The sequence below is a fragment of the Acomys russatus genome, chromosome 5 (genome assembly GCF_903995435.1).
Source record: "Acomys russatus chromosome 5, mAcoRus1.1, whole genome shotgun sequence".
NCBI lineage: Eukaryota > Metazoa > Chordata > Mammalia > Rodentia > Muridae > Acomys > Acomys russatus.
The window spans coordinates 32,958,219-33,029,068 of record NC_067141.1 but is presented as its reverse complement, the minus strand read 5'-3'; the positions used below and the strand labels follow the sequence as shown (position 1 = coordinate 33,029,068).

At 44.0% G+C, this 70,850-nt stretch overlaps 1 protein-coding gene, 8 non-coding genes and 1 pseudogene across 10 annotated transcripts; 4 read left to right on the top strand and 6 right to left on the bottom strand.

Annotated features, from left to right (window-relative positions):
* The first annotated feature begins 9,642 nt into the window (after positions 1–9,642).
* On the top strand, positions 9,643–10,468 carry LOC127189822 (olfactory receptor 4D9-like; annotated as a pseudogene).
* Positions 10,469–18,249: 7,781 nt separating this feature from the next.
* On the bottom strand, positions 18,250–18,322 carry Trnav-uac (transfer RNA valine (anticodon UAC)). Its single transcript has one exon. It is a non-coding gene; the product is annotated as a tRNA-Val (tRNA).
* Positions 18,323–18,583: 261 nt separating this feature from the next.
* On the bottom strand, positions 18,584–18,656 carry Trnav-uac (transfer RNA valine (anticodon UAC)). Its single transcript has one exon. It is a non-coding gene; the product is annotated as a tRNA-Val (tRNA).
* A 250-nt stretch (positions 18,657–18,906) lies between these two features.
* On the top strand, positions 18,907–18,992 carry Trnar-ucu (transfer RNA arginine (anticodon UCU)). Its single transcript is given in 2 exon segments — positions 18,907–18,943; positions 18,957–18,992. It is a non-coding gene; the product is annotated as a tRNA-Arg (tRNA).
* A 396-nt stretch (positions 18,993–19,388) lies between these two features.
* Positions 19,389–19,471, top strand: Trnal-uaa (transfer RNA leucine (anticodon UAA)). Its single transcript has one exon. It is a non-coding gene; the product is annotated as a tRNA-Leu (tRNA).
* Positions 19,472–20,947: 1,476 nt separating this feature from the next.
* Trnak-uuu (transfer RNA lysine (anticodon UUU)) lies at positions 20,948–21,020 on the top strand. Its single transcript has one exon. It is a non-coding gene; the product is annotated as a tRNA-Lys (tRNA).
* Positions 21,021–22,214: 1,194 nt separating this feature from the next.
* Trnaf-gaa (transfer RNA phenylalanine (anticodon GAA)) lies at positions 22,215–22,287 on the bottom strand. Its single transcript has one exon. It is a non-coding gene; the product is annotated as a tRNA-Phe (tRNA).
* A 2,087-nt stretch (positions 22,288–24,374) lies between these two features.
* Positions 24,375–24,447, bottom strand: Trnak-uuu (transfer RNA lysine (anticodon UUU)). The gene has a single exon. It is a non-coding gene; the product is annotated as a tRNA-Lys (tRNA).
* Positions 24,448–28,744: 4,297 nt separating this feature from the next.
* On the bottom strand, positions 28,745–28,817 carry Trnaf-gaa (transfer RNA phenylalanine (anticodon GAA)). Its single transcript has one exon. It is a non-coding gene; the product is annotated as a tRNA-Phe (tRNA).
* Positions 28,818–34,423: 5,606 nt separating this feature from the next.
* On the bottom strand, positions 34,424–66,345 carry Osbp (oxysterol binding protein). Of its 2 annotated transcripts, XM_051146176.1 has the most exons (14): positions 65,948–66,345; positions 60,998–61,206; positions 57,409–57,659; positions 52,515–52,713; positions 52,168–52,270; positions 51,845–51,899; positions 51,530–51,661; positions 45,183–45,428; positions 44,819–44,939; positions 39,140–39,243; positions 37,773–37,868; positions 36,886–37,067; positions 35,643–35,863; positions 34,424–35,559 (listed from the first exon to the last, which is right to left on the bottom strand). In XM_051146176.1, exons 1-14 carry the CDS (start codon positions 66,307–66,309, stop codon positions 35,417–35,419), a joined length of 2,424 nt encoding a protein of 807 aa, XP_051002133.1. In that variant the 5' UTR covers positions 66,310–66,345; the 3' UTR covers positions 34,424–35,416. The 2 variants fall into 2 exon arrangements, with proteins under 2 accessions (XP_051002133.1, XP_051002132.1); XM_051146175.1 differs by having other exon boundaries at positions 34,424–35,863.
* Positions 66,346–70,850: the final 4,505 nt, after the last annotated feature.

The window sequence follows — 70,850 nt, the reverse complement described above, 5'->3', positions numbered from 1 at the left end:
GCCACACTGTATCCACATTGATCCTCAGGAATATTCCCTTTGCTGCTTCCTATAATGGACTTGTGGCTGAGGGACCAGCAGAACAGAGCATTTGCATTCCTTGATGTCGCTCACAAAACCATCCCATTCCCCAGCCCCCTGCACTCCTACACCCCACATCCGTGTTGCCTCCAACCCGCAGCCCCGACACCCACATCACCTCAATCTAAAAGAAGATAAGATCAGTAGCCTTGAGGCAGGCTTGCTTTGTGTTAAATGCAGAATTTCCAGCAAACATACTTCTAAGATTCAGTTAAAGCATTGTAAAATAGTAAAGAGTCAACTGCCAGCTTGGCAGTTAAGGCAACAATGAACTTCTGAAATTGTTATCTACTAATGTTGATAACAGAAATGCTACAAGTGTTTCCAATGCTTCAAACAAAGTGAGAATCTTACAGAAACAAAGAGAAGTGATAGTTTCTCCCTTGAAGAAGACAGAAATTTAATTTAAGTATGTTTATAGCAAGTGTCTACGTACTCTGACTTTTTTGGGGTATTTACCTTAGCTTGATCTCTGAAGGTAAAAAAAATATATGTATTCCTGAGAAAAGAAATGGGCATCACCATTATATCTGTTAGCTTCCCTGGTGGAGCGCTTGACTGGCATGCATGCTTTGAGTCTGATCCACAGCATCACAGAGACCATACATAATGGTGCACGCCCATAATCCCAACACCTGGGAGGTAGAAATAGGAGGAGAAGGAGTTCAAGGTCACCCTCATCATCTCAGGTACACAGCAAGTTTAACACCAGCCTGGGCAAGAAATCCTGCCTTCAAAACTTCAATAAAGTAAGCCAGGCCTGCTGGCTTACACCTGTAATCCCAGCACTCTGGGAGGCAGAGTCAGGTGGATCTCTGTGAGTTTGAGGTCAGCCTGGTCTATAAAAGTGAGTACAGAACAGCCAGGGCTACACAGAGAAACCCTGTCTCAAAAAACCAAAAGAAAGAAAGAAAGGAGAAAACTTTAATAAAGTAAGTTAATAAATGATATTTCTTTATTCTCTTCTGGCCTCCAAGGGCACTGCACACATTTGGTGCACATACACACATATATGTACAAGCAAAGCACTGTTACACAGAAACTAAAAGTAAATAAAATGTTCAATTTACAAATAATTTAATTAGTTAATAATATATTTTATAAAATAAAACTTATGTCCACACTCCAGATTGACCAATGGTTACTTAAGGAGTATTTCCTCCACTTCCTAGCCATGGTAAAGAATTCTGATTCTTCTGGGATTTCTGTGATTATTACATATAAAATTTATTCTTGAATCACGTTATGAATGCAAACATGAAAATGAGAAGGACAGGATGGATACAGTGGTACAAACCTTTAATCCCAGCACTGAGGAGGCAGAAGCTGGTGGATCCCTGAGTTCAAGGCCAGCCTGGTCTACAGAGTGCCAGGATAGCCAGGGCTACACAGAGAATCTCTGTCTCAGGAAAAAGAAAAGTTGGAAGGACTAAAACCATGAAGAGAAACATGAAGATGTTAGTTTTCCATGTGAGTGAATCAGTAAGAGGGTGCTTCTTGGAAAAGTGTAATCTTTTGATGGTTCCCCCCCCCACCAAGGACTAGAAGAACAAAGTGAAATTAAATCAGAGAAATTAAAGCTACATTCAGGAGGAAAATAATCTATGTGTGAATAGTAGGGTTAGCAAAATAACAAAAGAGACTGAGAAGACATGAAGTCCATCTGGAAGCTCAGTTTGCAAAGGTGACTCTGAATGCAGCTGGTGAAGACTATAGTTACACATCAGGAAAAATAGCTGTTATAAAAGCAGGTGGTCAGCTGGGCGTGGTGGCGCATGCCTTTAATCCCAGCACTGGGGAGGCAGAGGCAGGCGGATCACTGTAAGTCAAGACCAACCTGGTCTGCAAAGACAGCCAGGGTGACACAGAAGAACCCTTTTGCAAAACAAAAACAAACAAACAAACAAAGTGGATAGTCCATTACATAGTGTGCAGAAACTATGACTACATCTTACATACAACATAGAGGACAGAGGTTAACATCTGGGCTCTTCTTTGATTGATTGCCACTTTATTCTCTGAGGCAGGATCTCTCAGATCCCAGAGTGTTCTAATGAGACTGGTATAGCTAACATCTTGGCCCAGTGGTTCTCCATCTCTGTTTCCTGGTGGCTGAGATTACCAGAAGGCCACCATACGTTCCTAGCTCTTTCTAGGTTCTAGGACTCCAAGCTCTGAGCCTTACTCTCACATGACAATCACTGTATCCACTGAGTCATCTCTCCAGACCCACAAAAGTCATTCTTTAGAGAGTCCATTAGGTGTTACAGAGGAAATAGCTACATATTTACTAAGTTTTTTTGAGACAGGGTCTCACTATGTAGTCTTGGTTGATCTGGAACTCACAGAGATCCTCCTACCTCTGCCTCACAAGTGTTACATGTTTCTTAATTTTAACTTTTTCCTTACATATGGAATCCACTTACATATAAAAAAAATCACTGGCATGCACAGTTCAACAAATTTTAACACAAATTGAAAATGCTTTTGTAACAAGCACCAGGTTAAGACACAGCATTATCAACTCCTTAGGATCCTCCCTCAAGCTTCCTTCAATTGCATCGACATTAATAAAACAAAAAAATGTTTGTCTTTGGTACATAGGTTATTTAAGAAAATAGTATCTGAGAAACTCACTCTTACTGTTACAAATAATGTTTGCCAGTCCTGTTGCTCTTGTGTATTGTGTAAGTTTAACAAACAGTCTTGTTTGTTCTCAGTGGGAGGTAAATGTCCTTTGCTGGCTTCAGGAAATTGTGAAGGGCACTATGTGAACACTTTTGGATATATCTCTTGGCAGGCGTGTGTATATATTTTCTGGGAGTATAAATATATATCCTTAGAGTAAAGACACAGAAATAGATTCCTAGGGACTATGACATGTAAAGACACATATCATGTATTTGTATACATACAGGCAGACTTATATAATTAAGCAGTAAAGGGGCTATACCAATCTCACATGCCACCTGCACTGTGTAAGTGTTCCGGTAGTCTCAAGCCATGAGACTTGGTATAGTTCATCTGCCTTACTATTGTTACATTTTTAAGTAATTTCCTTTTATCTCTTTATTCTAGTCTTTCTTGTGTGTGTATGATCATTTGTTGTTGCAATATTCATCTATAACTTCACACTAATAAAGTTGAGCTGATATTTAGATGTCTTCTCTTATGCAGAGTTGGTCCCTATCTGCTACATTGCTTTGAGTTAGTGACAGAATCTACTTGCTTAATGAATGAGTCAAAATTCTTTCAAGTTAATAGCTGCATCCTAAGTTGCAATCCCAGAGCATGCTTTTTTTTTTTTGGACCAGACCAAGTGGTGCACAACTTTAATCCCAGCACTCAGGAGACTGAGGCCGGGGCGTCTCTGATTTCAAGGCAAACCTGTCAGGTCTACAAAGCAAGTTCCAGGACAGCTGGAGCTACACATAGAAACCCAGTACCGAGAGAGAGGAGAGAGAGACAGAGAGAGAGAAGTAGGGGAGAATTTTCCCTCCTTGAGTCCAAACCACATTCCACTGAAAAGAGGACACTAAGATTTAGGCCATGTTATATAGTCAATGTTCTGTCATTCTTCCAGAGATGCACTTGAAATGGGCTATGTGACCTGAAGGGTCAAGGAAATTAATTATACCATGGTGAAAGAATTTGTCTTCCTGGAGATTGCTCAGTCCCAAGAGCTGCACTGCATCTTATCTGTCTTGCTTCCCGTGTACGTGACAACTCTGACAGGAAACCTCAACACCATCATCATGAATCTTTCACACCCCCAAGAGCTTCCTGCCCCACAGTCTGTTTGTGACATCTGCTTTCCTTCCATCACACTCTGTGACCAACCTGTCAGGGAGAGAACCAGCTCCTGAAATGGCTGTCTCCCAGATGCTCTTCCATTTTCTTCCATCTTCTGCAAAAGAACACCTTAACTAGAGACATATTTTCATGAGATGGTCACCTAGCCCAGCTCTACTAAACTGTCCTCTTGTTTATTTTGGTTACATATATAGTCTCTAATCTCCTCTCCTGATACCAAAAAAAGCTCACAAGTTCCAGGAGAAAAATGTGACCAATTATTGCCAAATATGAAAGAAATCTGAAAGCAGTTTAATCAGAAAGGTTTGCAAAGAAAGAAGAACTGGAGGCAATGGAGAGAGACAGCAATTCATGAGGACGTGTTTAGTTCCTGCCCATAACAATCATATCCTCTCAGGAGTCTTAGGTTAGGCATGAGCAATATATCAGGTGAGAGAAGCTATCTCAAGGAAGACACTCAATTGCAACCTCTGGCCTCCACATCCACTAGCATGGGCACATGAACATACATATACATGCATACACACAGGAACACACACACACAGGAAAAATAAAAACAAAGAATAGTTAACATAGTAAACTTAACAAAGAAAGAAAAACTAACCAACATGTTTTTCAGTCTCTTTGATACCTCTGAATATATAGAAGGTCAAAAAAAATAGATATGATGAAATATCCCATATGAGGAATTGTGTTCACTTTTTCTAAGTTCCTAAATCTTAGAACACATACTTGTTTGCTCCCTCTGAGTCTATTAAGCAAAGATACCCAAGCTCTGGGTCCAAGCTCTACGAGGATTCGAGGATTCGTCCCCTCCCCTGCCTCCAGCAGGGGACTCTCAAAGCCAACTTGTTTGTTTGCACATATCTTCCGGTGTACCTCTTACAATAACTCCCAACAGGATTTTCTCCCAGAAGGAAGTCTGGCTACTGGATTTCAATAATCATGCCCAACATCATTCTCTTTGTGAGTCTTTAACGGGGGCTGAAGCTGAGTGAGGGCCACTCAGAGCAGGCTTGCCATGGAAAAGCATGGTAGAGTCATGCAGAAGAGACTGTAAGAGAGAAGATACTGAGCTACCAACTCTCAGATGTGTGTCTTCCTTAAGGAGAAGTGATCCTTGATAAATTATACATGTCTGTGGTCAGTTCACACAGCCAAATAGCCATCTCTGCTTCTTGGGTAGGAATTAGAGATTGGGATCTTTTTTTTTTTTAATGAGGTGTCCATACTAAACTAAGGCTTTTGGGAAGTAGTTGGTTTGTCTGTGTCTGAGCACATGTGCCCATGCCCATGCAAACTTTGAAATATTACTGTGGATTAACTAAAAAAGGCACCATATGTCAGTGATGCTTTCAGTAAGTATGGGGTACTACTTACTAATTCTAAAAGCCAGAGCAGTGCAAAGAGGAATAAGTTAATGTTCAAGACAAGGGTGGCAACGTGGAGGGCACAGGAAAGTTCGACATTGTTAGAGGATGTGGATAATGGAGTCGGATTTTTTTCTCTCTCTCTCATTAGGAACTATAACATTCAAAAGCCTATTTCATTAGCATATGTTTTCTCAGATATATTGGTAATTTTGAATTTTTCTTTCCAAAAATAAACAAAGGAAACTTCTCATATCTGGTTTCTTTATTCTGTTCCAGTGTGGTCATACAACCCCAGGACTTCTCATTAACCACCCTGGTTTCCATTTCTTGTATCTATCATTGAATATGGAAGGCTGCCAGTTTGGCACTTGTCAGTTGAATTGGTGATGTGATTACTCTCAAGACTGATTCCTTTACAGAACCTCAGGATGGTGGTCCTGTGCACTTTTAAGATGGAAAGCAAACGGGGTGCTTTTAAAGTCATCCCCTAGTTCTCTTTCATGTGCATCTTGCCATAAAAGTTTTATCTATTTCCCAATTCACTGATCTCCCATAGGTGGCGCCCAAGGTCCAGCAAAGGCTTCTCATTTGCAATTCTTCCTGGTCCAGTTCAAGCACCTGGGCTGCCCCCAAACACCCAGCAAAGAGGTTGTGGGAAAACATGCATTTGGAAGAACTCCTCATCAGATCTAATTGAAGTTCCGAATAATTCAAATGCACAGGAGGCATAACTTGGGGGTGGGGCGGGAGGCACAAAACACTCCTCTTCTCGTAACCTCCATTTCCTCATCTGCAAAACATTCTTGAGGCTATCTGTCTGTGCTTCCTCTTCTGCCTTTGGGTGGCCCTGCTTGTCCCCTGGGAGCTTACTCATTGCTTACTCATTCCTCAGCTCTGTAAGCTGCTCTCATTGTGACTTAATGTTAGTCATGGAATTGCCTTTCATAAGACCTTATTTCTCTGTATTACAATTATTTCTATATTGATTTCTTCAGTAGCGGTTTATAAACCTGACTAAGTCAAGATTAAGAGACATAATAGAAGTTATACAGGTAAGCTAGGTTTTTTTTTTGTTTGTTTTGTTTTAAGTATAACTCTATGGTGGCTTAGATACTGCATAATAAATACATATAGAGAGCTAGAGAGAGGCTGGGAGTTTAGCTCAATGGTATAGCATGGCCTGGCGTGATGAAGCCCTAAGGTCAATCTGTGATGCTGGAGTGAGAGCCTCTTGGCAAGTACACTCTTGTGTTTTATTTAGCTCTTAAGCAACAACCATCAGCCAAAAGAACAAAACCAATGGAGACTATTCTTTTCATTCTTTTCTGATAGTGTGTCTATATACGCACATATACCCAAACAAGACTGTGCAGTATGCAGTTGTTAGATAGTCAAATGGTGGAGATATATACACCACAGAAAAAGTCTTCAATACTAATTCATTTCTAGGAGATTCACTTGCCGATAACCTTGAGAATTTTTATACACAATTAACTCATCCTATAAATAAATCCTAACATGTATATTCTTTCACCTAATGTGTCATGATGAACACTTTCTTTACCCTCATATATAAGACAGCCTGGGTCTTTTCAATAGCCTTGTGCTATCTGCTTAAATAGAATTTTCAAATTATGTTTAAGCAGTACCCTGTAGTTGGACATTTTCTATTGCAGTTATCATATCATATACAGGAGTGAAACGGACACCCTTATAAACTTTATTTTTGAAATTTTTATTAGTTCTCATTGTTTTTCTCTGGGCACCAAGAAATAGAATGTGGAAGGCCAGAAGCAGGAATTTAGTTCTCATGACAAGGAATCCTTGGCCAGAAACCTCTGGGCCAGAGGAACGTTTCCAAGAGGGATTTCAGAATCTCAGAAATCCTCCTCAGTGAACATGGCTCCTCCTGAAACCCAGGCAAGGATGCTGAGAGACAAGACTCTCAGTTCACTGCTAACAGCCCCTGGCCTTACAAAGTACTAAAGTTAGAGTTAAACCCCTGGAGTAGACACATCGCTCATGATCGGGTCACCTAGCACAGCTCTATCCCTTGGTTTATTTAGTTATATATGCCTTGGTTGTCTCTCTTCATAACCATACTTTTGTGATGACTGCAATGTTTTATGATAACTGTTCTACGGTTTGTCTAGATGATATTGAAGAGATGATCTCAGCAGTGCTATATATTCATGTCTGAATTCAGCCTACAGTAATAATCAGATAGCATCTACTGAAAAACATTCAATACAATAAATTGTCACATTGAACAGCACTTGGTTTTTTACTTCCTCATTTTTCAGATAGAGAAGCGTAGAAACACTGAATGGCTGAGAAATGACTAAACATCTGGAAACAGCTGTCAGTCTCACAGGTTCCATTCAGGCCTGGACACATAGCCCCGTGAGTCTCTGCCATGACTGCACTGAACTTCATTGCAATCGTAGAAGGGCAGCTCACCTCAGGGATACCAGGAAGTAGCAAGAAAGATGCTTGGGCCAGAGTCCCAAAAGCCACTCAACTTCTCCTCCTGGAGGCTCCATTACCACAGAAGATAGCCACTTCACTTTATGAAGGCCTTTCTCCTACAACTACAAACTGTTTCTGAGCATTGTTGCTCTCAGTAGATTTTCTTATTAACATCTATCAACCTCGCTGGGCGTGGTGGCACACGCCTGTAATCCCAGCACTCGGGAGGCAGAGGCAGGCGGATCACTGTGAGTTCGAGGGCAGCCTGGTCTACAAAGTGAGTCCAGGACAGCCAAGACTACGCACAGAAACCTAGTCTCAAAAAACAAAAACAAAAACAAACAAACAAAAAACACCAATCAACCATCAACCTCAAGTTCACTGTCAAGAACGAAGCTTGGCCAGTTAAAGATTATGACTAATTAAGGGCTAAGTGCCAGTAAATTGGGGACAGAATACAGTCTTGCCTCCTCCCCAGGTAACAGAGGACAACCAACCCAAGTGAAAACAAATTTATTAGGAAAACCCCGAACACTAGAAAGGCTAGGACAAGTTTATCTAATGCCGCTTATGGCATGTGAAGACCTTACTTCCTGTGGTCACTAGAGCTTGAGTTTCAGTGACGAGAGACTAAGCCTCCAGTTCAAATGCCTCTAAACATTGTGTTATTGCTCCATCAATCCCTGAGGAAGGCATCAAAGCCCACGTCTCCCAAGTCAATTTCTTTTCTCTCTACCATACTCTTTTCTATCACACTTTGAAAGTTAAATTTTAAAAAAAGACCTCTTTATGCATTATCTAAATGGCTGCATGTGACGCAGCTTTTAATAAGTCTGTATTTACGCTGAAGAAAATACTTGACCATTTTATAGCCTACAAATGTTTGTAAGCAATAAAATTTTCTGAATTATTGATAGATTAATAAATAACCATGAATGAATCTAGAGAATTGGATTTGCCTCACAGGAGACTAAAGCAGGAAAATTAAAATAAAAAAATCAGAGCTGATGGGAAGAATCCCAGTAAAATCCAGAGTGTCCAGTGGTTAGAGTAGGGTCAGAGGTCAACCTCAAGAAGGACAGACTATGGAGTAGGAAGAGTATAAAGGCACATGAACAGTGAAAGCAGTCAAACATTAATTAGAGAGGAGAAATAGTCTATTCCACCCAGGGCCAGCAAGGTGACTCAGTGAGTAAAGACACTTACCACTAAACTTGATCATTGGAGTTAATCCATAGGGAGAAAATAAATAAATAAAGGAATTCATCCCTAGGACCCACACGATGGAAGGAGAGAACTGACTCCCATAGGTTGTCCTCTCACCTCCAGGAGCATGCTATAGGATCCAAGAACACATGTACACACACACTAAATAAATGTAATAAAATTTTTGAGAGCAAAATAATACCCAAAACACAGTCCACATTCACTTTGGTGTTTGGTTGGTTGGTTTTTGGTTTTGTTGTTGTTGTTGTTGTTGTTTTTGTTTGCTTGTTTTGGTTTGGTTTGGTTTTTTTTGTTTTTGTTTTTGTTTTTGTTTTCTGAGATAGGGTTTCTCTATGTAGCCGTGGCTGTCTGGGACTCGCTTTGCTGACCAGGCTGGCCTCGAACTCACAGAGATCCGTCTGTCTCTGTCTCCCTGAGTGCTGGGATTACAGGCATTTGCCACTACACCCAGCTCTCGTTTTATTTTTTGTTGGTTTGTTTAGTTGGGTTTTGTTGTTGTTGTTTGGTTGGTTTGGTTTGGTTCTGTTTTTTGAGACAAGGTTTCTCTGTGTTAGCCTTGGCTGTTCTGGACTCATTTTGTAGACCAAGCTGGACTCAAACTCACAGAGATCCACCTGTCTCTGCGTGCTGGGATTACAGGCATGAACCTCTGCACCCGGCTCTCATTTTGGTGTTGACGATGTACTTTTCCTTAACAAAAGTGTTTCCTCCCAATGAAAATACTTTCTGCTCCCAACAGAGCAGAAAAATTATGGCAGGTGAAAGAATTTGTTTTCGAACGGCTGACCCAGTCCTAAGAGTTAAGTATGGTCTTGTTTCTTTTTTTGTTCTTGGTGTGCACAGCGACTGTGCTGGGCAACCTCCTCATCATGGTCACTGTGACCTGGGAGTCCTCATCACAGTCACTGTGACCTGGGAGTCCCGCCTCCACACTCCCATGTACTTCCTGCTATGCAACCTCTCTGTCTTGGACATCTGCTTCTCCTCCATTACTGTTCCGAAAGTCCTAGTGGACCTTCTCTCAAGAAGAAAATGCATCTCTTTCAATGGATGCTTCACTCAGATCTTTTTCTTCCACCTGCTTGGTGGGGTAGACATTTTTTTCTCTCTCTGTGATGGCGTTTGATCGCTACATGGCCATCTCCGAGCCCTGCACTATGTGAGCATCATGGGGAAGGGGCGGTGCACAGCCCTCATCGTGGCCTCCTGGGTCGGGGCCTTCGTTCACTCACTGCATTGTGCAGATCGCTCTCATGCTGCCACTCCCCTTCTGTGGGTCCAGCACTGTTGATGGTTTCCACTGCGGTGTGGCACAGGTCCTCAAGCTCGCCTGCACCAACACCTTTGTTCTTGGGGTCTTAATGATTCCTAACCATGGCCTGATCGCTACCTTGTAGTTTCTCTGCCTGCTGGTGTCCTACACAGTCCTGCTCATCAACCTGCCTCTGAGCTTTTGGCTCAAGTATGATTTCTCTTTTGATAAGTTGTATATCAAAAAAATGTAAAAATAAATAATTCTCAAGGTTAGAGTTTCAAGCAACTCTTCATTTCTTTAGCGAAAGGAAATGGTGCCTTTGACTTCAGTGTTCTTGTTCAGGGAGGTACAATAAGAAGTGTCCTTTGATATATGTAGAATTCGGTGGATTCTGAAAGATAATGTAATCAAAACACAGAATGCTCCCATCACTTCAAAAACTTTCCCCAGGCCATCTTGGCAGGGAATCCTTCTCCGGCATCACCCTCTTCACACACAGACCAAATGCTGGAAAACTTAATTCATGACTGTAAGGACAAATGTGATAATTGCCACAGCAGATGAGCAGACGGAATGGACTCAACTCTGAACAAAGTAAACACAGGTAGGATATTGTAGCCAAAGAGCAGAACTGAAAAGGGATGCCAGTGGGTGCAGTCAGAGGCATTCTGACTGAGATGAGTGAGATTGTCAGTGTAACAGAGCCCAGCATCACCTATGACGCAAGGCTCTGGAATGACTGTGAAGAGGTTTCTAACTGAGCTGGAAAGGAACACACTGTACTGCAGGTGTCACTGTTCCATAGGTGGGGTCCCAGAACAAATAAAAGGAGAAAAAGAGCTGAGCACCAATATTCATTGTCCTCTTCTTTCTGACTCAGGGTGCAGTGGGACCAACAGCTTCACACTTCTGTCACCATGACATCCCCATCAGGTTAAACCCTCAAAGCATGAGCCAACTTTTCCTTCTCTGAAATCCTTTTGTTGGGTATATTGTCACAGCAATGAAACAAGTAACTGATATGGTGAGGTAACAGGATTCCTGCTGAAGGCAGGCCAAGATGTTCAGATATAAAATGGCTAGATTGGGGCGGGGCAGAGGCTCAGTGATTGAGAACACTTGCTGCTCTTTGAGGGGTCCCCAGCATCCACATTGAGTATCTCACAACAGCCTGTAATTTTACCTCCAGGAAATCTAACACCCTCTTCTGGCCTCCGTGGGTACTGCACACAGAGACACATGAGTAATTTTTAAGGTGTAGGAGTGTCGCACATGAACCAAACGTGCAGGGTTCTTGTTTGTACTGGGATGTTTGCTTACAGGCTGAGGACAGAGTGGAGAACATGTTTCTTAGTTACTCTTCTATTGCTGTGAAAAGACACCATGACCAAGGAAACTTATTAAAGAAAATGTTTGATTTGGGGGCTCATTGTTCCAGAGGGTTAGAGTCTATGACCGTCACGCCAGGAAGCGTGACAGGATGCAGGAATGGCGCTACTCATAGTGTAGCGGGAGCTGAGAGCTTACATGATGAGGCAATGGCCAGGAGAGGAGAGAGAGAGGTAACTGCAAATAGCATAGATCTTGAAACTCAAAATCCACCCCCAGGCACATACCTCCACCAATAAGGCCACGCCTTCTAACCCTTCCCAAACAGTGCCACGACTGAGGGCCAATCATTCAACTATATGAGCCTATGGGAGACATTCTATTCAAACCATCATTACTATGCTTGCTGTAAAGGGCCCAGGGGGGATGGGGGCCCTCTCAGTCTCCCCAGTCTCTGAAGGCCCTGTGTACCCCTTGGGTTGTTGGTAAATGTTTGTTTTTCTTCCTTCACTATGTCCTCAGAGGGGCAAGAGACTCTTCATTTTTCATGTACACAAAGTGGAAGCTCTCTTACTTAGTATATAGGTCATATCTTTGTGCGCTATTTAACTTTTTTTTTTTTTTTTTTTTTTTGCCTGACCCAATAACCACTAAAATCTTTCTCCTGTACCTTCTAGAAGTAGTACCTGATAGCTTCCAGTTTAACATCCTTCTCTATGGTAAGTTCTGCTTTTTTGAAGTTTAAATATAGAATTTCTCTGGTAAAGCATTCTCCCACAAGTAAATGTGTGCTTTGTTGGAAAACCTTCGAAGATGAGATCCCCCAAAGGGCCTTTCTTTGGTTGATGAATGAAACTGAATTACAAAGGAACTTGAATTAAACTTATTTCACTAGAATATCAAACTTTAAAAAATAACACTATTCAAAAGTATTTGCCACTGGGTGGTTGGTGCAGGCCTTTAATCCCAGCACTCTGGGAGTCAGAGGCAGATCACTGTGAGTTTGAGGCCAGCCTGATCTACAATGTGAGTCCAGGACAGCCATGGCTACACAGAAAATTCCTGTCTCAAAAATAAAATAAAATAAAATAAATAAATAAAATAAAACAAAAAAGCATTTGCCTCTTACAGACTAGGACCTTGGGAACTGTTAGAGTGTCTCTTTGTCTGAATTTTAGTCAGGCTTCTTAAAGCCATTTCTCCAATAGCCCTCAAGCCTTGACAACACAAAACTAAATGAGAGGTGGAAGCAAAGAGAACCAGCTTAGTGACCCAGGGATGAAAGCCAAGAAAACATTCAAGGGAAGTCAGAGCTACCATGTCCTGAGTGTGCACCTTTAATCCCAGCACTCAGGAGGCAGAGGCAGGCGGATCTCTGAGTTTGAGGCTAGCTTGGTCTACAGAGTGAGTTCCAGGACAGCCAAGGCCATACAGAGAAACCCTGTCTCAAAAAAACTTGATGATGATGATGATGATGATGATGATGACAACAGTGAAGACAGTAGGGAGGAAAGAGTCACTGGAGCGATGACTCGGTGGTTAGAAGTTCTTACAGAGAACCCAGATTCAGGTTCCAGCACCCACATGATGGCTCACAACCATCCATAACTCCAGTTTCAGAGGATCCAATGTCAAAACATTCATACACATAAAATAAATATAAATTAATAAATTATTTTTTAAATACTGACAGTGGTGTCTGTAGAGATGGCTGGGCAGCTTTTTGTTGTGTTTTGTTTGTTTTTTAGTTATTCACTTTACATCTCAATTGTAGCCTCCTCCCTCCTCTCCTTCTAGTCCTCTCCCTTCCTCCCTCTTTCCCTCCCTCCCTCCCTCCTTCCCTCTTTCTCTCCCTCCCTCTCTTCTTCCCTCCCTTTTCCCCCTATCCCCTCTCCTCTACCCCTCAGAAAAGAAGACACACACACACACACACACACACACACACACACACACACACTAACCCACACCAGCCATCCAGTCCCATCAGGACTGAGCACTTCCTCTTTCACAGTGTCCTGGCAAGGCAGCCCCACTAGGGGTAAGTGATTGACAAGCAGGCAACAGACATCTTGTCAGAGACAGGCCCTGCTCCCCTTTCTAGGGAACTCACATGAAGACCAAGCTGCTCATTGGGCACATCTGTAGAGGGAGCCTAGGTCCAGTCCATACATGGTCTTTTGTTGATGCTTCAGTCTTTGCAATCCACCCCTCCCACGCAGGCCCAGGTTAGTTGGCACTGTTGGTCTTCTTTTAGAGCTTCTGTGCCCTCTGGGCTCTTCTCTCCTTCTTCCCACTCTTTCACAAAGCTCCCTACATTTTGCCCAATGTTTGGCTGTGAGTCTCAGCTTCTGTGTTCCTGGGTGGAGCCTCTCAGAGGACAGCTATGCTAGGTCCTGTCTGCAAGCTTAGCAGAGTATCATTAATAGTGCCAAGGGTTGGCTCTCTCCCATGGAGTGAGTCTCAGGTTGGGCCTGGCATTGACTGGACTCCTTCAATCTCTGCTCTATCATTATCCCTGCCTTTTTTGTAGGCTGGGTAAATTTTGGGTCAAAGTTTTTGTGGGTGTTTTAGTGTCCCCCTCCTGCCAGTAGGAGTCCTGTTTGGTCAGAGGGTGGTCTCTTTAGTCTCCATGACCCCTACTACTAGGGGGTCTCAGCTAAAGTCACTTTCATAGCCTCCCAGAAGCCTACCCCATTGTAGGTCTCCATCTCATCTCAGAGATGCCTCTGCCCACAGTTTCTCTTCTCTGCAAGCCCTCTGTTTTAAAAAGACCGGAATTCAGATTTCTGCTCCTATAGTCCAACTCCAGGAGATCAGACGCCCTCTTCTGGCCTCTGTGGGCAGCTGCACACATGTGCGCATGCACAACACAGAATCAATACATAAAATGGAAATAAAATTTTTAATTGAAATTTTTAATTGCAATTTTTAATTGCAAAGGATATTTCTTAAAGGGAGAAGAAGAGGAAGAGGAGATGGGGGACTAACTCACTGAAGAGTGTAGTGCCAGGCACCTTCATTTGTGTATCCATTATTTTGTACCGTGACAAAATGCCTGACGAGGACAACATGAGGAAGAAACTGTTTGTTTTGGCTTACAGTTTAAGAGTATGATCCATCAGGCAGGGGCAGTCGGGTGGCAGGAGCTTGAGGCAAGCAGCCATGTTTCATCTTCAATCAGGAAGCAGAGAATGATCTGTGCTGGCACACAGCTGACTTCCTCCATTTTATTCCGTTCAGGACCCCAGATGTGTGATGACGCCTCCCACATTTAGGGTGTCTCTCCAGCCCCCCCCCCATTAACCTATTATTCATACCCTCAATTAATTCCATCATACAAGCATTTTCTATGATGATTCTAAATCTCTTCAAGCTGACAAGATCAATCATCAGCGTTCATCCTATGCTGTTGTGACACGATACCTCAGCCACGGATAATTTAGTGAACAAAAAATGTATTGGGCTCACGATTGTACAGGCTTGGATGTCCAAGGTCCAGACGTCCCATCTGGTGACACGGATGACAGTTTTACACAGCCAGACAGAACAGGATATTGAACTTGCTGTTTCAAACCCCTTTATAACCAACATTACTCTATTCATGAAGGCGGGTCACTCATGACCTAAACATCCCCCAGTAAACCCCATATTCCCAATGGTGTTGCATTGGGAACCAATTTCCAAACACATAGAGTATAGGGCCACATTAAAACTACAACTGGAAAAGAAAGAAAATGAAGCAAGAAATATGAAGGCCATAGGGACCAAGTCTCAGAGTGCTTTCACAGGTTGGGAGACAAAGGACTGTGCAGTGTCTACATTCTGAGAAGTTACTCTGGTTGTTTGTCAAGTACTGATTGGAGTAGGGTAAGACCAGAGATGGGGAACTGGTAGAATCCAAGAATGAGACAGCAGACATCTTCAAGGATGGAGAAGTGAGCGTGACAAATCTGCTGCTTACAAAAGTGTTTATAGCTGTGGCGATGGTCTGGGCGATGGGGACAAAGAGAAAAGATCAATGTTTTTGTATCCATGCTACAACAATCTTCAAGAAGATAAAAGCAGCGGTGGCCCATTTTGGGCAGTTTGTGCTATGATTTGCATTATGTCCACTTCAAAATCATATGTTGAAATCATAACTCCTGGACCTCAAATAGTGAGTTTACTGAAAAAGAGATTCTTTAGAAAGGTGTCCAAGTTAAAATGTGGTGACTAAGATGGACTCTGCCCCGTTACAACTGGTACACTTACCAAAAAGAAGGATAATTGGGACATAGAGACACACTTAAAGGAAATCTCATGTGTCTCTGGGGCTGGGCTCAGTTAATCGCTGCATTCGACCAGTTCTTGGTTTTCTCTAAGCATCTCCATTTTCTGCAAAGAGAAGCATCTCTGATGAAGGTGAAAGCTACACTTACCTGCAGTTATCTGGATAGGTATTTAGACTGTGGTTAGGAATGATGCTGGTCTAGTAACGTGGTACCCATAGGTTCCCCTCTAAGGTTCATGACTTCCTAGCCCTAGGGAGGGAAAATCTGATGAGGCTCTACCCCTAGGCAGAAAACTACAGGCAGCAAATGAAAGGGAGAAATAGTCTCCTCGTACTTGGGTATCCAGTACCAAGTGGTTCACTCTGAAATGCTGTAAATATAAGCAACAACAAGCACACTCAGCAGGTTCTATTTATACATTTATGTGCAAATGTGTGTGTGTGTGTGTGTGTGTGTATCTGTGCGTAACAGAAGCAATTGCAAAAAAGAGGTCATCAATTCCAGAGAGAGTGAAGAAACAGAGACGTGAGAGGGGTTAGAGAAAGAAAAGGGAAGGAAAGGAGTCATATTTAATTCAAATTTCACAAAAAGGGGAGGCAGTGGCACATGCCCTTAATCCTAGCAGAAGAGGCAGAGACAAAAGGATCTCTGAGTTTGAGGCCACCCTGGTCTACATACCCCTGGAACTATACAGGGAAACACTGGGGAAGGGGAGGGGTTCCCCAAAAAACAAACCAAAACCAACAAAAAAACCACAGTATAAGGATACAGAGGAAAGAGAAGGCAAAGAAGGCAGCCCACCACATCAAGATCTGACATGTTTGGTAGCTGGCAGTTTCCAAAACTGTCTAGAAGGAAAAAAGACCCAGTGTTGTTCTCAAACTGTGTGCCTGCCAAAATAATAGCAACAGTATTAAACCTATGTTGACTATGTGGAGATTGCCAGTTCACCAAATGTTCTTGCAAATCACACAAGAGGTTACCCCGCCCCCCTTTGCAGAGAGGGAAACAGGCACACAGCATGTAGGCAGCTATGCCCACAGTCACACCCACACGATCCTTATGAACTCTGCCCAGATCATACACCCACGAGACGCTGACCAGCCAAGTGCTGAGCTAAGTGACTGTGAGTCATCTTTATTGACCCCAAGGTTCAGGGACAGTCTCTGAGGAGGAAGCAGGAACAACAAATGACACTGTCCTTTGCACAGGACAAAGTCATTGCACTCAAGAATTCACAGCAGAGCCAGGCGTGGTGGTACAGGCCTGTAAACCCAGCAGGCAGATGACTGTGAGTTCGAGGCCAGCCTGGTCTACAAAGTGAGTTCAGGACAGCCAGGGCTACACAAAGAAATCCTGTCTCAAAAAACTAAAATAAATAAGTAAGTAAATTGTTTTTAAAAAAGAAAAGAAAAGAAAGAATTCACAGCAGTTTTACCAGAGGCTGGCTATTGCCTGCCTAAACTGCACCACAGACACCCTCCGACCCCAGCCCTCCCACTGAGACCCTCCCCACCTCATCCCCAGTCGCGGACCAGGACAGGCTTTGTAAACTCATTTCCCAGACTTGTCATTTGTCTTTGCAATATGCCTCTGATACACCGTGCCAATACAGAAATTCAAAGTTTTTACACCATTAAATTTGTCATCCTTTTAGCTATCACTTGCAGGCTTTTAAATTTTCCTGCCTGGAAAATCCTGCTCTTATTTTGAGATCATTGCTCTAAAAATTATGCTGTTTGCTCCTGGTTATCATGTAACGGAAGACTTCTAATGTTTAAATCTTTGGTCCTTGTGAAATGTCTGCTATCGTAAGAAGATGGCAGAAGCAGGTGGATTGCTGTGAGTTCAAGACCAGCCTGGTCTACAAAGTGAGTCTAGGACAGCCAAGGCTACACAGAGAAACCCTGTCTCGAAAAACCAAAAAAGAAAAAAAGAAGACTATGCACCGTGAGAAGATGTGCAGAACTATTATAGGATACTTCTGGGAGGAACTTCTGACAATTAAAACTGAGAGGGAGGATTTCAAATTCTTCCCTCGTGCCTGACATTAATTAATTAATGTCAGTAAAATCAGTGTGAGGCCGCGGGCTTGTAAATTAATCAGCACTGATAGTAGCAATTTTTTAATTGTTTTAAAGCAAAAATTGTAGTCGTGCTCCATCACGCAGTGAAAGCAAGTTTTGAAAGTGGCACAAGGCGAATCAGACATCCAGAACATATTATTGATTGAATTAGAAGCAATCCCCTCAACAGCACTTCACGGATGAGGCCACGAGGGGGCAGTCTCATCGGCCCCGAGTGCTAGAGGAAACCAACTGATAGCCGGATACAATGGCCGCCGCACAGAACCCAAATTCACGGAAAAATAAAAAATAAAAACAGTCAAAATGGAAATGGCACTAAAGCGGAAAGCAGGGGGAAAAACTTCTGGTTCCACTGGGGCTCGAACCCAGGACCTTCTGCGTGTAAAGCAGACGTGATAACCGCTACACTATGGAACCACGTGGCAGGAGGCAGTTTCTAAGGTTGAATAATGAAAACGCAATACTTTAATAAAGTAAAATACTAGGGACCTAAAAGTTTGGAAATGGCTCTTAAAGAAAAAAATTCAAAATGAACCAAGAGTTTTCAATACTGAAATAAAAAAGGGCACTTTTAGAGAAGTCTCCAAAACCCCATTAAAAAATGTGTCTCAATCAGAATTCAATAACTTGGGTAGGCTGAAGAAATCATTACGTGAAAAAAACGAGCACCACACCTCATGGTTCCACTGGGGCTCGAACCCAGGACCTTCTGCGTGTAAAGCAGACGTGATAACCGCTACACTATGGAACCAGGTGGCTACAAACCGTGCTAGACAGACTAACTACACGTAGTGACATTGTGACGCTGGGACTTAGAATTGAAACGTTTTTGTGCCCTGTGCAGGAAACTTCTGTTAGGGCCTCGGATTTCCTAGCGCCGCGGCGCTGCTTGCTCCCCGCTGCACACTCCACTGTCAATGGCTGAAGACAGGGAGAGAAGCTCCGCCCTAGAGTCTCCGCTCCTGCTCTGATGTAGGCAGTGCCTAAATAGTAACACGCCTGGCTCTGTGGCGCAATGGATAGCGCATTGGACTTCTAGACAGATGAAGGCATTCAAAGGTTGTGGGTTCGAGTCCCACCAGAGTCGCTTTTATTTTAATAAGAGAGTTACGAAGGCTGAAAAGTGAACCAAAATCGTTGACCTTTAAAATGTCCTACCTGGAGCACCCATTAAAATAAAGAAATTTATCGCAGTCGTTTCCCGTGTCAACCCCTTTGGAAGTGTCAGCAATCTTGCCACTACCGCGGGAGCGTTTTCTCAATCACATTCCCATTGTCTGTGGGGATGAAGAAACGGGCGAGGTGTGGTAAGAGTTAACCTCTCTCTCTTGAGACTTTGCTTTCTGTCGTTTTTGTTTTCTGGTGGGTTTTTTTTTTTTTTTTTTTTTTAATGAATAAAAAACAAATGTAGGGTTCTTCGGGAACTTTTAAGTCTCGCAGTATTGTCCCAGTTGCTGATAAATAAAGTTTAGTCTCCTCAGGTACCAGAATGGCCGAGTGGTTAAGGCGTTGGACTTAAGATCCAATGGATTTATATCCGCGTGGGTTCGAACCCCACTTCTGGTAAATGTGTTTTTTCCCTGCACCTTTGATATCAGGACAAGGAGCCGAAAGCACAAGATAAAGAACACGTTATTCAATAGCTAACTCTCCAGACAGACCCCAGCTACGTGGCGTGTACTTTTCTGATGGCTTAAAAATACAGGGATGCGGAGAGTTTTAAAAATAAAATTTATAAGTAAAATATTTTTTTTAAAGCAAGGTCTTTAGCCATAGAGTGTGACACAAGAGAGAAACAGGAGGTTTTAGTATATGGTAAGCACACTATAAAGGAAAGAAATGGAATTTCCTGTCAATCATCTGGACAGTGAATTTCCAAGGCTGCTTCTCCTCGGAAAGTCTTCCTTTGCTGCGTTCATTCAAGGACAGCCCAGCAGTTAGTCACTCTACCAGAACAGTAGTTAACGTCCTCAGAGCGGAGCCATGCTGGGACGGGTTTCGTTTCCGGTCGATGACCGGACAGGCTCTAAGCCTCCCCTAACCCTTCAGCGGCTGACCAAACAACTCTGAGGGGTGTCCGTTAGGATCAAAGCAGACTTCCGCAGAACCACGGGGCACTCGAAAGGGAGATGTGGAGCCGCTAAATGGAAACGCAACTCGGGTTACACCTCGTTGTGCAGCAGGTCTGTACCTCACAAGTAACTCATGATGACACCGGGAAGAGTCGTGTTGCCTTGGAGCTCTGGGGACCTGACGCTCAGGTCTGGGCTGGAGACAGCCGGAATGGATCTGCCTGCTCTGGTTCCCTCGGCGCTGACTCCACAGCCACCGTGAATCAACATCTCCAGCAAGGAGTGGAGGTCAGGCCAGAGAGAGAGCAACCTGCCCGAGGCTGGCAACTCCCTGGGCTGACCGCCTGGCCAGGCTGCCCCTCTCCAGGGGTCATGGTGTTAGCCTTCTCAGACGAACTTCGACGCGACAGCTGATGCTTAGGGTCCCACAGGGTCGTTTGTGAGAACAACCTAACTCATTTGTGATTATCCAAAACAAACAAATGTCCCCTCAGAGCGCGACTAGGGACTTGGGTATACGGTCGGTGTGACCCACACAGGGCCGAGCGGCTTTGCGAGTTTGCACAGATCCTGGAACGCAGCGTACGCTCGGTAATGCAAACCTAACCCTAATTTATATATTCCTATTGCACCCACAAGGCGCTCTAGGGTGCCTAAAAAATCAAGATTGGAATCAGAAATGTGTCCACCAGCTCCGGAGGCCGGACCATATGGTCCAATATATGGGACATTTCTCTTGAGAAGTGCTTTTTGCAGGCCTCTCGCACTAGGGACCTCCAATAATTTTAGTCTTCATAGTCTACGTGTGATGAGGGAGAAGGAGAAAGACACACTTGATTTCACCACAAGCCTGCTCATCTTGATTTTGAAGAAACAGCAAAAGACTTAAGAATTTTCAACTACTCGCAAAGAATTGACGCTAGGCCTAACTTTGACTGTGGATAGTCTAGGAAGAAGCTAGCTCTCAAGAGCCCGGATAGCTCAGTCGGTAGAGCATCAGACTTTTAATCTGAGGGTCCAGGGTTCAAGTCCCTGTTCGGGCGGAAGTTGTTTTAGGCACTTGTGTCGGACATGACTAAACAATTGGGAGACTGTTTACCACTTACAGAGTTACTGCAAAGGAGAAAATAAAATCAGTCCAGACCACAAGTGGCTGGGTTTTGCTTGGGAAGTGGATATTAAGTTACATTTTGCGGAGTTTTTGTATTCAAAACATCCGCAAATATGCAACCAAAAACACTTCACATCGGCCGTCACGAAGAATGTGTTCTGAGGCTTCTTATTAAAGGCAAAGCACGGAAATCAGGGTACTAAGAGGCATTTCGGATGAAGGCACAGGATGTATAGTACCCAGCTAGGAACACGTTCTCAGCCAGATTGTTGTGCCCTCTGATGAGCCCTGACCTGAGCAGAGAACTAGCTGTGGAGGCAAATCACTTTCAGGACTGTCTTCAAGCCTGTTACTGACACGTGCAGACTTAGCAAAGGGACAACGTAGGACGGCAGTTGCGGGACAGACCCAAGACGACAGCTGGTGCAGCAGGCACGTGTTGTATAGGCGTTATCTTCGGAGCCGATCTTCCACCATTGTTTGTGACTTCAGTTATACCTAATTGCAAGAGATCATCATAGGTTGGCTTATTGACTGTTGATGTTCTCCTAGAGAAAGGGAGCCGGAGAGGGTCAAGGGAATCTTAACCTAGTTTACAGTCACTCTTCCCCACTGATCATATATAATTCTGCACATGGTCTAGAGAGGAGCTAGAATATACAGCCGGGAGCGCTTGTGGAGGAACCCCCCCCCCCCCCACCCCCACCCCCACCTTCGTACAGGGCCATAGGGAAGCCGTCATCTAGGCTGGCGTCTAACGTTACAGCGTAGCTGCTTTACGGGTCGTCCGTGCTCCTGCCCAGAACACTTCATTTAATAAGCTCATTGGTTCCCCGGGTGTTCGGTGTGATCGATTTTTGGTTTGTGGTTGGAACCGTATTTGCCCACTTCCCCAGGGCAAACACAACGTGTCCCCTTCCACCACATGAGACCTTGAGCCATACATGCCCTGCCAGGACCCTATCACTTAATGACTAAAATGAAGCAACAGCAACAACCCCTTGCGGGTTTTGTGTCTCACATTCCCAAAAAGGATCTTTGTCTCCTCACAATACGTACTACTGTACTGGAGTTGGAAAGGAGCGTCGGATTCCAGAAACAGAAATACCAACAGAACAAAAAGCCCTGCTGAAACCCGGGATCGAACCAGGGACCTTTAGATCTTCAGTCTAACGCTCTCCCAACTGAGCTATTTCAGCACGAGTGTGCACCTTTTGTGCCCGATCTAAAGGAAAATTAAAGGGGGGCAGGGAAAGGGAATTAGACACTTTACCTCCAATTTTTGAATTTTTAACTTCACTTTTAGAGATGTATTATTTTTTTAGTTCTACAGTTTTGAGAACAGTAAGAAAATGAACTTCTGTCATGTTAGGACGTGTTCGGCCCCGACCCCGGCGACCATCACATTCAGATCCTGAGCTTTCTCTGCATCTATCCAGGGTCCCAAAGAGATAGGCGCACCCAGTGTGTATAACATTCAACCCTCACCTCTGTCGGAAGGTCGACGTGATCATAGTTCTTAAACGGAGTAACCAATTTGCCCTCAGTCACCCAGATCTGCCTGAGGCCTGAAAGGTCAGGGTGGAGACACACTTCAGTGTTCAGTCCGTCCCTTTCAGTGAAGGGCACATGCAAACTATAGCTGAAAGAGGTAAGACGGAAGCAGTCGGTGCTCTGCACCAGCCTGGCCTGAAAACGATGGACGCAAAGAGCAGTGATGATGACTTGGTATAAGTTTGGTTGGATATGTACTGTGACAATGTCACATATACATGAACTGCGTTCTGATCGCTGTAACCCCCTTACCTTGTCTGGTCTCCCGCCCCCCGCCCCCCCCCCCCCAACCCTACTAGTTAATGTCTCTCCCACATTCATGTATTCTGAATTTGTTTGCCTGTTGTTTTGTGATCTCGTTTAGTTTCAGGTTTTGATACCTACTGATTTTAAGCAGGGGCCACCCGTGTGACCACGGATGTTAGGGCTGCCTTTTACAAATTAGTGGGCGCCTCAGTGGATACACACCTGAACACAATGAATACTCCTTCTCCCAGATTCCAGATGATGGTGATTTTTCAAACAGCCCAATCTCACCCTGCTGCCATCTTCTTGGGATGAGTGACCGGTGCTGTTCCTTTAACAAACACCAACCAACCAAGTCTCGTGGCTATGGACCTGTGATTTTGAGTGTATTGTGTATGTGTTTCTTTGGAAAGGTTCCTAACCGGTTTCAGTATGTGTTTGGTGTTTTGGGTTTGTTTTTGTTTTTAGGTTTTTTTGTTTTCTTTAATTTTGTTTTGTTTGTAGTTCATCACTAAAGTGAAAGCTCTTAGTAATTATCATACACACCTGCTTGCTTATGGACTCTACTAAGCCTGTGAGCGTTATTCTGGTCTCATTTAATCATCACAGGTTTGTGAGATGGAAGCCAAGATAATTATTCCTTTACTTCTGGGGAGGCTGCTGCTAGCGAGGGAAGAGAAGGTCACTGTGGGGTCGGTGTGGACCCTGCCTGCATGAAGCATGCCTGTCAGGGGCGTGAAGACCCTGCCTCACACTCCATCTTGGCACTTCCTTGCTCAACAGGAAATTCTAGGGTCCAGATTATAGCGGGCGCCCGGTCTATGCTGTACCCATCCCCATCCAGTGAGGAGGTCAGCTTCATTCCCGCCTGAATCAAGGAAGAGTCTGTCTGTATTAAGCAAGAGGTGTCTCTCCCCCACCCCCATCCCCGCCGCCGAGGGAAAACTATTTCACCTGGGAGCTTCCGCCCGAACGTTTTGTGTTTAAAACAAAACGTTTCTTAAAATCCTGCGAGAATGTGGATGAGAGTGTATGAATTTGCCGTGGATATGCACTGAATTTTTTTAGATTTGTTCCAGCGCTTGCATGCGCTCTCCAACACGATGCCCCCTTTCTCCCACTAACAGGCAGCTCTACTCCAGCTTTCACATCTTCCGGTAATCAGGAGCACACTTGGGCCAGGGAAAATTTGAACTGGTGTGAAGAGGGAAGCTGCTCTATGTATATTTGGAGTTTCAGTTCCCAGAAAAGCATCTTTTCCCGGGAGCAGGGTGGGACCGCGCAGGGACACAGTCGGCGGCGGTGTAAGAGGCGGAGGGAAAGCTGGTCCTAGCGCGTCCGCCGAACTTCCGAGCACCTTCGCAATAATTCATCGATCATGCTTGTGGTGTGCTCTACAGGATTTTAACATTTCTTTCTCTAAACGACAGGGTGTCTAGCACTCTAAAACTAGTTGTCCTAATTACGTCTTAAAAGAAAACGGTAACGCCCGAACAGGGACTTGAACCCTGGACCCTCAGATTAAAAGTCTGATGCTCTACCGACTGAGCTATCCGGGCTCATGAGAAGCGAGCTTGGTTCAGTGTATGAAGACTCCTACTGCTTTTTCTGAATCACTAGTACGTAGATGACTGCTAGGCTTTTCCTTTGTGTCTAATACAATTTCCGGGCACAGACCACATGAAAGTGGGAAGAAAACAAAATGGATTATGGAATAGTAGTGATGTATTTGCCTACCATCTGGATAAAGACTTCTTAAATCAAACATACCCCATTTTACTTAGAGCTTTGTTTCCTTAGCTGTGAACCCTGTGTTCTGCATGGACGGAGCAGAAGCTGCCTGCTAACAATTGCCTCCCTACACGTCTCTGCTAAACCCAAAGCTCACAGGCTGAAACCAGTGGTTAATGCCATCAGGACGACCTTTTCTTCCAACACACGACTTTCAATTTCTCCTACCTAGCTCAAAAGAATGCTGGCGCGAAGCACAATAACCGGAAAGAGCCGACCTGGCATACCAAGAGTTAGAGCCTAACCCTCCCACCTGCCCCGCCCCAGGACCAGCCTTGCGCACGCGCAGCTCCAATGCCAAGGCCTCGCTGCACCCACCACCTCCTCTCTGATACCGCTGTATTTTATTTTTATAGCAGATCTTGCCACAATCTTTCAGTCTGCTGGGTCTTTGCTGCTGAGTGCTTTTCCCTTTTCTGTTCCTATCTTATTCCCAAGCATCCAGGAAGGAGGAAGAATAACCCGTTTTGCTGCGTTCTCATACGAAGTTCTTTTAACAAAAGGAAAAAGCAAGAGAAAAACAAGCAAGTACATTAACAGGTTCATTTCACAGAGACACGGGAGAGATAGATATTCAGGGAATGGGTGATTCTTCAAGAATTGGCCCTAAGTTACAGTTAACATAGCACCTCAACAGGAAAATAATAATAATAATAATAATAATAATAATAATAATAATAATAATAATAATAATAATAAATTTAATAAATTTAATAAATAATAATTTGATGTTATTTCCGGATAAGTGACAAAAGAAAGAGAAAAAACCTTGTGTCATCAGAACAACAAATTGTGGAAAAGTAAGTATATAGAAAATTAACGGTAGATAAAGGTAGTTAAGGAAGTCTATGTGTAGATTCCTCTGGTGCAATCTGCAAGTTAATAAGGGTTTAAACTTGTCTTTAGTTGACACACACACACACCCTTTGCCCTCAAGATAGACGGAGAAGAGAAACCTTTGAACATGTATGTCCTGTTTGCATGCAATTAGAGAAAAGGTAGAGAGTTTTTCATTGTTTTGATGTCTTAATTTCCTGTGGCTCAAAATAACCTTTATGCCAAAGTGACATGTGTGGACATGGCATGCTCTCCCCACTACGACACACTGGAGAATGCAGTTGAGGTGCCATCTTCTCTGGGGTGCTCCCTATGACCGGCTGGCAAAGGATCTTCCTGCAGAGTGGGTGAATAAAGGCAGCTGAACTTTGCCTTGCAAGCTGAGTGAGGTAGCTGTCTTCTCTGTGTTTCTTGCTTGGGTCACAAGTGCTTTTCACGGGCATCCTGCCTCCGCTTCTGGTTGAAGCCTGGACTGGGCAAAGGAGCAACATTTCCCTACATGCAAACGACTCCCACTTTTCTTAAAGATCCCAACTTTCCTCTCACCTGTGTGCAAGCAATGCTGAAGCAAGCTGCCATGCTGCTCCAGAGAAACAGAACTGACTGGATTACAGTTAGAGACAGAGATGAAAATAGAATTGGAAACAGATATTTTAAGAACTTAGTATAAACAGTTGTGGGAGTTTTTAAGTTCAAACCCTGTTAGGCGCCCAAACTTCCCCAGTCCCCCTAGCTCCTGTTGCTGACAGACCCAGGCTGCTCTCAAGCTTGGTCAGAGCAACTTCTTAGTGGGCAGCAGCCAATGGGGAGATGCATAACTGGCCACAGGGCTAAGAATAGGAGACTGTGACTGCTCAGCTCAACCGGACATCTACATCAAGCCCACCACCACCGCCACCAAGGCTTAGAGGAACCAGGAGACAGAAAGAATGTGAGAGCTGGAGGATGGTGAGGCATGCTGTGGAATGCTGTCTTCTCAACATGACCCGGCTATCCAAACTCATGAGCTCACTGCAGCTGAGCTTACCTACACAAGGCCTGCACAGAATCAAGCTGAGCGAAAATTCCGTACGAGACAGGTAGATGACCTCCAGGCCCCAGGGCACACTGTAGCTATCGCCTGTGGGTAGTTGCTGGAGCAGAGTGAATCAAATGTCATTGAGGATGTGCACATAACCCATGCACATTACCCACTGGCCTCACTGGGGAAGAGGGGGGAGGGTGTGTGAGAACCTAGGAGTGGTGTGTTGAAAGAATATGAATAGAGTGGGGGGGAGTGGGCGATAGATAGATGCATGCATATTTCATGGTATGCATAGGGCAGGCTGGCAGCCTAAATATCTGCAAGCGCTCTGACGTGGTGAAGCAGACTCAATTTCAAAGGAAGGAGCAGGGCACTCAGCCAGCTAGCTATTCAGGCAGGTATTCCTGACACCAAGTCTTTAGAATTCTACTCTCATTAGAAATTCATCTTTGCTCTTACGGGTTTCCAACGATTGCATGGAGCGGACTACATTATGGAGAATAATTGGCCTTGCTCAAAGTAGACTGATTTGAATATTATTTACAGCTTTTACTTTCTTTAAGTTACATTTGTTTTACGTATGTATGGGGGTGCACACATACTGCAGTGCCTGTGTGGAGGTCAGAGGACAGTGTTCAGCAATCAATTCTCTCCTTCCACCAAGTGGATCCTGGGAAATAAACCCAGATCATCAGGCTTGCCCGCAAGCACCTTTACCCATTGACCCACCTTGCTGGTCCTGATGATATCTTTTAAAAGCACAGGTGTGTACATGCACGCACACATGTGAGCACACATGCGTGTGTGAGCATGCACACACATACACACTCTCCACGATAACATGTAGACTGGTGTTTAAGCAAATAAACTAAATAAGCAAGCACTATCTATCATATCGCCCAACCAACTTGACACATAACGTTACTCAGGACTCATACAACATTCACCGTTTAAGGTTCGAACTGTCCAGGTTATCGGATGACCATTTTTACTTGCTCTGGTCATCGCTGGAGTTTCAAGAGTCTCTGACCAAAACATAAGAATCTAACGATTTGATGAATGAAGACCCTTGCCATCTCATCTCCTGACAGACTAACGGGACAGGTAGAATAAGAGTCGGCTTGCAGAAAGCTGCAGGGTTTGTTGTTGTTTTGCCATAGTGTGTTTTCTTAGAATGTGAGACGTGAATCTCACTCTTCTCCGCCCTTGTTTCAGCCTGGCACCTGGCTACCCAGAAGGCTCTGCGTACTCCACTGCGCATCACTTCATTGCTTGGCACATCACCCTAGCATGTTTTGGGTTTGTTTGTTTGTTTGTTTTTGTATTAGAATCTAATCGAAAGTCTTCAGGATCTCTTGTTTTCCACCACAGTCCAGGAGAACTGTAGCTAGCTAGCCTCCTGTTACCTGGGAGAGACTGGAGGAGGGGGCGCTGGAGGTGTGAGCCAGTCAGCTCAAAGATGCAAATATACTTGTAAACTGTGAGGCAGTGAACTCAGTTTTCACTCTAAAGCTCAGCTTACCTTGCGTGTTTGGTGTCTGGGTACCTTTGTTGGAACACAAGGTGAAAGAGAATTGAAGTGAGTGGGGGATGGGGCAGGAGGCTGTGTAATAGCGGTTTTCAATATAGCATATGGAAATGCGGGACACCCAGACATACCCGAATTCCACAGGAAAGGGGGCGAGATGTTCGCTATGTATGTTCCTCTCAAAAGGCTTATTTTCAAGGGTTATGTCTCTGAAATTCACATTTAATCTGGAGTGCTGTATTCGACCTGATAACCAGAAAAGGACTCCTTCATTCCCGGAGCTCCATCCACAACCTGTCTGCTCGTCCTGGGTATTGTTATCTCAGATGAAACAAAACCTGTTCTCCAAAAGGGGCCACGCTGCGACCTGGGCTTCAGAAACTTTGAGCTGTAGGACCCACCCAGCTCAACCACACCCTACACCCAGCGTAAGCCTGAGCCCTAAATCTCACAGCTGGTAAGCATCATATAGGAAGCCCAAAAGAAGGGTGAGGTCATCAAGAAATTGGGTGCACTCAGTTGAGTGCAAATCACACTAATTCTGTACTATACAAAAGTGAAGAAACCACACATAATGACCTTAGGGAGGGAATAAGTTAATTACTATAGATCTGCTGTTGTTCACAAAGGGAGTTTAATTACTGGAAGGAGCAGTTGGTGGCGCCATACAAACCACTGCTGAAACCCAGGATCAAACCAGAGACCTTTAGATCTTCAGTCTAACACTCTCCCAACTGAGCCTTTTCAGCTGCGATTGTGAGTTCTTTTTTTAACCTGTTTAATTATAGTGAGGAAATACCATTTGTAGTACTAAGGTAAGTTTAGCCAGATAATAAGTATTCACAAATGTTTTAAAGGTGATGATGCAAGGACCATGTGTACTATCTGGAATCCATTACTTATCAAGTGATTGTGTGTGTGTGTGTGTGTGTGTGTGTGTGTGTGTGTGTGTGTGTGTGTGCGCGCGCGCGCGCGCGCCTCTCCACAGCTTTAATTCCAGCACTAGGGATGCAGAGGCAGGAAGATCTCTGTGAGTTCGAGGTCAGCCTGGTCTACAAAGTGAGTCCAGAACAGCCAGGGCTGCATAGAGAAACCCTGTCTTGAAAAAAACAAAAAACAAAAAACAAAAAGCAAAGATACACAGAGAAACCCTGTCTCAAAAAAAGAAAAGTCCCACAATTTGCTTCTTTCCATTAAAAATATTTAATTTTTTAAAAAATTAAATTCAAAGAATATTTTAAAGTAATGAGTATTGCCTAGGGCAGTGCTCTAACAGTGAGCTACAGCCCCAGTCCAATTCACAAATTTTTGAGGTTGTAATTCACCATAGTTACATGCTTAATTTCAAGCACAGCATTAACTGTATGGGTACAACACTCACTAATTAGACACACACAGATTTCATGTTGTAAATGTTGAAATGATTATATGCACACACACACACACATATTTTTGTTTTGTTTTTCGAGACAGGGTTTTTCTGTGTAGCCTTAGCTGTCCTGGACTCACTCTGTAGACCAGGCTGGCCTCAACCTCACAGCGATCTGCCTGCCTCTGCCTCCCGAGTGCTGGGATTAAAGACGTGAGCCATCATGCCCGGAAAGAGCAGTATTCTTAACCACTGAGCCATTTCTCTGGTCTAAAAATTCATATTGCCGTCTTCGGATTTCTATTGCTATAATGAAACACCGTGACCAAAAGCAAGTTGGGGAGAAAAGGGTTTATTTGGCTTATGCTTCCACATCACTTTGATCACTGAAGAAAGTCAGGACAGGAACCTGGAGGCAGGAACTGATGCAGAGGTCCTGGAGGGGTGCTGCTTACTTGCTTCCTTTTTGTGACTTGCTCAGTCTTTTACAGTCCCCAGGACCATGAGCCCAGGGATGGTGCCACCCATAGTGGGCTGGGCCCTCCCCCATCAATCACTACTTAAGAAAATGCCCTGCATCTAGATCTTATGGAGAAATTTTCTCAACTGAGGTCCAACTGATATAAAACTAGCCAGGACACCCAATCTGCCATCTAAGTTCCCTAGATCAGAACACTACAAAACCTTCCCCTTGTAGTCATCACCCCACTTGGTTCATCCCACCTAGAATTCTTCTGCTTCTCTGCTTTCCTCTCCAGCCTCTGAACTGGTCTCACTCATTCATTGTTTTCTACCTGAAATCCAATATCCTGCTTTTTACTGAATAAAGTGGAGCCATATCTTCCTTCAGCACCTTGCTCACTGCTTTTCATTTTGTTTTAAGCTTCTGGACAATATTACTATCATTTAAGAGAAAAATAGTTCAGCTTAGGTAAGAATATTAGCAGCTGCCATAAGGAGAGGTAGAGCGAAAAGTCATGCAGGTTAAGCTAAGCATGGAAGGCTGAGTATGGTCGTGCACAACTTTAGTCTCAGCACTTGCCTTCTTAATCTACACAGAGAGCTCTGGGATAGTCAGGGCTATATAGGGAGACCATGTCTCAAAAACTAAACAAAAACAAAGACAAACCTAGACACAGTATAGAAATAGAAATAGCTTATTAGAGAAAACAGCACGCCCAGGAATGGAATTGGGCTAGTGAGCTGAGCAAAGAGCCCCTGAAGCTGGTATCTTGACTTTAAACAAGCTCAGAGGCTGTGACCTCTACAGGCCATTTATGGAAGGTTCTAAGTAATTTATCACAGTGCTGGAGATCGTACCCCAGGCCTTGCATGTACTCAGTGGCGCTCTAGAGTTATACCCACAGCCCTTGAGTTCTTCAGGTTCTCCCCTTTAAAGACCCCTCATCTCCTTTCCTGAAGGAACAACGGTGAACCAAAGCAGCAGCGATTTGAAAGGCAGTGGGACTAAGAATTACTAGGAGCTTCAGAAACTACAGCGGCTCAGAATGTTTGCAATGGTAAGAAGTATGGACAAAAATTGTGTGCTTCATAGTATTTTTTTTTGCCAGGGTCTCATGAGGCCCAGACTGGCCTCAAATTCACTGTTGCCAAGAATGACCTTGAACTATCCTCCCCCGCCCATGTCCCAATGGCTAGGAGTCACAGGTGTTCCACCACCATACCAGGAGGTTCTGAATTTTGTTTCATAAAATGTACACCTACAATGAATGAAATCTTTATAGATTTTTCTGTGCCTGTTTTGAGACTTTAGTTATCTTACTGACTGTACAGAGCAAATCCTTGAAGTGTATGGGCTGAACAAGTTTGTGGGACGTGTGTGTGAACATGATTGCTTTTTATAAACACGGGAGGGGCACCACCTAGGTAATCATGCTGGAGACTGTCCTCTTTGCAGATACATGCCTCCTTCAAGATCTGGTTGACGTGGGAGTAAGGACCTTGGCTCTAGCACAGGACAGTGCTCGAGGGAGAATCCGGAGAGACTGGAGTAAAGTGCAGCAGTGTTCTGGCTAAGCTGCTCTCTGGTACACTTTCTTATTGAGTTATGGATGCTGCTGTGTTTCTTTTCATTATCACTACTTGACACTCCACAGCTTCAGAGTCCTCAAAGGCTCAGTCTTTATTCCTCTTCAAATGTGGGGAACAGTGGTTGTCTTCCTCCTCACTGTCATCTCTTCTTTTCCCTTTGCTGCTTTTCAGCTGTGAGGAAATGAAGGCTGGGCAATGTGAACAGAACAATAAACACCAAAGTCATTCTTTCTTGCCTACGACAGCATGGTGAACCATCCCTGTGAGGAAAGCCTGTATTCCCCTAAGTTTGTGGGACTTTGGAGGTCTCTGAACGTAATGATTTGAAATTTTGCTGAGTCATAATGAATCATGTTGAACCATGATTCTCAGGATCCATGTCCCAATTCATCATGTCACATTATTAGATCAAAGAGGGATCGTTACACGGTGGCTGTTTGATTGTGCCCAATGTAGGAATTAAATTCTGTGATAGTGCTTGACTTGTTAACAGGGCTGTTTGAATGCCTCCTACCTACTGCTGTGATTTTCACCTTGCCAGGAAACAAAAGAAAAAAACTTTACAGCAATATTAACATCCAATCTTATAATAGGCAAATCAAACAGCTAAGTGGCTTCTCCAAGAACCTGGTACAAGAACAATCCCAGATAACACAGCTTATTTTACCTTAAGATCTGAAAAATCCTGAGTCTTGGAGGATGAATTTCTAAGCTGTTCGTTGAGGGAGAGCCTTAAAAGAAACGGCGCTAGCCCTATGAGCCTGTGCAGATATCCAGTAGCAGGATGTGACACAGCCAGAGAAAGTCACATGAGAAAACTCAGAACCACTTCCAAGCCAGTGATCCTCCCTAGGCACAGAGTGACTAACAGAGGTCAGACACACCCAGCTTTGAATACCAGCACTAATCAATCAGTTGTGTGACCCTGAACAAATCTAGTTTTTCTGAGTGCCTTTTTTTTTTCCACGTCAGAATGATGCTAATATTTTCCTCTTGAAGTTATGTGGCCCAGAGAATGTGGACTTCCCCCGAGCCCTCTATACTACAGACTCAGGGCTCAGGAGCAGGATCCTTTGCCCATCCTCTCCTCAGGCATGAACTGTGCAGAGGAAAAAGCAAACTGGTGTCATTGCTTGTAAAAGGTCTGTTTGCCTTTGAGACAGGATCTATGCGCCTCAGGCTGCTCTGGAGCTCGTGATCTTCCTGCCTCCCCTGGGATTGCCTATGCCACCACTCCTGGCCATTTATTATTTATTTGTTCGCTTATTGATTGATAGACTTTCCCCAAGTTGCGCAGACTTGAGCTCCTGGGCACGTGAAATTTGCCCCAGCCTCCTGAGTGCTGGGGTGATGGGTGCGCCCCTTTATTTTGAAGGTCTTTAAAACAAAATTCAACTGCTTATGGTTCCAAAACCTGGATTCGAACCCATACATCAAACAGCTAAGGATTTTGAGAATTTACTTTTACTAGTAGTAGTATATTCTGCTCATAAGCCTGGACTGATGCTGAAGAAGTGAAACATAGGTGCTTGAGAGATGGTTCAGCCATTAAGAGCACATGGTGCTTTCCCAAGAGGCCCGCGGTTTGGTTCCCAGACCCACATGGAGGTTCACCTTTCCACACTCTTCTGGCCTCTGTGGCCACCAGGCATGCACACAGTATACATATATACACACAGGCAAAACAGTCATACACATAAAATAAAATTCTCAAACAGAACAGATCACCACTGGCCAGATCGCTCTCTGTCCAACACTATTTCCTGCCTATTAGGAATAGAAGCAAATCAGACAATATAGCTTTTTAAAAATTATTTAATTTAGTAGTTTTTTTTTTTTTTTTTGAAAAAAAGCAATAAGGCAAAAAAACTGAAAATATATATAGTCTTGTTTTGCTTTCATGTGACTTTATTCCATCTTCGGGACTTCTAAGCTTCTTCCGTTAGCAGGGATCTGGGAATCAAGCTAGAAATGTAGTGCAGATATAGAGGGAAAGGGGCTAAAGCGAGGAAGTTCCTTGGGAAATTTCCATTCTATCCAAAGCTTCCAGAGATGGTACCCATCTTATGGGCCTCCCTGGAGTAACCCCTGTGCTGGGGAACGCCTTCTTAGGAGGAAATTCCCTAGTGCTCAATCTTTGATCATGTTTGATCTAGGGAAGGAGAGCCGGTGGGGGTGGGACTGAAAGTACTAATTTACCCAGTAAAGTCCAATTTCCCTGGAGGGATAGCTTCTTCTGGAATGGCATTTTCCCCAAGGACCCACACTGGCTGAGGCTCAACAGTTAAGGAACAAAAACAAAAAACACTAACAAAAAGTACACAAGGAAGGCACCTCAATTTATGACCCCCAACCAAGGGTGGGTTGCACAAGGGTTACATTTCTGAACAGGAAACTAAAACTAATACAGAAAAAATTAAGGAGGAAGCCAGGGCCCAGCAGGAGCAGTCCCCATAGGGCACGAGGGCTCTTAGCTCACATCCTTGGAAGAAAACGCTTGGGATTTAGCCTGAGCTAGCTGGGACACAGGGAAGCTAGAAATCACCCTCCTGACTTTCTACCCGTACTCCTCCTAAGGAAGGAAACTGAGGCAGGAAAAAGACTAGGATTTCCTTTCCAAGAGCCAGGTGATCAGGAAAGCTGAGCTGAGGCAGCAGCGGGTCACCCGTGACACAAACCCTCCTCCTCGTCCCTGTTCAGCAATTGCCACACATGACCCTACTTGGGGTTGCAATGCCTCTAAGAGACAGAAAGCAGAGGAGGAGCGCCAACCCATAGTAATGTGCATCTGAGAGAGTCCCAGGGAGACGGGTGATATTAAAAAAAACAAAAACAAAAACAAAAAAAACAAGATTCTTCATGGGAAAGAGGAAAACCAACAAAAAAAATTAGATTTTCTCTACATATATATATATACACATAAATGTATGTATATATATATAAAATATACAAATGATTTAACACATTATTCCAGAGGTGGCTCCATTCCATTGGGACTTTCAAGATGAAACTTCTCTCAGATTCTGAAGTGTACAGAATAGGTCAGGCAATGTTTGCTCCAGACTGAGGCACAAGCCCTGTGTCAGGAGAGAGAATCCAGAAAGGCAATGAAGGATGAGATGAGGAGGGGCCGGGAAGGTACAAGTGGCTAGCAGTCTTCTTCCACCCTGCCTGTGTTCTCAGAGGCTCTCCACTTGAGGGAGTCCACAAAACTCCTTTATGAGGATAGTGGGACCTTCTTATCAATGACCAAGGAGGCCTCTGGTTGCTTTTAAAGTCGACAGAACAGCAGAGGGGTGTTGTATGCAAATGAAGGTAACATCCCCAAGAATGTAGCTCAATATTCCATCCCTAGAGAACAATCTCTCCTGCAGATGCTCCAAAAACCTTAGTTATCTACACACGACGCCCCGTTAAACCAACCCATGTGAGCACATTTCATATCAGTTGAGACCTATGCATGATGCCTCTGCTGGTTAAATCTTATGTGTTTCTTTTTAAAGTAACTTTAAAATCAGTTCTTGCTCTGAAAAGCACCAAAATGCTCATGAATCACAATCTTATGCAGATCTTGGCTGAGCAGGACTACAAGGGGAGGGTGAATGACATCATCTTATATCAGGCAGAGGGAGAGGACCACAACACTTACTTGCCTTTGCAGATGTAGAGTAACAACTAACTTTCAGCCACTAAACCGCTCCCTTACAAACATGGGTATCTACTACGTCGATTTCAGCATCAATCAGCTAAGGCAACCAGCCAATCACCACCACGGGTGTCTGCTTCTGGTGATTGATTTGGAAAAAGTGATTGGTTAAGACAGACAAATTTGAGGAAAGCACTTGGTACAAGTCCCAACTGCCAGCCTTCCCACACATCCTCTGCCGTCTTCTCCGATCAGCCCTCTTCCTTTGAGTTTCAGCCGCTTTAGAAAATGTCTGGGCAAGAGCCCCAGTCCTGCTTTTCCTTACATTCCCAGTACTCGCCCCTATAAATATGGGTTAGCTCCTTGGTGACAGGGTCCTTCTTCCTCTCAAACCACAGGGCTTTATAGGGGTCATACGGTGTGCCTGGAAGGGAAGAGAACGAAAAGTAAGATTAGAGCTGGCACTCACCATGCACCAAGGAACAGAGGAGGGGACAGGTGTGTTACCATCTTCTGTGGCTTTCATAGCCTCTGCTTCTCTCTTCTTCCGGGAAAGTCTCTGTTTCTCCTCCAGGCGTTGCTTCTCAGCATTTGCTTCATCCCAGCGCCCATTTTCCATCAGTCTCTGGTCAGGCCGCAACCTGCTGTCTGTGGGCGCAGTGCCACCTTCCCAGGCGTTGAGAGTGAGGGCGAGCTCTGAGAAGTAGTACATGTTTTCTGCATTCTTCCTATGAGCAAACAAGACAGAAGAAAGGCAGCTCTACAGCCTCCATTTAGCCCAAGGAGCATCAGCTCCGAACACTGCCCTGCATCTAAGTGTCCCACAAGTAGAAAAATTCTAAAGCCTATCAGGTAACCCCCACAAATTTTACCACTCGGACCCTTCCCCAGCATCGCCCCATCCAATAGTTATCTGCAGCATCTGCATTCAGAAGTATCTATATTCATCAGGAAGAATGAAATCTTCAAATCTGTCTCATTCCTATTTCCTTTGCTTTCTTTTACAAGCAAAATCTAGCTACTTCTGTAGATGGGATATATGACATGATGACAAGAGACAAAGATCTGCACTTGTTTCCAAAGTTCTGTGCTTTATTTATTGGGCTTGTAAAGGAAATTGTTGGCAGGTGGAAAGCACCTTTCTCCCCAGCTGCTTTTGAAACATTCCTCTCTGAATTGCCTGTAATCCAGCTCTTGGAAGGTACAAGTAGAAGGATCAGCTCTTCAAAGAGAACCTCAGCTACCCAGTCAGATCAGCCTGGACTACATGAGACCCTGCCTCAAAAATAGAACAGTATGCTGCAGGATATGGTGGTGCACACCTTTAATCCCAGCACTGAGCAGGCAGAGGCAGGTAGATCTGTGAGTTCAAGGCCAGCCTGGTCTACAAAATGAGTTCATGACACCCAAGGCTACACAGAGAAATCCTGTCTCAAAAGACCAAAAAAGCCAAAAACAAAACAACAACAACAACAACAACAAACACCTCCCACTAAACTATAGAGATTCTTCTGAGTTATGATTCAGTGAACTTTTAGGAAAGAGGAACACAATTTGGCATATATTTGGTGAGTCTTGGAACAAAGCACACTTCAACTCCACAAACACGTACAATTTCTGCTAATCTCTGCAAAGGTTCTGATCTCTCTGGTCAGTCCCACAGATAGCCACAAAGAAAGCGGGCAGAATACCTGCATACCACTCTGGAGTTAAGGGCAAAGCCCCCAGGATGCTCGAAAGCAATACTCACGGCAAGGGGTTCCTCTTCCACAGCATGACCCTGCTTTCTTCTGCCTCGTGGCCTCTCTGCCGAGCATCACCCCCATTTTCCCCAGAAGCTGGCTGAACTTTGAAACAATCCATTTTCTCATCCCATGTCCCCAGAAGGGCAAAGTGAACTTTTCCTGATGGGTCTGTCACTTCCCCTGTCACCTACAAGGATGGAGAGCACAGCTTTGGAATAGAGCCACTGTGGGTGGCTTACCTGACTAGTCTAGAAAAAGTCGTACGGTAAGTACTGGCTAAATCTGGCTTTTCATAAACATTATGGAGTTAGCTAAGTTTCTTGTTGCTGATTTTTAAATACTACTTAAAATAAGAGCTATCATCTGATGGTTTTGTGATTAAAGCTTCTTATTGCACAGGAATTTTTTTTTTTTTCTTTCAGTTTTTTGAGACAGAGTCTCTCTCTGTAGCCATGGCTACTCTAGCCTTGAACTGAAAGAGATCCACCTGCCTCTGCCTACCGAGTGCTGGGATTAAAGGCCTGAGCCATCATGCCCAGCTGCAGAGGAAGCTCTAATGCAAGGATGTAAAATGCAGGAAAAGCACCCAACACATAAAACTATCTAGAAATTACACAGATCCACAAACACATCTGAATCTCCAAAACTAGCCTTCACCTTTTTTCCTGTTTTTCAAGACAGAGTTTCTCTGCAAAGCCCTGGCTGTCTTGGAACTCACACTGTAGATCAAGCTGGCCTCAAACTAAAAGAACCACCTGTCTATGACTCCAGAGTGCTGGGATTACAGGGGAGTGCAGCCATGTGTCTTTCTACCTTTCTACATATAGACACAGACCAGCCCTTCTAAGGGATGCATACTAAATAAAAATATTTACTTTTCAACCTCTCTTACCTTTCTTGCTACATCTCGAGAGAAGTAGCTATAAGGAACAAATTTAAGATTACACTTGTCTCCTGTCTTGTGATTGATGATGTCAATCTCACCAGACTGTAAAATAAAAAAAAGCACGGGTTAGTTTTATGAAGACTGACATGATTTACTTTTGGGGGGCGTGGTAGGGGGATGTTGAGATAGGGTTTCTCTGTGTAGCCGTGGCTATCCTGGACTTACTTTGTAGACCAGGCTGGCCTCGAACTCAGAGAGATATGCCTGTCTCTGCCTCCCAGAGTGCTGGAATTACAGGCATGTGCCGCTGTGGCACCTTGCTGACTGACATGAGGTTTACATGAGTGCTCCCTTGTTCAAAGATCAGGTCCAGCTAGGTGAGGTTATGCATGCCTTTAATCCCAGCACTTGGGACACTGAGGCAGGTGGACTGCTGTGAGCTCAAAGCCAGCCTGGTCTACAAAGTGAGTCTAGGACAACCAAGGCCACACAGAGAAACCCTGTCTCAAAAAACAAACAAACAAACAAACAAAACTAAAGATCAGGTCCTAACCAGACCTGGAGCACTATGGAACCTCTCTATAACCATGGTATTTCAGGCTGGAATTAAGGTTGAACAGTATTTCTTTGTATGTCCCATGTTGGCACCTTGACCTTCGGTACACCTACTGACATGCACATGTAGTAATCCACCCTCCTGACCAAGTTCCTTACTAAGATCCTTCTAGACCTCCTTTGCTTAACACAAATTACAGTTTCAAAGTTCTACATGACAGATCTTTCTGAGACTTCATTTGTTTCATTTTTCTCTTCTTTCTATTTTTCAAAGACTCAGCTTAATTCTCCATCTGCCATGAAGCCCTTCTCCAGGAGAGAGTATTCCCTCTTTTCTAACTTGAGTTAAACCAGTCTTACCCCAAAGGTAACACTTAATTAGAAAATCTCTTAGCACATCTCCTATACTAGGGTATTTTATTACAGACTTTTCAACCTACACATGTTGTATTTCTTCACTGTCACAATAACTCCTGGAGGGCCTTCTCTGAGCTTGAGACACTAGTGCCTGGTAAGTGCTTGGCAATAAACAGGAACAGCAAAGCACTGAGAGCAGAGCTATGTAACTACAGCTCATATGCTTTATATTGCCCAACAGAGTCCTGGTCGTCACTGGTGAAGTTATAATGTGGTCATTCATAAGTAATAATTTGTAGATAGAACTTTATGGAGGTAGGACTACTGCCTGAGAAAATCCTTAGGAGAAACTGGTGAGCCAGTAAAAACAGTCTGGGACAAGTTATTGCATCCTAATTACAGCAAAGATTACCTGAAGAGGTGTTCTGAACTTCAGAGGCACTCTGGGTACCATTGCTCACCTGATCTATCCACAACTTGCCCACAATAATGTTGTGTACAGTTGTGGTGACTTTTTTCCAAGTGTAATGGTGCCCAGTTGCATGGAAAATGCAGTGGATGCTACCTAGAAGCAAAGGTTACAGGCAGGTATCAGAAAAACAGCATCATGCACACCAGAAATAAGGCTAATTTCCTTCTATTAGTATTTCTTACTTTAAAGAGAAAACAGCAAGTCAAAAAATAATAAAGCATAACTTTGCTTTTTGTTTTTGTTTCTGTTTTTAGAGACAGGGTTTCTCTGTGTAACCTTGGCTGTCCTAGACTCACTTTGTAGACCAGGCTGGCCTCGAACTCAGAGAGATCCACCTGCCTCTGCTTCCAAGTGCTGAGATTAAAGGCATGCACCACCACGCCCGGCCAAAAGCATAACTTTCTTAAATGTTGTGCATGTTGGATGGTTTTTGTGTGCTTGTACCTTAAGTATTTTTGTATTTTAAGTAAATGGATAAAATATAATTAGATGGCGTCAGGTAATGACAATTGATACATCTTAGCTAGGGAGTTTATTCCAAAATTTACAGAAATAGGCAAAGGTGGCACCATCATGAAGAAAATAGCACTGTATTGTGGAAGGAACATATATTGGCAGTCAAGGCTAGTGATTAGCTGTGTGACCTAACACAAATCACTATCTACGGGTCTTAATAGTAAGAGTGGAAAAGTAGAGCTAGGAGAGCTTAGAACTGGCACTGGACTCAGTCCTGGCTTGTCACTCACTAGATATGCAATCCTATGTTACATAAAAATTTGTCTGGTTTTTCTGTAGTTACTGAAAGGAAATGTTTTGTTTTGTTTTTCAAGACAGAGTTTCTCTGTGTAGCCTTGGCTGTCCTGGACTCACTTTGTAGACCAAGCTGGCCTCGAACTCACAGGGATCTGCCTGCCTCTGCCTCCCGAGTGCTGGGATTACAGGCGTGCGCCACAGCACCCAGCTGGAAGAGAATCTTTTGGCTGCTGTAATTTCTCAAATTATCTTAGCTTAGTTTGACACTTCATGCTGCTGAGGTGACTCAGTGGGTTGCTGACTGTTAGTGTGATAACTCAGGATGAGAGCAAGACAGGCTAGAAAGATAACCTTGTAGTTGGAAAGTTGGGACTTTGAGTCATCTATTATCATCATACCAGTAACCTTCAAGAAGGGAAGACAGATACTGAAAAGTTAAATCTAATGGAATTCAAGTAATCGTGCTTACATAATGAAACCTCAATAAAATCTCTGGAGGCCAAAATCCAAGAGTCACATGTCCAGATTCCTTGGGGAGAGGTCATGGAAGCGCTGTATGCAGAACCTTCCTTGTTTCAGCTTCAAAGGCCCTTCATTCAACCCTGATTTGTACACTAAATGACAACACTGCCGTGTGCATACCACTTTCCTGAGTTCCACCGTCATTACAGCAAGTTTTCAAAACTAATGGAGTTGAAGAGATGGCTCAGTGCTTAATAGCACTTTTTGTTCTTGCAGAGGACCCAGTTTGCTTCCCAGAAGCCACAGAGTGGTTCACAACCATCTGTAACTCTAGTTCCAGAGGTTAGTCTGACACTCTTTTCTGATCTGTGAGGGCACCAGGTACACACATAGTACACATACACACATGCAGGGAGAACACGCACATACATAAATCTAGACAAATCTAGAAAAATATTTTTTTTTCAGTTCTCAAATCCAAGGGAACTTGGAGATGGATTCCTGGGATTTATAGCCTGTTGGTCCAAAGTATAGGATGCTTAGCAACCCCAAACTTGTGCTTATATCAGAAGCAAAGGCAATCTTGTTGGGGATGGTGCCCATAAGTTATGGAGTCCGTATATGCTGTGGGTGGTTAGTGTCAGCATTACATTTACCATATCACTGAATATTTTAACTTCCTTTGGCCAATTTTATCATCTATAGACTTGGGAAACCACATCCTGCTCATCAGTAAATACCTGTTTATTTGCTCATTAAGTGCTTGTAACATAACAGGTATGTAGTAGGCATAGCTTCCCAGATGAATACTAAATCAAAATTCATGGTAGGAGCAGAGGTGTCTGAGGTCTCAAAATGTGTGTGTGTAAGTGAGTGTGTGTGTAATTAAGAACCCTTGCTGTTCTTGCAAAGGACCTGAGTTCTGATCCCAGCACTCAAGACAGGTTCTCACATTGCTTGCAGCTCCAATTCCAGGGGACCCAATGCCCTCTTCTGGTCTCCAGAGGCCACTGTACATTCTAGGCATACACATACACAGAACTACATATATACACATTAATAAAAGGCAGTTTTAAAGAAGGAAGAATTCAGCACTCGGGAGGCAGAGGCAGGCGGATCTCTGTGAGTTCGAGGCCAGCCTTGTCAACAAAATGAGTCCAAGACAGCCAAGGCTACACAGAGAAACCTTGTCTCAAAAAACAAACAAAAAAAGGAAGGAAGAATTCACATTGATTATAAGGGAACTCAACCAGCTAAAACATTTCGAAAATGAACAAAGCTGGAAGATTCAAATTTTCTGATTTCAAACTCATTACAAAACAATGTAGTATCCATAAATACAGAAGGTTATGTAGCAAATCAGAAAGCCATACACAAGACCTTCTATTTACACTCAAATGATTTTGATGAGGGTGCCAGGACCATTTAATAGAAAAAGGTGTCTTTAATGTACATGCAAAATGAAGCTGGATCTTTTCTGAATAGCATACACAAATATCAATACCAAATGTCAAACACCCAAATGTCACACCTCAAACTATATAAAACTCGAAAGAAGCCCAATACTGGTGGTGCACACCTTTAGTCCCAGCACTCAGGAGGCAGAGGCAGGTGGATCACTGTGAGTTCGAGGCCAGCTTGGTGTACAAAGTGAGTCCAGGACAGCCAGGGCTACACAGAGAAACCCTGTCTCCAAAAGCCATAAAAACAAATATAACAACAACAACAAAGACATTAGATTAGTAGTGACACTGAGAGTAAAAGCAACAATAAAAACAACAAAAAATGGACAAAATGGTTTTTTTAAAACTACAACTTTTGTACATCAAAGGGCAGCACTATCGAGTAAAAAGGCAACTCATAGAAGAAAATATTTGTAAACTCTACTTTTGATAAGGCAACAATATCCAGATCACATATAAATCTCTCGAAACTCAACAAAACTATTCAATTTAAAAACTAGCAAAGGTAGCCAGGTATGGTGCCACATGCTTATAACCAAGCACTCAGGGAGGCAGAGGCAGGTGGATCTCTGTGAATTGGAGGCTGGCCTGGTCTAGAAAGCGAATCCAGAACAACCAAGGCTACACAGAAAACACTGTCTTGGAAGGAAAAAAAAATCAAAACAAAAAACTAGTAAAGGTAGCTAGGTGTGGTGGCACACAACTTCAATCCCAGCACTCAGGAGACAGAGGCAGGCAGGTCTGAGTTCCATGCTAACCAGAGATACTTAGTGAGACCCTGTCTCAAAAACACAAAACAATACAAACTGCCAAAGGCTGAGGCATAGTGGTGCAGCATTGCTCCTAGTATTCCAGAAGCAGTGCATCTCAGTGAGGCCCAGGCTAGCCTGGCTGACATTTGGAGATCTAGACAGCCAGAGCTACAAAAATCTCAAAACAACCAACAACAAAAATCCTAAACATAGGAGGCAAAAGACTTATATAGACCTCCCTAAGGTAAACACACAAGTTATTAAAAAGCACAGGAAAACATGCTTCATACCATTGTTAAACTAAGAGCACATGAGACACACCTCAGACAATCAGGGGGCTACTACTGATGAAAGAATGAGTGAAAAACAAGGACATGGGGTAACTCAGCTCTGGCACACTGTTGGGAGGCACATACAATGGTAGAGTCACACTGTGGGATTTCTCAAAACATTAAAAAGAGAATTACCATGTGACCCAGCAATTCCACTACTGGTATATATATATATGTTCAAAAGAAAAGCAAGCAGTGATTTTCTGAGTCTGGAGGAAGGGCAAACGAGCAGTTACTATCTAATGGGTAGAGAGCTTCAGCTGTACAAAATGAAGTATCTTGCAGCACATGGTTCAGTGTTCATATGCCATTTGAATGTAGTAAACAGCAACGAACTACACACTTAACATGTTTGAAATGCTTTTGTGTGTGTGTGTGTGTGTGTGTGTGTGTGTGTGTGTGTGTGTTTACAATAAAATATTTGAGGGAAAAAATACAGAAGGCCAGAAGACAGCAGAACACTATAGTCAAGATGTTGAAAAGACTATCTAAGGAAGAATTCTATATCCAGTAAAACTATCCTGCAAAAGCAAGGGGAACTCAAGAGTCAATTCCAGATCAACAAAGTTCAAATAATCCATCTCCTAAGACATACCGAAATGACACAAGTCAGTAAATTCAATTCACATTAAAAGAGACCAAAAAGCCAACTATGTATTAAAGACAGTATGTAACTTTTTCTCCTATACAATTTGTAAAGTATCTGCATAAGTAAACTAACAAAGTTATATAATGAGATTATAAAGTATAAAAATACAATTTTCAGGGGCTTGAGAAATGGTTCAATGCTCTTCTAGAGGACCCAAGTTTGATTATCAGCATGCATATCTGGCAACTCAGAACTGTCTATAACACTAGCTCCAAGGAATCTGACACCTCTGGCTTCTGTAGGAACTGCACTGAACACACATGTACACACACAAACTAAAAATAATAGAAATAAATCTTGACAGGGTTTATCTGTGTAACAGTCCTGGCTGTTCTGGAACTTGCTTTGTAGACCAGGCTGTCCTCAAACTCAGAGATCCACTTGCCTCTGGCTCCTTCAGTGCTGGGATTAAAGGCTGCACTTCCATGTCCAGCAAAAATAAACTTTAAAAGACCTGATACACACACACACACACACACACACACACACACACACACACACACACACACACACACACTGCAAGAAAATCAATGCAGAGTAAGGAATGGCAGCAGCTGCAAAGTTCTGGTAAGCTTCCAACCCTACATGTCAGACTTCCTACTTCCAGGCTTTATCTTTTTTTCCTGACATAAAAATAACTTGTAATCCAATAAAATAAAGTTTCATCTTACCCAGGATTCAGTCATTACATAAATTACACGTAATCCATCAAGCAGAAGAGGACCACAGGAGAGAGACGAGCCAAGAAGCCTAATCTTGTAATCTTAAATGTCCTATATACGGATGGAACCAGACTGCTAAAGTAATGCAGAAACACCATTAAAGGAAATTTTTGTTATTTTGTCTTTTCGAGACAGGGTTTCTCTGTGTGGCCCTGGCTGTCCTGAACTCACTTTGTAGACCAGGCTGGCCTCAAACTCACAGTGATCCTCCTGCCTCTAACCTCCCTGGAGTGCTAGGATTAAAGGTGTGCACCACCATGAACAATTTTTTTTTAAAGGCATGCTAGGATCTATATTCTAAGGTAGTGTTTATAAATAAAAAAGTAAATATACTAAAGAGATAAGGAATTTATGCAGGATGGGGTCTTTTTTGAGTGCCTAGCCTCCTTACTCATTTGAATAGCCGGGAATTAAATGACTGCCAAGTGCTAGCTAGCGATGCTTGTGCCTGAATCAGAGTTCCTATTTGATGCCTGAACCAGTGGCCTCCATCACGCCAGAACACCTTTCACTGGAACAAACATGGTGGCCTTACCGAGGGGCATAATGGAGAGGTATTTGCCTCGAAACTTGCTGGTGATTTTGATTTCCTGACGCAATGTCCAGCCATTTTTGGATTCAGCATGGTGCGCAGCAGCAGGGGGATGATGACTCACCTTGAAGAGATCAGGTTTAAGTTAGGGAAGAAGAGTGGAGAAGAGAAAGCTATGGTCTATTAATTGGCAATAAGCACCCAAGAGCCTCCCTTGATATTTTTACATCCACATCAGCAGGTGAATATCGGGCCTGGTGTATTAAACCCTGATGAAAAATACGACAGACTGGGCTGACAAGAGACTGGCTTCTCAGTAACTACCTGTTGCAGGAAGGGAAAAGTGTTGCTGGCCTGGGCTCTCTACCTGCTCACAGAGGGATCGGTACCCATTCTCCTCCAGTCGGTCCAGTTCGAAGGTCTCCCCAAGGAGAGGGTTGAATGGCTTGCTGGTTCGGAAGACAGTGGTGGAATAGGAGGAAACAGTGAAGGCTGCAACATAGCACAGCTGCTCTAGAGAGTTCTCACACTTGGCAGCTCGGTCTAAGAGCTCATGATATTCCAGATCTTCAGTAAGACGCTGAAGCATGGACAAGGGCTCGTTAAAGTTTACCTGTAAAGAAGAGAGCACATCTAAAACCTGTTCCAGATGCTGAGATGTCGAGGTGATAAAGCAAATGACAGGAAGAGAAAAGAAGTTGTAGCTCTCAGATTAGACCTCAGGTGACTCACACCTCTGTTAGTGTCCATGTCAATGAGTAACAGAAATCACCTTTCTTTTTCTTATTTTTAAAAATTATTTATTTATACAGTATTCTGTCTTTATGTGTGTCTGCAGCCAGAAGAGGGCACCAGCTCTCATTGTAGATGGTTGTGAGCTACCACTGTGGATGCTGGGAATTGAACTCAGGACCTTTGGAAGAACAGCCAGTGCTCTTAACCTGAGCCATCTCTCCAGCCCCAAAATCACCTTTCTTTCATTTCCGTGGCTACTATGGGTTCTTTGAGAAGGAAACTATGCCTCTTCTATGCAACAGTGCAGACCCAACAACAGCCAGAAGTGACCTCATGAGACAGGAACTGAGTGAACAAATTATAAAAGGAAAGAAAGTTTCAGAAGTGTGCCTAGTGAGGAAGTTGGATACTGTACATTCCAGGGAAGAAAACAAAGGGTAAGAAATTATAAGTACAGGGGCATCCTGGTCACTGAGAAGACCGTGCTGCCGCCAAAGCTAGCTTCTATCCTGGGCTTGCTAAGTCTTGGCGCAGTTTTATTCGGTCAGGAACTGACTTCTGAGGCCAGGAGGTGCTGCTAGTAATAGAGTGCTACTGATAGGGCTAAGAGGAAGCAGGTCATGCTCTCACTTTTGAGATTTTACAGCTCATTTACAGCACTCAATAGCTACATGACACAGTGTGTGGAGGGGAGTGCAGGGGATGAGGCAGCATCTCTGCTAGGGGAGATGTGCACCTATTCATTACACAAATAGCACCTGAGTGTTTGTGTGCCCGAGGCTATGCAGCCCACTTAGTGGAGAAGTGAGTAACAGACGCTGCTCACACTGATCCTCTCTCAAGAAAACAAGTTAGTTCCTAAGGTAACTTTGAAATTTTAAATAATTTTGCTAATTTAAAATCGTTAGCCAGGCATGAATGGTGCACACCTTCAATCACAGCACTTGGGAGGTAGACACAGGCCAATTCCTGTGAGTTTGAGGCCAGCCTGGTCTATAGAGCAAGTTTCGGGACAGCCAAGACTGTTTTGAAAAAACAAAACAAACAAACAAACAAACAAAAATTTGTACACACCTATACTCAGCACTCAGGAAAGCAGAGCAAGTGGATCTCTATGAGTCTGAGGCCAGCCTGGTCTACATAGCAAGTTCCACAACAGCCAGAGCTATAAAATAGAGATCCTTGTATCAAAAACAAAAACAAAAAAATTTGCTCTGGAAGCTGGGGAGACAGCTCAGTGGGTAGGAACTCTTAACTCTGCAAGCATGAAGACCTGAGTTCGAATTCCTACTACCTATACTTAAAAAAAAAAAAGGCTAGGCATGGCTGTATATGCTTATAACCCTAGCACTGTCGGGAGGGAGAAGAAGAGGTAGACATTGGCACTTCCTAAGAGCTCAGCCTAGCTGAAATGGAGAGCTTCAAGCCTAGTGAGAGATCCTGTCTCAAGTGCTAAGAAAGGTCCTCTTCTGGCCTCCCATGCATAGCCCCCACACCTCACAAAAACATAAATAAAATTAGAGAGAGGGGGGAGAGGGGAAGAAGGACTAGAGAGATGGTTCAGTAGTTAATAGCACTGGCTGCTCTTCAGAGGACTTGAGTTCCATTTGCAGCCTCTGTATAAGTTGGCTTACAACCACCTGTAGTTCTCACTCTAGGGAAAGAGATGACTCTGGCCTCTAGCCACTTGAACTCACATGCACATACCCACACACATATATGTAATTAAAATAAAATAAATCTTAGAGAATAAATTTTGCTCTAGAAGGAAGTTAGGTTCCCAAGCAAATGTATAATGTTTATTTAATCAGTAACAAAGCAGCATGAGCTTGGATATTACAGGCCTGGAGTGTTTTGTGTTTTGTTTTTCTATGTAGCCTTGACTGTCCTGGACTTGATTTGTAAACCAAACTGTCCTCACAGAGATCTGCCTGTCTCCGCCTCCCTGAATGCTGCTGTGTTACCATGCCCATCTGAGTTTGGATATTACAAGCCAGAGTTCTATTCCGGACGAAGTAAGAAAAACAGTCTTCTTTCTCTTGAACACTACTTAAGCAGTGTTTCAGCAAACAAAGAACACCTTTCTTTCTTACTCCACCCTTCTTGTGATACACGTGCCTCAGCCTCCAGAGAAGCCTAGACTACAGAAGATGCTTGAAAGTGGCACAGTGACCAACTCGTAACAAACTGTAAAGCCCAAATCCTTAGGAGCCTTTCCAAGTCACTGCAGCAGAATCTCTTACTGGCAATACTTTAGCCAGAATGAAGCACAATTTTCACACATTCAGAGGAAAATCGTGACAAACTATCTTAGAGGGGGCTACTAGTCATAGGAGCAGAGCCTAGACTAGACTCTGCACATCACTAGTCTGTCACTGTTCTTCACTTACATGTAACCACCTTCTAACTAGTCATAGGAGCAGAGCCTGGACTAGACTCTGCACATCACTAGTCTGTCATTGTTCTTTATTTACATATAACCACCTTCTAATAAATGTTCCAAAAACCACAGTTTCTTTGAAAGTGTCAAGCTTTGCACAACGGCCATTTTACTACTCAGAGGCCAAATAGAAACAAAGGAGTCTGAGTATTTTAAGCAGAAGGAACAAGGACATCACTCACTGCCAAGGAGAGTTAGCTAGCTATAAAAAAGAACCCAGAGATTAGCAACTCCAGGCAGCCATGAGTAGGGAGCAAAGAGAAGCAGGGATATCGCTGTACCTCTGAGGCTGAGGGGATCTGGCAGAAATGTAACACCTTGAAGAGCTAGCTCAGTGAGGCCTGGCTAGTGAAAACTAGTCACACGGATCCTGTCAGAAGACTACCTAAGAGGGAGCGTGATCTCCTACTAGTATCGTATACTGGCAGTGCCCAGCTAAATGCCAGCAGGAATGAAGTCTAAAAACCACAGCGTACACCAGCTTTCCTGTGATGGAATGTTGCCTAAGAAGATGCCTTGATTTGACTCGAGGCAGGTTCAGGACTGTATACTCCTAATGATGTGTCAGTAAGGAATGTACAGTGTAAGAAGACACAGAGGTGACCTAGACCCAGAAGCGGTTTCTAAGTAGGATGGGTATTGTGAGACAATGGCGGCCTGCCTTTCCAGTCCATCTGCCTACTGCTTTCTATAAAGCACTCAATGCTTGAGCAAGTGGGTTCTCTATTTAGGTTTGCCAAATACCAAGTATTTGTGGGTTTCTCCAAAACATGCTCACTCAGTTCCTTTTCTTGTCTATATGCCAAACTCACTTTATTTTAATTAATTAACTAATTAATTAATTACTCCTACTATTACCAGATGGTAATATCACCAGTATTACTTTACAGTATGGAGATGGGATGTAGAGCCTTAAACATGCTAGGCACTCGTATCACTGAGATGCATTTCACTTTTGGAAATCCTTTCTTTTAAAAATTTAACCTTACACATGTATGAAGACAGTCTATTTGTTTCCAAGGCTCAGCCTGCTCATATTTGTTCATCTTCCAGCTGACTGCAAAGTGTCCCAGAGGGCTCATGAAGCCATTACAGACCTCTGAATTAAGGCACATAATCATAAGTAGAGAGCTTAGTCCTGACACTATAGGTGTCAGCCCTAGATACCTACTTCTGGATTTCAAAGTAAGAATGTGTTAAAACAACATTTGCTTACGGTAGGGGCTCACTGTTTTGTTTATTTTATTTTGTTTTTCTGTAAAGAGCTACATAGTAATACTTAAGCCTTCAGGACTAGGTGGCCTCAGTCATATCATTTAATACTGCTGCTACAAGACAGCAGGCACAAACAAACAAATGAGAACCTCTGTCCCGCCAAAGCTTTATTTGTGGACATTAACCTCATGAATTATTACATTCCTTTAGATTTTTTCCCCAATCACTTAATAAAAAAATAAAAATATGTGCTTGGCTTATGGCTGCTTAGATGGCTGCCAGATTGTCTCAAGAACCTTAGTTTGCTGACCCCTGGTTCAAATTAATGTAGCTTGGGATTTCTTTCTATAAACTGAACATCTGCCTAAGATGCATACTGGCACCACACTGGGCAAATTGGAAACACTCAGTAAATACTTGTAGTATGAATCTGCAAACAGAACTCTGCCAGACACAAACAATGGAGCTTCTTGGAGCACAGGGGACCAATATCTCATCTCAATTTGATATTAGACACCACACCAAAATCCCAACAAAAGGATTTTGGTCCCAGAAAAAAATACCAAGGGTTGGAGGGCAAATAAAGACAGTTCAAGCATAAAGAGCAGTGTGTGAAAATGCCCTAAAGGAAAAGGCAAGATGCCTGAATACCTGAAGACTATCCTAATGGAGATCTGCCCATCAGGAGAAAGCACCCAGACACTAAGGATTATAGTCAAGGCAGCAATGAACCACTAAAGGATGTTAAGCTGAAAACTGGCATGAGCATGCTTCTATTTTTCAGATCCTTTTGACAAGAGCATGGATACCCTGGAAAAAACCATGGTTGGCGGCAGGGAGGTCAGCTCAAATCCCATCTCTTTGCTTTTTTTGAGATCTTAAGTAGCTCAGGCTGACCTTGAACATGATCTGTAGTCAAGGCTGACTCTGAACTCCCAATCTTCCTGCCACTATTTCCCAAGTGTTGGGATCATAGGTGTGCAGTACCACATCCAGAGCCAATATCCATCTTTACCATGGAGATGGTCCTCATCTTCTAGGTTGAATGAACTGCTTTTGTACTGTGTTTCATTTCTATAGGACTTTCCATAGCTCTAAAAGAGGAAAAATATCATCCACTTGTTTCCTTGGTTGTCTCTCTTAATCTATGTGTATTTTGTTTTGAGGTGCGTGTTTGTTGAGACAAGGTCTCACTCTCTGACCCAGGCTGGCATGGTACTATGTAGCCTAGGCTAGTCTCAAACTCTTGTCATTCCTCCTGGTGCTGATATTAATAGACATAACTACAACACCCAGCTCCTATAATCTTTATTTTATTTTAATTTGGGAGGGGGATAATTGTGTATCTGTGTGGTGAGTGCATGTGCATACCAAAGCACACATCGAGCAGCTGAGGGTGGTGGCACACACTTTTAATCTCAGTACTAGAAAGGCAGAGGTAGGTGGATCTCTGTGAGTTCAATACCAGCCTGGTCTATAAAACAAGTCTAGGACAACTACCTCAAAAACCCTTTAAAAAAAAAAAAAATGCTGGGCTTAGTGGTACACACCTTTAATCCCAGAGCTCAGGAGGTAGAGGCAGGTGGATCGCTGTGAGTTCAAGGCCTGTGTGGTCTACAAAGCAAGTCCAGGATAGCCAAGGCTACACAGAGAAACCCTGTCTCGAGAAAAAAAAAAAAAAAAATATCAAGAACAAAAACCCTAAAAAAAAAACAAGGCAGATATGGATGGATGCCTGGCTTTTTATGTGGGTTCTTGTGCTTACACGGCAGTACCATTGTTGACAGAGCCATGCCCTCAGTCCCACTATATGCTTTTTTTGTTTTGTTTTGTTTGTTTTTTGAGACAGGGTTTCTCTGTGTAGCCTTGGCTGTCCTGGACTCACTCTGTAGACCAGGCTGGCCTCAAACTCACAGAGATCCCACTTCTGCCTCCCAAGTGCTAAGATTAAAGGTATGTGCCACCATATACTTCTTGAAGATAGAATCAATACTGTGTTATCTGTGCATGCTCCAAGCCTGCCTGCCACAGGAATTGCTCATAAATATTACCAAACATCAGCAAATAAGTCTAGATGATCTGGAAATATACCAGATCCATAGTTGGAACTAAACAAGCTGACTTTAAAGGATGGTTTATGACTAATAAAGGCCATGTTTGAAAATACTGTAGTGTGATAGCCAGGCGTGGTGGCGCACGCCTTTAATCAACAAACCAAACCGAAAACAAAAACAAGCAAACAAACAAACAGGAAAGAAAATACTACAGTGTGGCGAGAGTGCCGCAGAGGTAGAGAGAACCCGTCTGGCTGCCCAGGACCTCACCGGCATTGGGATCTTAGAGAGCTCTTTTCCAATGCAGTTCTTCATGATGCTCCACAAGTTGAGGCTGTAGTTCGGCTTATATGGTATTCTGGTTCTCTTCTCCTTCTTGGTCTCCTCCAGCTGATGCTTATACTAGAAGCAAAAATAAAGCTATTTAATCAGCCACAAGGAATAAGAAATCTGCTATCTGTACGCTTCCCTTCCTCCACATTAAACAAACACCAGGAGTTTCTATTTCTCTTAGCACTTCACAGTAAGGCCTTGGGAATCCAAACTAAAGTCTCTTGACTCTGACAACTTCTGAAAAAGAGTTACCTGTTCATCAAGGCTGATGTCACTGCTGGCTCCACTGATATTGCTACCAGTACGTCTTTGTGGATAAAAACAGAGGAGAATTAGAACAAAGACCAGAACTAGAGTTTAGACCTCATCAGTTCTTTATGAAGCACAATGCTGAATATACTGCACACACTTAGAATGGGTATGAGTTTGGGGTATCTGGAAAATTCAATGTGTAAGTGTTAACAGTTTTCCATCTACTTAGCACAAAAAGTCCACTTCTCAGCAGCCATCCCCAGCTCAGAGTCTCATCATATAAACACACACGTCCATTTTCGTCAACAGTCAAGAACACTTACTTGTGGCCCAAATTTTCAGGCATGGTGATAATCTCTGGGGCATCAAAAAATTCATTCTCATCATCTTCATCGCTCATGTCCCCTTTGCCAGAACAACACTGATCTACAAGGAAAAAAAGCCTCATTTGCTTTCTGTGGTTATATTTACCAATGCCTGGCACAGTGGGTTCGTTTAAATACCGACCACAAACACGGCAACAATGGTAGAAAGCAGTGGAAAAGCCAAAAGAAATCAACAGCTCCAAATGCATCCCACATGAGCCAGCAACTGTGGAGAGTTTCTTCTGTCAGCTGCAGACACAGCCTGGGTCATATAGGAACAGCTACGTAAGAGCCAAGTGTCCCACCTTTAGCAGAGCCGGCACTGCCCGGGGTGTTTGCCGGCAGCACTGTGGCTCCCCGGAAGGCTCTCTCCAGGTGATTGTGCTGCTTTGCCAGCTGCTCAAGAGTCTCTTCCAGTCGGATACGCTGGTCTCTTTCATACTGTAGTGACTTCTGCCACTTTTTACTATGAGTCTGGGCTAACATGAGGAAATCTCTGCAGGCCTGTACAGAGAAAGTGTTGGTTATGTCACTTTAATTAGTCACACTCGGCATGAAGTCACCTTATTCTGGGAACATGAGAAGGCATATGACAATTAAATACTTCCTGCTCTGTGCTGCAATCAAGGTCAGACTTGGGAAAGAGTGAACACTGCTGTCATAGGTCTCCAATTTTCCTGGTCACGAGGACCAAGCAAATACCAAGTGAGCAGCAAACCCAGACAAGGCATTCGTGGCAGCAGCACAAGGGGTGGGCATGTGAATTGCACCCAGAGGGCTACCAGCTGAAAGATAAAGGGCATGTGTGCCTGACAAGCACTTTCAATAAACCAATAAATTTTCAATAAATTCATATAACCCAAAGCTGAGGACCGAGACACTGAAAAAAGAATATGCACTAACTCAAGAGTAGAAATGTCACTTAGGAAACAATTGATCTTAAAAATTAGAACAACTAGCCAGGCGGTTGTGGTGCACGCCTTTAATCCCCGCACTTGGGAGGCAGAGGCAGAGGCAGAGGCAGAGGCAGAGGCAGAGGCAGAGGCAGAGGCAGAGGCAGAGGCAGAGGCAGAGGCAGAGGCAGAGGCAGATGAATCTCTGTGAGTTTGAGGCCAGCCTGGTCTACAAAGCAAGTCCAGGACAGCCAGAATACACAGAGAAACCCTGTCTCAAGAAAAAAAAAAACAACCAACCAACCTCTACTTGATGAATCAAAGATGGGATGTAAACAAACAAGCCCCACAAATCTGACTGTCTCAGTCTCTTTACTGACTGCTCACGGTTAGGATCAAACCGTAATTACTCGTTACATCACAAAGGGCCCTCCCAAGTATGGCCCCCAAACACCCCAATCCTCCTCTCCCGGCAGACGTTACCTCTCTACCCTACTACACAGCCACGCTGTGTTCACTGGCACATAGCTTTCTTCCAGCCCTAACAGCTTAGGCATATGCTACTCACTCTGCCTGCACTGCTCTTCCCTCTCCCCTCTCTCTAAGAAAGGGGACAAATGGTACCTCTTGACACCCACTCTCCTAAGAAGCCGATTGTTTCTCCCATCTCCTTACCAGTTTCAGCATACTTCCACCTAACACACGCACAGCAGTATCATGACTGAGTTTCTATCTCTCCAGAGGGATCACAAGCAACTTTAAAACTCATTTTACAGCTTATTTGTATACAGGTCTCCAGCTCCTTAACACATAGTAGGAGCCTCATAAAGTTTGCTTAATAAATAAATGAAGGAAGGAACCAATGTAAGCTTAAAAGTGTATTCCCTGTTACAGAGAAACTAAAAGGTTCTATTAGAATGTCTGCTCCCATGGTTTCAACAATTGCTTACAGGTCCACCAGGCTACTAAATCAGTGATTCCAAATTGGACTGTCTGCGTTTCAGACCAGAATATCCAAGTGCCTATTCAATGGCTCTAAGTAACTTCAAAATCAGTGGGTCTCACGCTTGACTCACCACATTCTCGTGCTGCCTCTTGTTTCTTCCTTTGAGTTTCTCCAGCCCACAGCAGTTCCAGAGCCTTTCAAGCTGCTCAAGCCTATGGGGAGTCTCTTTTAGTTTTTGCTTCCTTCCTCGCATCCAATATCAAGTCCTAGTGACTCTACCGTAATATTCTGGAGTCTGTAATCTCTTTCCAGCCCTCCAGAGTGGAGGCAGTGGAGCACACATCTGGAATTGGGTTGGTTGGCTTCAAATCACAGCTCTTTCCTGCTATCTAGTGAGGACTGTGCTTCACATACTTTGTCTGTAAATGAACAAATACCAACACAGAGACCACCTCAGAGCCGTCACTCTTCACACAGAGCTCTCACTAAGCCAGGAGTCATACAACTTGCTTTCCTGACACTGGCCTCAGCCTCTTCTGTCACTAAGCCCACTCATCTGAATCTGCACTGGCCCAAATCTTCACTCGAGCCTCAGCTCCAGCAGTCACCAGCAGCTCCCAGCTCTGAGGAGAACTGTCCACACATGCCACATTTCTACTCCCACCGATTCCTCTTCCTCATTCTCTTTTAATAATGCTGATAATAGTTAAAATGTAGCAAGAACCCCTGGGCACAGTAGTGTCCATCCTTGATCTCAGCACGAGGGCGGCAGAGGCAGACAGACCTCTGTGAGTTCGAGGCCAGCCTGGCTTATATTGCAAGTTCTAGGGCAGGCAGAGCTACACAGAAAAATCTTGTCTCAAACATCACAATAAAATAAAAATGTATCAAGGGTCAGTTGTACAGCCAGGCACTTTGCTGAGCATTTCAAATACATGACCTAAAGTTTTTCAACAACACTGTGAAAGAGCTACTAGTTTCCACACATTTACAGACAAGAAACAGGTCAGAGAACAGGTAGGGTTCCCTGGGTTATGCAGACAAGAAGAACACAGTTGGAGTCCAAGTCCCAAGTCCATACTGCCTTCTTTCTAGGAAGACTTTCATACTCCCATTTAGTTCAAGTGTTAGCTTCTTTAGCCTTCCTAGTATACACTGAACTCCCACAATATGCTGCCTACATCTATTCTGACAGGCATGTAGCTGCTCACATTGGCTTTGAACTCTTGTTCCTCCTACCTATGCCTCCAGAGTGCTGAGATTATAGACATGTGTCACCATACTTGGCTTATTTTTAGTATGCATACTGCATTTAAAGCCCTGCTGTTATAACCACACAAGGATAAAAAGTGCAGTTTGGGCAACAACAAGATGATGACAGGGACACAGGCAGTGGACAAGAAAGCAAAGTGGAAGAGAGCAGCTTACGTTTATCAAGTTGTTGGATTGAGCCCAGGGCCTGGAGCATGCTAGGCCTACCACTCTACCACACAGCTACAGTCCCCTCCTGAAAGCTGTCTCTAACTTCCAAGAGATCATTCCTAACATAACCTAGAACCTGGGGATAAATAATTTCCGAAAAACAAAGATGAGCAGTTTCTTTTTTCTTTTTTTCCTCTCTCTCTCTCTTTTTGGTTTTTTTGTTGTTGTTGTTGTTTGTTTGTTTGTTTGTTGTTGTTGGGGTTTTGTTTTTGTTTTTGAGACAGGGTTTCTCTACAGACCTGGCTGTCCTGGACATCCTTTTGTAGACCAGGCTGGCCTCGAACTCACAGATACAGCTGCCTCTGCCTCCCAAGTGCTGGGATTAAGGGCGTGTGCCACCATGCCTGGCCAGATGAGCAACTTCTAAGAGAAAGGCTAAAGAAGGTTTTGGTTTTATAAAGCAGGAGTGTTTTATTTAGAAGAACACTGTCAGGTAGGCACAATGGCACATGCCTCTAATCCCAACACTTTGGGAGGCAGAGGCAGGCAGATCTTTGTGAGTTTAAGGCCAGCCTGATCTACAAAGTGAGTCCAGGATAGCCAATGCTACACAGAGAAACCCTGGGGGGTGGGGTGAGGGCGGGCGGGGAAGGGGAGAAGACCATCAGAAAGTTGAGTTGAGTGATAACAATTAGAGAACCTGGGTTCCTTTCTCAGCATCTGTAGAGTGGATGGTTTATGACCATCAGCGACTCCATTCCCAGGGATCTGATGCCCTTTTCTGACCTACACAGGCACCCAGAGGTGCACAAAATACTTGTAGTCAAAACACCCATACACATAAAGCACAAAATATAAAGTCTACATATTTACCATGGGTCATTGGTTTGTGGAATTATCAGGTTTCCTGGTCACTGAACACCCGAATCAGCATGGACCTGCTGGTGGCTAACCTTCCTTAAATCCCTAAGATAAATTCGTTTGTCTTCTTTCTGGCTGGGGTGAATCAGAGCCCTGAAGGTGTTTAACACTTAAAATCAAGGGTAAGATATTAAAATAAAAGTTAACACAACTGCCACCACTTAACAAGGACGCAAACTGAGAAAACTGGTCACCAGCATCACAGGAGACCAGCTCTTCTCAGTCATTCCCTGCACAAAGAAAATCCGGCACTTTACCCATTTAATTAGACGAGGGAGATGCTCAGAAAAACCGTTTCTCACAGAATACTTGGCTCACTTATGAAATGTCCTTCAGCGTTTTTATGTGCAAGGGAGCGAAAACAACCTGTCAGGTGAGAATCAGTTAGCAGGAGAGGAAAAACAGCATTGTAAAACCTGGTGTACCTTTCATACCCAGAAATACATCACTAAGGCCAGCGAACTGTGCATTTATCCAGTCTTCTAGTGCCACGTGGAGCATTCCAGAACCAAAGGCTAACTAACAGTGAACTAGTGCTTGAGCCAGGCCTTGCTCGCCACAGCAGTCTGAATGCAGGGTGCCTTAGCCATGCAGGGTCTGACTCCAAGGAGAGAGGAAGAGAAAGAACACACCAGTGCAAAAGATTCAAGAGGATCTTTCAGCTCTGACCAATTTGGTTAGGAAAAAAAGAGCAAAGAAGCAAAACCACAAATGAAGGACGTTCAGGACCCAACTAATAGCACCCCAGATACCCTACAACTCAGGCAAAGAAGGCTGCACCACTGGACTCTGCACCACTTCCTGGCTGGTGCAATGTCCTTCTGACCCTTGAGCTGAGCACCTTCCAGCAGGGCAGACAGTCCTGTTTCATGCAACAGACAATAGAACTTAAAGTACCTGATCATCAAAGCAAGACCTGGTATAGTCAGTGCTTTCCCCTAGTTCCAAGAGGTCGGGAAAGCACTACATTTCAGAGAGGAAGTGTCAAAATGCCAGAGGGGTACCATCTTTACTCACATTGATCATGGCATTGGATGTTATCCTAAAGAGTGTGGCTCGTTCGTTGACCTGTTTGATTTTCTCGTTGCTCTCGGCAGGCAGCTTCAGGGACTCCAGCTCACTGAGGGAACGCTGCAGTGCGGTGCCATGCTTAGCTATCAAGTCATTGCACGTGCTCAGGTCCTCCACTTTGCTGGAGAGTGTTCGGAGGGTGTTCTGGAGCTCAGTCTTGTCAGTTTGTGAGACAGACTCTTCATCTCCTGATTCATCTGTAGGGATGCCAAGGGTTAGTTCTGCCTCCAGGATCAGGACTGAAAGTTGGAGACCTATCTGCTCTGCTCCAAGAAAACCATGCTTCACCATGTGCATGTTGAGCAACTGAGCAGCTGAGGGCTGGCCATTCCAGAGGATTCCTCTATTTCAGCCGTTTGTCACATATCAGATATTTACATTAAGATTTAGAACAGCCGGGCGTGGTGGCACACGCCTTTAATTCCAGCACTCGGGAGGCAGAGGCAGGTGGATCGCTGTGAGTTCGAGGCCAGCCTGGTCTACAAAGTGAGTCCAGGATGGCCAAGGCTACACAGAGAAACCCTGTCTCAAAAAACAAAACAAAACAAAACAAACAAACAAACAAAAAAGATTTAGAACAGTAGCAAAATTCCAGTTATGAAATAGCAACAAAAATAATATTATATACGGTTGGGGGTCACCACAACATGAGGAACTTCATAGCATTAGGAAGGTTGAGAACCACTGCTCTACAGCATGGCCCATGGCCTACACTATACAGATTTGAGACACATCATAAAGATACAGTCTCAAGTCCCACCCCTAGAAATTTAGATTCAGATGCTGAGAGTCAAGGCCTGGGAACCTGCATTTATCTTTAAAAATTGCTTGTAATTATATGTATATGTCTGGGGTAGGGTACGTGGACTACTTGTGTGCATGTGCATGTCAGAGAACAATTTTTGAAGTCAGTTCTCTCATTCCACTACACAGATCTTAGAAATAGAATTCAGGTGGTCAGGCTTGGCAGCAAGTGCCTTCACCAGCTAAGCCATCTCACTGGGCCCAAACCTGTGTTTCTAATTGCAGCCAGTGTGGTTCCTAATGTACGCTGGAGTTTAAGATCCACTGATGGAGAGGATATTATGGCAAACTGAATGGCTCTTAGAAATAGGAACATACAACTCAGTCTTCCAAGTCTTTTTTGAGGCAGCTTCCCATGAAGCTCAGGTTAGCTTTGAACTCCTACATAGCCCAGGATGACCTTGAACTCTTGATCCTCATGTTTCCACTTCCTGAAAGGTACAACCACCACACCTAGCTTATGCAGTTCTGGAAATCAAAGGCTTCATGCGTAACAGGCAAGCACTCTTACCAATTGAACTTCAATGAGCTTTTAAACATAAGCTTGAAGATTCCAATAGAATCCAAACTAATGATTATTGTCAATCCACCATTACCTTTAGGGTGGGTTGAGAATTGTAGAGCAACTTCTAGAGATGGGTAACTTTATCCATTTAATTAGATGAGGGGAGAAGCTCTGTAAAATTGTTTCTCACAGTACTCATATCACTTTCAGTGTTTTTATATGCAAGAGTGCTAAAACAACCTTTATCCACCAAATCCATCATTATCTTTAGGGTGCCAGGCCCTCTGCAAAATAGATTGAGAAATGCCAAGTAGTTTCTTTCAAAGCTCTATTAATTTTTTTTTCTCTGAAGGAGAGCTAAACTTCATGATGAACTTATTTGGCCCTAGAACCACTCTAAAAGCAAAACAAGATAGCTCTCAAATCACAAATCAAGTAGGACTCTCCCTACCTCTCACCATCAGCCTTGGACTGAACAGTTTCTCACTATAGACTGTTTTTCCAGCAGTGTCACTCCTTTGTGGAGCTAACATCAGTATTCAAATTAAACAAAAGGAACAAGAAAAGACCTGTCCTCTCTGCTGGACAGAGGCAGGGGCCAAGATCAAAACATAACCTGTCACAACAAAATGGAAAAAGCAATGAAGTTTCCTTTCATGGTTTAATAGATATTAGACACAGCATGGAAAATGATGGAAGCTAAGCAAGTGGCAAGCAAAAGCCAAGCTGACCATCTCAGTTCTCTGCCAGTGAGCAAGCTCAGTATGACTATCAGTATCTTGAGGGCAAATCCTATCATTTTCTTTACGGGGGAGGGGGGAACTCATTAGAAAAAAAAAGATTCAATTTTACTACTTTAAACTGTGTGCATGCCCTTATTGGTCAGAGGCAGCTGATCCTCTTGAGCTGGCCACACAGGTGCTTGTAAGCTTCCTGACACGAGTGCTGAGAACTGAAATCCATCCTCCACAAGAACACGATGCACTCCTAACCACTGAGCCATCTCTCCAACCCTGATAAAACTGTTTCTGGGTCATCTATCAAGACTGTTACAACTTTAACAAATAAACTAGAAGCCAGGCCTGAAATTCCCGCACTTGAGAGGTGGAGGCGGAAGAATCAGGAGTTCAAGGTCATCTTAAACTATAGACAGAGGGAAGAAAAATGTGCATACGTCCAAACTATGAGTTGTAAGTTTCCTAATATTGAGCTACTAAAGTAACTGTGTCTCAAATATTTAAGAAAGTCAACTGACATTAAAAACAAAAGCATAAGAGGCTAGAGAGATAGCTCAGCAGTTAAGAACACTGGCTGCACTTCAGAGGACCCAGGTTCAATTCCCAGCACTCACACTGACTGTTCATAACTGTCAGCAACTCGAGTTCCAAGTGTTCTGACACCCTCACACAGACATACACGTAGACAAAAAACCAATGCATGTAAAATAAAAATAAATATTAAAAATTAAACAAATAAAACACCAAAAGGACAGCCAGGTACCAGGCATAGTGGAGAATGTCTTTAGTCCTACACTCAGGAAGCAGAAGCAAGAGGATGGTGTTCCAGGCCACCCAGCACTATCAGTAAGACCCTGAATCAGAAAAGATTTTTAATGTGGTTTTTGTTTGGTTTGGTTGTTTTATTTTTTAAGGTTAATTAATTAATTTATGTATTTATTTATTATGTCTACAGGTTTTTGCCTGCATGTATACCTGCATGCCAGAAGAGGGCATCATATCTCATTATAGATGGCTGTGAGCCACCATGTGATTGTTGGGAATTGAACTCAGGACCTCTGGAAGAACAGAGAGTGCTCTTAACCTCCGAGTCATCTCTCTAGCCCTAAAAAGAAGTTTTTAAAAGCATAAGTGCTATGTCCTATCTTTAGGACCACGGTTTTTCAATTTCAGCAAGCTGACTCTTTGTTGGAGGACAAGAGTGCTTCTGTGCCTTACAGGAAATTGAGGGGTATCTTTGGCTTCTACTCTCTGATTGTCAATAACACCCCAGCTTCCATTATTTTAACTAAAAATATCTCCAGACATTACCAAATGTCATGTGTGTGTATGTGCAGGACTGAACTCAGTTTAGAACCACTATTCAAGAAAAATAACATACAATGAAAAGCTTGGGATAGCTAAAGCATAGAACATAATCAAAAGATACACTGTGGTCAGAGTTGCAAAAACTCTGTGTTTCCTAGGTCAGTGTTCCTTTGCTGTGTACCTGATTCGGCCAGCATCTTCACAGCCTTGGCCTTGGCCAGTTCCAAGGCTGTCACCCAGCGCTGCCTCTCTACTTCCGAACTGGCCTTCAAGTGGTAGGTCTGAGCACCGCCATTGGAAATGATGAAGTTGCAAGAGTCCTCCACAGTGATGTTGGCTGTGGCGAGGTTGATGGTACCACGGCAGGTGTGTCTCATTTCTGCCTTGGATCTGCCGTACAAGATGAAAAGGCTAAAGAGAAGGGCAGCCGGCATCTGCCCTGCTCTGCTCGTAGTTTTGTTCATAACTCTGAGCACTCTGAAAATTAAGTAGTCTTATGAATCAACAAATTCTTGTTATATTTCCTTTAAACAAGCCTTGGAAATTTAAGCAGTGGGAAATGGCTTTCAGAGACTGTAAGCATTGTTTGTGAGTTACCGCCCCACCGTTCCTCTTAAAATTAGCTTTTAAAAATACAGTCTTGCTGGGCAGGCTGGCAAACACCTGTAATCCCAGCACTTGGGGAGGTAGAGGCAGGAGGATCTCTGTGAGTTCGAGGTCAGTCTGGTATTCAAAGAGAGTCTAGGACAGCCAAGGCTACACAGAGTAACCTGTCTTGAAAAAAAGTCTTTACTGAACTAGAATTGCAGGAAATAGTAATTCAGCAGTTAATTAGGTACAACTGAATGAGTTTTGACAAGTGGATACAATAGTGCAACCACTACCACAACCCAGGTGTGAATAGCCCCTTCACCTCCCAAAGCTCCGTCATGCCCATTTGCAGTCAGAAACTACTTTTTAACTTAGCAAGTTATAAAACACTTAATAACCTTGTGCAACAAAAAATCTTGACACTTTCATTCTCGAAGAATAGCTCCATTTTTATACCGAGCCACCCCCTCACTGTAAAGCAGCCCAAAGGAGAACTGTCATGTCACAGTTAGGGTTATATCGCAGAAGGTTATAAAAGGCAAACTTTAAGTGATTAGACTAATAAATATTGGGTATGGTTCAAATGATAAGGAATAAGAATAACTACCTGGCTGAGACAATAAAGAAAGAATAACCGCACAAGAATCACCAGACATTATAATCTTTCTGAAAATTTTAGTTTCCTAAGTTCCAGACTTTTGTTGGTGGGAACTCCTAAGCCATGCTATTAATAGCCAGGAGAGACTCAGCAGGTCTGCACTCGAGAGGACTGGGTGTAAAAATCTCCCCAATCTCTTCTGACAGTTCTATTAATAAACCGACTTCTGAACTTTACAACACTACTTGGTGACAACAAGCTACGAAGCACTTGACATAAAATATCAAAATTCACATCAAACTCCCAGCACTACTGAGCATACAGAGAAAACTGCTTCACTACACTGGCTATGCCTGGGGACCTTTGAGTTGAAGCTTCAGTGTCCCTGTCCAACTCGGAACACAAAGAGGTCAAAGTCCTTTACTACAGTACAAAGCAGCAGAGCCAGGCAGCCAAACACACCTGGCACATCCAGAATTCCTACATGCCAGAAACGGCACACACCCTTTCCCAGGCACTAAGGGTTAGTGTGTTTGAGAAAGTGTGTTTACTGCCCTTAAGATAGAATCGTCGTTGTTCACTCCATCAGGTGCAACATTTCTTCTTTCTTAAATGTACTAATGAGCAATAAGGGACCACAGGGTGGGGTGAGGGTCTCCAAGGACTGGCCATTTTCCATGGCCTGCACCTGCCACACTGTAACATGAATCCCTGCTTTTTCTATTCTTACCTCCCACCCCCAAGCTTCAGTTACACTATGAATAATGCATACTGAATTACAGACCCACAGCTGAAGGCCAGTTTACCCTTACTTCTTGTCCTTTTACCACAGGCCTGTTTATTGGCACTGTCCACTAACTGCCTCCTAGGATCTGTTGGGTCTCCACCATCTTCACGCACCAAAAAAGTTTTTCAGATAATACACAGACTATAGCTGTTTAACAGAAATCAAGGGACACTGGGAGGGAAGCAGGCTTGAGCAGAGCTCTTAGGCTCAGGCAAACACATCTATGGGTATACATGTGTAGAACAGAGGCAGGAAAGATTCAGAGAGGAAGTTCTTAAGTCATTACACGATTCATGGATATTTTCTGGCTAGAAGGTTCTTGCCTGAAAGGGCCAGATGAAATAACAATTTAATCTCTAGAAGCTGGAAGGAAAACTTACTATTGCCTGCCAGGGGTGCTTTTGAGAGACCTGGGATTCTGTATAAAAAAGTAAGTTATGCTGGCCATGGTGGTGCACGCCTTTAATCCCAGCACTCTAGAGGCAGAGGCAGGGAGATCTCTGTGAGTTTGAGGCCAGCTTGGTCTACAAAGAGAGTCCAGGACAGCCAGAGCTAGAGAAAGAAAGAAAAAAAAGTTATGGGGCATCTAGGTAAAGTATAAGAAAGATAAAGGGAAGGCTTGCTCATGTCTGTTCTTCTCTGTCATCAGAGGATGGAATCTATGAAGGAAAAAGGTATTCTGAAAATGGCACACAGAAAAGACATATGACAATCAAAGGCGGGATGACTAATATAGTAATTCTAGGAAGGTGATGGGGGGGGGGTCACAGCACCCTGTTAGGAATAGTAGACTGCCACTTCAGTAGGAAGGAGGTATGTCACTGAAATTCTGGAGGCGTGGGGTGATGCAGAGATTGAGAAAGTGGACCCTGCTGATTGAGTTCTTTGTCAGCGGGACGATCCTAGTTGACAAGGACAGGCTAATGGCATCTTTTGGTATGTTTTGGAAGGAGTTTGATGTGGAGTCATCTATTGTGAGAAAGAAAGCAAAAGTAGCAACAAATATGCAGAGATAGCAACAGGTAAGGCTTTTGTTTTGGTTTGGTTTTCAACAGGTAAGGCTTTTGTTTTGGTTTGGTTTGGTGTGACCCTGGCTGTCCTGGGCTCCCTTTGTAGACCATGCTGGCCTCAACTCACAGCCTCAAGAGTGCTGTGATTAATGCGTGAGCCATCATGCCCAGCCAGGTAAGTTATTAATATCCAAGGTCAACACTGATCAAGATTTATATTGAACAATCAAGTAGCCTGCAAAGTAAATAATTTAAGAACTTGTCTGGATTAAAAAGATCAAAGAAATTAATTTTTAAAAAGCTTTTCTTTGTGTCTTTTGCCTGCATTTATGTATGTACAGGAACTGCTCTTCTCCAGCCCAAGACCACACAAATTTAAAGCCCTTGGATAATGTACAATTTTTATTTTATGGAGACAGAGTCTCACTACACAGGTCTGGCTGTCCTGGAACTTACTGTGGAGACCAGGATGCTTCAAACTCATAGAGATCTACCTGCCTCTGCCCTTTGCTGGGATTAAAGGCTTGCTATCACCATGCTTAGCCCTTAATGTACAAGTTTTGAAAATGGGGCATCAGTGTTATTAGAGATTTATGAACCAAGTCAGGATATGAATCAACTGAACATTAGAATAATAATCAATTAAAACAAGACATAAGCTTGGATAGATGGAAAAGAAGAAACTCTGGGTCCAACGGAAACTTTAGATGTGTTATAATCTTACACTGAGTTCTAGGTGAGCAGGACAAAGGGTTACATTAAAATTAATTCAGAATATAACAATGCAGATGCTACACCTACTCATAACCACTGCTGCTTACGCATCGAGGATGAGCTATCTGAGGCATCTCTTTGGTTTTGGAGAGATAAGAACGTTCCCACCAACAACCTCCAACTCTTCAAGCTTTCCTTAAGACTAAGAGACAAACCAACTCTGCTCATGAGAAAGTTATTTGTTCACCTTTGAGCCTTTTGACAGCAGGGTGACTACTGGTGAAACTGAGTTCCCGAACTGGATGGCCTTTGGGAAGAGATTTCATTCAGACACGGCATTATTCGAAGCAAATTCCTCTTAAAGGTACACTCGTGTACTTTTCTAATGAAGCACACTGTAACCACACTCTATAAACTGTGTTTTAGGTAATTATCTCTGGATCTACTTGGTTCGTGTAACACTAACCTAGGTTTTAGGTTTTGTTGGTATGAACAGTAGTTTCAAATGTTGATTTCTCCAAGACCCTGGAAGCTCATGCTAAGTCCGCTTCCTTGTCAGGAACATGTCCTACCTCCCAGGGAGATGGGTGATCTATGAGCTCTGACTGAAATGTTGTATGCGAGCCACAATGCACAGCCACTGGCAATGCTTATGACCCATCCCCAAATCACCTCTCAGCACCTCTGTCTAGTAATACAAGCCCCGAAGTGTGATGTGTTATGACCATGTTATGAGTCATGGTAAGTATACAGTTCAAAAACACGCATTCTTCCTTTAATAAAACTTCATCTTAAGTAAAACTAAAAAGAGCACGGAACTGCTGGATAACACAATCATTCACTTGGTAGGAGGTGGGGCAAGCAACAGTAAACGCTATGGTGAAGTACACATTCTGGGCTGTCCAGACGCAGAAAGTAAGTGCATGCTTAGAGAGGTAAAACTGCCTCCCAAAGGCTCCCTGTGTGTGGTGTTCTGATGTCTCAAGGGCAGATATATCAGAAACCTTGAATTTTTGAGACGGGAGCACAAAAAGCTAGGAGTTGGAACTTCCACTGTTAAGTTCCAGGGAGGGACAGTGCCCAGGCTCTGTGCCCCTCCAGCCTCACAACAGTGCCTTACTTGCAGAATTAGCGATTGCACCCACGTGGTAGCAGAAATACAATGGCAGAGCAGATGCTCTCCAAACAATTGCTGACAGGAAAGACCCAGAGATGGAGGCAGATGAGGCACCAGGGACGGGTGACGGCGGGGACGGGAGCCGCTTGTCAAATCAGAAGGTTCTGACTTGTGCAAGCTGTCAACCTGTACAGGTGACAGATAGGGACCCAGGGCGACCTTGGCTGCGAAGCCCGCCGGCGGGGAGTGACAGCGCGGGTCCGTGGGCTGTACTAGGGGAAGCCAGGTGAGCGCGGCGCCCCGGAAGCAGTTACCTGTAGTAGCTCAGGAGCCCGTTGCTCAGCACGAACCATCGCCGCTGGTAGCCTTTGATGTAATTGGTCCATTTGAAGAGCCAGCCCTCTCTAGCCGAGCCCGAGCTCCCGGCGCCCGAACCGCCCGAGCCCGCGGCTGGCGGTGCAGAGCCCGGGCCGCCTGCCGCCACTCCCCCAGCCCCGGGCCCCGGGCCGCCCGCAGCCGCCGCGGCCGTCGCCGCCACCCCGGAGGAGCCGGGCCCCGCGTCCCCGCGTCCGCCGCCGCCGCCTCCCACCGCGGGCGGACCCGCGCCGCCGCCTCCCGGAGCCGCGATGGCTGCCGGGCCCGGCCCCACCACTCCTCTCAGCTCGGTCGCCGCCATGAGCCGCCGCCGCCCGGAGAGACACGACCGGAACCGCCTACGAGCTCCGCCGCCGCCGCCGCCCGGAGCGCCCAACACGGCTAGCGCTTCAGCCGCCGCCGCGCAGCGTCCCCGCCCCGCCAGCCCCGCCGCGGGAAGGAGGGCTCGGCCGCCGGGAAGGAGGGCGGCGATTGGTGCCGCCAAGTGTCATTTGCGGAAGACCCCGCGGACATTGGCATGTCTCTCGGGCCTGTCATGCTACTCCGCCCAGTGAAAAGCTCGGGGTGCGACGCATCCTCCAGGACTGCTTTCGATTAGCTGAAAGGAAAGCCAATCAGGCAGATCTACAAGACCATTGGTGCTTTCCTGAAGTCCACGGATGGTAGAATGCAGAGCGCCCGGCCGGTTTGGCCTCCGATTGGCTAACATTTCCGTCAGTCGTTTCAGTTTATGCTTCTGTCATTGCCACGTCACCCCCGCCCCTCGCTCTGCGCTTCATCCTTTTCCGCCCTTTCGGATTGGTGGTTAATGTCAGCTGCTCAAACCTTTCTACCAATTACTGAACGCATTGAGGTAAATGGGGCAGAGTCCCGACTTCACTTCCTCATTCTTATTTTTTATTGGCTAGTATCTATGTCTTTTACTTGTCGATAGAAAGGCGGGGCTATGATTGGAGATGATTGGTTCTGGAAATTGTCAGTGAAATTTCGCCTGGGCCGGGCGAAATAGCAAATAAATCTGTGGATTCACGAGTGGGCCTTACCCAAGCCTGTTTGCTGCTTTTAGGAAGTGGTGGACCTCTGTAAATGCTCTTAGATGTGGGCGTGTTGTGGGATTCCCTCCTTCTGAATTAAGACTTGCAGATGGTTTCGATAGAGAGAGATGGGTGGCTCCTGGGTGCTCCTAGGAATTCCCTTCTTGTGTCCTACTTCCTGAAGAGCACAGGGAGAGCTTCCTCGGTTGTATCCTGGACCCACGACGCCCCCAACGCCCACCCCATTCCCTTCCCTGCCTTACCCTCTTTCTCTTCATTCTAGATTGTCATACGCTTCTATTAATCCTGACCATCTAGTTGCCGACCTAGTTTCCTGGGAGAATAGATTGCAAACACCTCCCTACTTTTATAGCTCTTTTCCAGATCTAAAGGCCCTTGTTAGGTTTAGTGTGGTAACTACACAAATAATCCACTTGTTTGTTATTTTGTTTGGTACTGGGTGTTGAATGATTAGATTTGGTCAGTTTAATTACAGCCTGTGTTGGGGTCACAAATTCAGTAACTAGTGTAGCATTGGGCTGTTGTAAATTATTATTACAAAAATAACCAAAACCTGTACTTTAGGGAATCCAACACCTGTTATATTTTAGCAGTTCGAGTTTATAATTTCTTCTGTGTGTGTGTGTGTGTGTGTGTGTGTGTGTGTGTGTGTGTGTGTGTGTATACCTATGTACAGGTACTTGTGGATGCCAGAAGAGGGCATAAGAGCCCCTGGGGCTGAAGTTAGTTTATGTAGCCAACCCATAGGGATACTGGATATTGATTTCTTGCCCTCTAGAAGAGCAGGAAACATGTTTAACCGTTTCTCTAGCCCTAGGAGTTGCTTTTAGATTCTGTAAAAAATTATTTTCCTCATCAATGTCAAGAAAGTAATCTAGCCAGAAGTTGTGGCACATCCAGATGTTGTGGCACATGCCTTTAATCCCAGCCCTTGGGAGAAATCTCTGTGGGTTCGAAGCCAGCTTGGTCTACAAAGTGAGTCCTGGGCTGTTACACAGAGAAGCCCTATCTCGAAAAACAAAATGAAAATAATGTAAGCAGAGTAGGTGATGGTACATGCCTTTAATCCCAGCACTCAAGAGCTAGAGGGAGGCAGATCTCTGAGTTCAAGGCCAGCCTGGTGTTTAACAGTGTCAGTTCCAGGACAGCCAAGGATACACACAGAGAAATCCTGTCTCAAAATAAAGAAAGACAGCAATAACCTAACCTGTTTTGGAAAACCTGATTTCTCACCTTGGTTAAAAGCCTTTACAGGAAACCAGGCATGCATGCCTTTAATCCCAGCGCTCAGGACGCAGAGACAGGCGTATTGCTGTGAGTTCAAGGCCAGCCTGGTCTACAAAGTGAGTCCAGAACAGCCAAGGTTACACAGAGAAACCCTGTCTCAAAAAACAAACAAACAAAAAAAAAACCCCACCAAAAACAACAACAACAAAAGCTCAAAACAAACAAACAAAGACAACAACAACAAATCTACAGGAAACAACAAAAGGAGGAAAAAAGGGAGCGACATTATAATCATGCAGATGTAATAAAGCACATTTGAATTTTGACTAATTGCAAAGTATGTAAAAAATGTGAGCTATGCTGCCATGAGTCCCTCGGCTCACTGTGCAATTGCAAAGGAGACGCACATACTGTTAAAGCCAGGAGATCTGTCCCCATGTCAACCCACTACTCTAGCGTCACTATCCCAGAGACAACACTTTTCTGAGGTCCCTGTGATCTTGCAGCACCAAGTATAAATGCCATCAGTGAATGAAATTTTCTTGCCAAAATAATTAAAACTGAATCAAATAAAGCCTTTAGTTCTGAAGTCCCGTTTATAGGGCCTAGAGAGAGCAGCAATGATAGCTCTAAGGAAGCAGCCAAGTGGAGAATGTGGGGTCTGGAGAGATGGCTCAGTGGCTGTAACATTTTCTGCTCGAGACCCACTTCTCTCAGCTCAAACCCACAGTCACTGGTCACTCCAGCTCCAAAAAGCCAATGCCTCTGGCTTTCCGTGGTACCTGTATTCAGGTGAGTGTACCCACAAAGAGACACATGATTTTAAAATATTTATATTTAAAGAGTGAACTTAAGGATTGAGGATGGTGCTCAGTTGGTAGAGGGTATGCCTGGCATGCACAAGAACCTGGATCCCACCCGCAGCACCGTACACACCAGGAGAGCGACCAGCCTGGGCTACATAGGGTCATTTTGGACCTGTGTGGTGAGACAGACATGGGGAGCATGTACTGCAGCAAAGCACCTTACTCATTGGCCAACAGCAAACAGAAGAGCCAGGTTCCCAGTGGTCTACCTCCTCCAAGTCTGCCCCATTCTTCCCTATGTCCATACAGATTTTGACTCCATGAAATACCTTAGTTTAGGAGCTGGAGTGATGGCTCAGCAGTAGGAGTGTTTACTACTCTTACAGAAGACTAAGGGTCAGTATCCAGCACCCATACTGTGACTCACAGCTGCCTGAGGCACTCCAGTTCTAGGGGATTTGATCCTTTGATCTAGGTTTCTTTTGCCCTCCTTGGGCTCCTATATAGACATAATGCACATATTCAGGAACACGAAGATTTAACAAAACAGATTAGTCTATTGATTAGTTTAAAGCCCTCATAAATCAATCACCTCTCCATGACTGAATCCACCACATGGGGGAACCAAGCCTTCAAGAAAGGAACCTTTCGGCAGGCACTCCATATATGTAAGCCATCACACTAGTATGTACTCTAAAAGGTGCACACACGTTTATGTACATGCCTAGATGTTGACCTAAAAAGCAAATATAGCAAAAATGGAGGGGGTGTTGCATGGTCGGTTGGTTGGTTTTCTCACATACCAAGTATATCCATGCTCGTTCTGTCCCAACTTTTATTTTTGTTCAAAAAGATTTTAAAACAGCTGGGCATAGCTTTCCTCCCAGCATTTGGGAGGCAGGGAAATCTCTGTGTTCAAGGCCAGTCTGGTCTATTGAGCTAGTTCCAGGACAGCCAGGGTATATAGAGAAATTGTCTCCAAAAACAAAACAGCAAAGAAACAGAAGCAAAACGAAACAAAAAACTTTAAAAAATACTAAATTGATTTATTGTGACTGCACACTACCTCCAGAATACAACTCAGAGTTTCCAGTCTGGCAGATGAGGCCCTTCAGTGCATCATCTCTGCCTTCCACCTCCTCTCCTGCTTTTGTCTCCACACTCTATTAAATTGATCTATAGGCCTCTGGCTGGTCCCTGGGCTTCCTCTGCCTGGTGCCTTTGTATAGGCTTTCTCTCCATTCAGTGGCCATAGCTGTAGCAATCGTCCTTCTTCAGGACACAGATTTCCCCTATGATATTTTTTTTTCTTTTTTTTAAGATTTATTTATTATGTATACAGATCACATTATAGATGGTTGTGAGCCACCATGTGGTTGCTGGAAGCGCAGTCAGTGCTCTTAACCACTGAGCCATCTCTCCAGCCCTCCCCTATGATATTAATTGTCTTGGGTGTTAGTCAAAACACCAGAGAAAAACAACCTGAAGGAGAAGACATTAATTTTGGATCACTGTTTTAGACTCTCAGTCATTATAGCTGTGGGGGAGGGGGCAGCTCAGCTAGTGGTCACTAGGGAGGAGGGGAGAAAGAGTGTGTGCCTGTAGAGGTGAGGGCTTGCTTTCTTCTATTCTCCTTTTACTCTGTGCAGTCTGCGGAATGCTGCCATCCACATTCAGAAAGGATTACCTTTGTGCCTTAGTTAACCCCCTCTGCCAATGCCCTCTTGGTACCCCCCAAAAGGTGTGCGCTTCCC

What these genes read in the sequence shown, in the direction of transcription:
- Osbp (XM_051146175.1), bottom strand. Translation starts at nt 66,309, where the DNA reads ATGGCGGCGACCGAGCTGAGAGGAGTGGTGGGGCCGGGCCCGGCAGCC. An exon ending in CCTGAAAATTTGGGCCACAA is followed by an intron (nt 51,900 to 52,167) that starts GTAAGTGTTCTT and finishes TTATCCACAAAG; the next exon opens with ACGTACTGGTAGCAATATCA. An exon ending in TCTCTAAGATCCCAATGCCG is followed by an intron (nt 45,429 to 51,529) that starts GTGAGGTCCTGG and finishes TCTTCTTTACAG; the next exon opens with GTAAACTTTAACGAGCCCTT.